Raw genomic sequence first — 72089 nt, 5'->3', positions numbered from 1 at the left:
TCCTTTTATCTGAGTCTCGTTGACCCTGGATAGCTCAAGTCCCCTCTTTTCCAAGAGACTAATTCCTTGATACCGCTCCTCCATGAAATTCTAAAGCATGGTTTATAGCACACAATTGAACATCTCATTAAATATTGTTTTATTTTGTTTTGACAGTGTCCCGTGTATAGGTCTTATTTCTCCATTTAGATTTTAAACTTGCAAGTACTGAGATTCTAAACTTCTCTTGGATCTCCATGGTACCCAGTACCATAATGGTCACACAAATAATGAGTTTTAGAAACACAGGAATTCTCCAGAGCAGGTTTATAGAGAAAAGTTAATTCCTTGCAGGTCAGAAATCTAGTGTATTTAGAGCTCCTTGTTATGCAGATGTTAAAATTATGAAAGGACTTTCTCTGGTGTGTTTGCCCTACTCTGCTCTTTATTCTGTAAACTGGCAACCAAACTCTGCATAATAAAAACAATTGCACATGATAAGCAATAATTAAATATAAGAAATAAAAACAGCATGCGATCCTGCCACCTAGTACAACAACAGGTTTTGCATACACTTCAAGATGGACATTTTTTTCATACAACAGAATAGGAATGAATGAGACATACTTTTTATAATTGGCTTTTTCACTTAATATTTCATGAACATTGAACCATATTAATGGACATATTAAACATCAAACATTTTTAAATAGCTGAATAATATTCTACTTTATGAATGGAACATCATTTGTATTGGACATTTCAATCGATCATTAGTTTCACAAATATTTACCCAACTCCTGCTATATGGCAGGCACGGTTCTAAGTTCCATGGTCTGAACAAAACAAGCTTTCTGCCCACAAGATGCTTGTGTTCTAAATAAAGGCATAAAGAGGAAGTGTTTCCAGTCCATTTTTCTTATGAAGACTGCTTCACCGATTTTCAAATGGAGTGATCTGCTTTCCAGGGCAATCTGTCCTCAGTGAACACGAGGCAGTGTCTGGAGAGATTTTCAGTTGTCAGCTTGCTGGAGGTGGGACGGTGGGTCCCAGAGGAATCCAGTAGATGCCAAGGATGCTGCTGGACATCCTCCAGTACACAGGAGAGCATGCTTCCCCCGAGACAAACTGATTAACTGGTCCAAATGTCAACAGTGCGAAGGCTGAAAAGCGTGGCTCAACTTTGAGATAGTAAATCCCTAGTCGAACAAACACATTTATAATTTAGTCTTACTGTATAGAAGCCTTAATATGTATAGTCACTTTGCTAAGAACTCCGTTTTGATAAGTACCTTTGTCAACCTTTTGATACCCAGAGGCTGCCGATTAGAGACTACTCTTTGGGCTTCCCTGGTGGCTCAGTGGTTGAGAATCTACCCCCAACACAGGGGACATGGATTCAATCCCTGATCCAAGAAGATGAGCCCCCATGCCATAACCACTCAAGTCCTCACGCCCTTGAGTCCATGATCTGCAACAAGAGAAGCCACCCCAATGTGTAGCCCATGCAGCAGTGAAAAACCCAGAACAGCCACAAAATAAATTAATAAAAATACTAAAGAAAAGAAAAAAAGAACCTGCTCTTTAATTGAAAACAAGAATATTAAATGACAGAATTGCAGGCACCGAAGAATAAATGAGGGGAGGTGCGTGGGCAGAGGGACTTGAGAGAACCCAGTCTCTCAGTGCTCACTGGTGAGTTTACTACGTTTGGCAGCCTGGGCTGCGATCCTGACAGAGGGAGGTGGTTTGAGGGTTAAGGTGGGTTAAGTAAAGTTTCATTACAGGAAAAATAACTCAAGTCCTCTTGCTTCCATTGCTATGACTTTTTGAAACTTTCTTTCAGAAAAAGAACAAGTATTGAACTGAAAGGAAAAATCAATGCTTTAAATTCTGTTCCTTTCTCATGAAGAAAAGGAAGTTGTTTCATATATATTTTGAAAACATATTTTGTCCTACCTAGAAAAGAGATGAATAATTTACAGAGGACATGGTGAAAATTACACAGATGGCCATCTAACTGTATCTTGTAAACACAGATTTGGTGCCAGAGTGAATCATTTATTAATATATAGCTTGGTAGACGTATGTACCCAAACTTCACCCTGAAAATTCCTTTTTGGGGAGAGGGGGTTGGGAAAAGGTAGAAAGAAAATATTAACACAATCAAGACAAAATTCTAATACAACCTCTCATATGTACACCTTTGAGGAATTAATAGTTCTTGTATATTTTGCTGTCACAAGTGGTAGTTTCTTAAATTGGCTTTAATAATTTTAAAACACTCTGTAGTACACAATTTAGATGTATGTGAATTGTTAAAAGGTGACTGTTGTAAACATAAGAAGTGATCATCAAAATTTAATAATGGGCTATACTTGGGGATAGGAGGAGTGGCTTTAGTATAATATTTGTGTTAAATAAAACAAATTTACAAATGGTGAACCATCCCATTTAAATGTGGACTTAAATATAGAGGATTCATGAAATTACATATATACAGCCATTTGAATATTCATAGGGTGAAACAGTCAAGTAGCATTCTCTTTTTCCCACTTTCTGCAGTAAAATGTTTATGATGGAGTCGCATGCATATTCAGCATACAACAATAAGGTCTTGTTAATTCTTTATTATTTTTTTTTTTCAAGAAGTATGATTCTTTATCATCATGTTTGCAACAATTTTTTTTTCATTCCAAGAAAAACCAAGAAATATTGCTCATTCACATTTATACTGAATAATACTTACACACCTGAAAACTTCAATGTGTGAAATGGGAATCTCTAATATTCAACTATATTAAATCACTTTTTCTGTTTCATAGAAAAACCAGAATAGAGAGTACATTGTATAACTAATAAGACAGCACACGTCTGGTCTTTGCTGGAGCAGGGGCATGGAGGAGTAAGGGGGCAGCGAGGAGACTGTGGTCTTACATGGTGCGAGCTTCCCAATGTGGCTTTAACCAAGGCAGCAGGTCCAGCTGAGCTTAGAACAGTATTTTTGAAGAGATCAGGCCCTGAGCCTTTGGACTGGACCACTGACTCCAAAACCCTAGACTACCAGAGAACTAACCCTAGGGAGTATCAAATAGTGAGAACTCACACAGAGGAAACCACTTGAACACAAACCCGGCATCACCCAACCACCAATGCACCCTGTGCAGGACGCCTCATCTAAACAGCAAGCAAAGCAAAAACACAAACCCAGTCATCAGCAGACAATCACCACCTCACCCAGCCTGCCCATCAGAGGAAAAACAAACAAAGAAACACTCAGCACAAACCTCACCCTGTAAGAAGCTTACACAAGCCACTGGACCAACCTCAGAGGGCGGAAACCAAAAGGAAGAAAGAATTCAACCTTGAAGCCTGGGAAAAGGAGACCTCAAACACAGTTAGTTAAAAAAAAGAAGAATGGAAAGGTAGAGAAATACTACACAATGAAGGAACAAGCGAGAAACACAGAAGTCCAAATAAATGAAGTGGAAATAGGCAAACTACCTGAAAAAGAATTTAGAATAATGATAGTAAAGATGATCCAAAACCTGGAAAGCAAAATGGAGAAAATTCAAGAATAAATTAACAAAAAACTAGAAGAATTAAAGAACAAGCATGCAAAGACAAACAACACAATTTCTGAAATTAAAAATACTCCAGAAGGAATCAATAGCAGAATATCTGAAGCAGAAGAACAAATCAGTGAGCTAGAAGATAAAATGGTGGAAATACCTTCTGAAGACCAGAATAAAGTAAAAAGAATGAAAAGAACTGAGGATAGTCTCAGAGACCTCTGGGGCAATATCAAAGCACCAACATTCAAATAATAGGGGCCCCAGAAGAAGAAGAGAAAATGAAAGCATATGAGAAAATTTTTGAAGAGATAATAGCTGAAAATTTCCCCAACATAGAAAAGGAAATAGTCAATCAAGTCCAAGGGGCACAAAGAGTCCCATACAGGATAAACCCAGGGAGAAACATGCTAAGACACATACTAATCAAACTAACAAAGGCTAAATACAAAGAAAGAATATTAAAAGCAGCAAGGGAGAAGCAACAAGTAACATACAAGGGAAACTCCATATGCTTAACACCTGATCTTTCAGCAAAAGCTCTGCAGGCCAGAAGGGAATGTCAGGATATATTTAAAGTACTGAAAGGGAAACATCTACAACCAAGATTACTGTACCCAGCAAGGATTTCATTCAAAATTGATGGAGAAATAAAGAGCTTTTCAGACAAGCAAAAGTTAAGAGAATTCAATACTACAAAGCCAGCTTTACAACAAATATTAAATAGACTTATATAGTCAAGAAATACAAGAGAAGAAAAAGATCTACAAAATCAACACCAAACAATTAAGAAAACGGTAATGGGAACATATATATCAATAATTACTTTAAATGTAAATGGATTAAATGCTCCTAGCAAAAGACACAGACTGACTGAATGGATTAAAAAAAATAACACCCATATATATATGCTGTCTACAAGAAACCCACGTTAGACCTCAAGACACATATAAGACTGAAAGTGAGAGGATGGAAAAATATATTCCATACAAATGGGAAGTAAAAGAAAGCTGGAGTAGCAATCCTCATATCAGACAAAATAGACCTTAAAATAAAGAAGATTACAAAAGATAAGGAAGGATACTCCATAATGATCAAGGGATCAATCCAAGAGGAAGACATAACAATTGTAAATATCTACACACCCAACATAGGAGCACCTCAATACATAAGACAAACACTCACAGACATAAAAGGAGAAATTGACAGTAACACAATAATAGTAGGAGACTTTAACACCCCACTCACACCAATGGACAGATCATCAAAACAGAAAATTAATAAGGAAACACAAGTCTTAAATGATACACTAATTGAGATGGATCTCACTGATATCTTCAGGATATTCCATCCAAATGCAGAAGACTACACCTTCTTCTCAAGTGCATATGAAACTTTCCCCAGGAGAGACCACATCTTGGGTCACAAATCAAACCTCAGTAAATTTAAGAAAACTGAAATTGTATCATGCATCTTCTCTGACAACAACACTGTGAGACTACATATCAATTACAATTAAAAAAATCTGTAAGAAACACAAACACATGGAGATTAAATAGCACATTTATAAATAACCAACAGGTTACTGAAGAAATCAAAAGGGAAATCCAAAAATTTCTAGAAACAAATGACAATGAAAACACGACAACTCAAAACCTATGGGATGCAGCAAAAGCAGTCCTAAGAAGGAAGTTTATAGCAATACAATCCTACCTCAAGGAACAAGAAAATCATTGAATAGACAGCCTAACTTTACAACTAAAACAACTGCCAAAAGAAGAACAACAACAAAACCCACACACCCAAAATTAGTAGAAGGAAAGAAATAATAAAGATCCAAGCAGAAATAAATAAAAAAGAAATGAAAGAAACAATAGTAAAGATTAATAAAACTAAAAGCTGGTTCTTTGAGAAAAACAAAATTGACAAACCTTTAGCCAGACTCATCAAGGGAAAAAGACAAGAATCAAATCAACAAAATTAGAAATGAAAAAGGAGAGGTTACAACAGAAAATGCAGAAATACAAAGGATTATAAGAGACTATTATGAACAACTAAATGGCAATAAAATGTATAACCTGGAAGAAATGGACAGATTCTTAGAAAAGTTCAATCTTTCAAAACTGAACCAGGAAGAAATAGAAATTATGAACAACCCAATTACAAGCACTGAAATTGAAGCTGGGATCAAAAAGCTCTCCCCCAAAAAAAGCCCAGGACCAGATGGCTTCACAAGAGAATTCTATCAAACATTTAGAGAAGAGCTAATGCCTCTCCTTCTAAAACTCTTCAAAAAAATTGCAGAGGAAGGAACACTTCCAAACTCATTCTACAAGGCCACCATCACCCTGATACCAAAACCAGATAAAGACAACACAAAAAGAGAAAACTGCAGGCCAATATCACTAATGAACATAGATGCAAAAGTTCTCAACAAAATTTTAGCAAACAAAATTCAGCAACACATCAAAAAGCTTACACACCATGGTCAAGTCAGGTTTATTCCAGGAATGCAAGGATTCTTCAATATACGCAAATCAATCAGTGTGATATACCATATTAACAAAGTGAAAGATAAAAACCATATGATCATCTCAATAGATGCAGAAAAACCCTTTGAGAAAATTCAGCACCCATTTGTGATTAAAACCCTTCCACAAAATGGGCATAGAAGGAACCTATCTCAATGTAGTAAAGGCCATATATGATAAGCCTACAGCAATATTACTATCAGTGGTGAAAAACTGAAAGCATTCCCCTAAGATCAGGAACAAGACAAGGGTGTCCACCTTCACCACTATCATTCAATGCAGTTCTGGGAGTCCTAGCTACAGCAATAAGAGAAGAGAAAGAGATAAAAGGAATCCAGATCAGAAAAGAAGTAAAGCTCTCACTGTTTTCAGATGACATGATACTATACATAGAAAACCCTAAAGATAGTATCAGAAAATTGCTAGAGCTAATCAGTGAATTTAGGAAAGTTGCAGGATAGAAAATCAATACACAGAAATCACTTGCATTTCTATATATTAAGAATGAAAAATCAGAAAGAGAAATTAAGGAATCAACCACATTCACCATTGCAACAAAAAGAATTAAATATCTAGGAATAAACTTACCTAAGGAGACAAAGAAGTGTACACAGAAAATTATAAGACACTGATGAAAGAAATCAAATATGACATAAACATATGGAGAGATATTCCATGTTCCTGGGTAGGAAGAATCAATATTGTGAAAATGACTACACTACCAAATGCAATCTACAGATTCAATGTGATCCCTATCAAATTACCAATGACATTTTTCACAGAACTAGAACAGAAAATTTTGCAATTCATTTGGAAACAAAAGACCCTGAATAGCCAAAGCAGTCTTGAGAAAGAAGATTGGAGCTGGAGGAATCAACCTTCCTGAGTTCAGATTATACTACAAAGCTACAGTCATCAAGACAGTATGGTACTGGCACAAAAACAGAAATATAGACTAAGGGAACAGGATGGAAAGCCCAGAAATAAACCCATGCACCTATGGGTACCTTATTTTTGACAAAGGAGGCAATAATATACAATGGGGCAAAGACAGCCTCTTCAATAAATGGTGCTGGGAAAACCGGACAGCAACATATAAAAGAATGAAATTAGGACACTTCCTAACACCACACACAAAGATAAACTAAAAATTGAATAAAGATCTAAATATAAGACCAGAAACCATAAAACATAGGCAGAAAACTCAATGACATAATCAAAGCAAGATCCTCTATGACCCACCTCCTAGAGTAGTGGAAATAAAAACAAAAGTAAACAATTGGGACCTGATTAAACTTAAAAGTTTTTGCACAACAAAGGAAACTATAAGCAAGGTGAAAAGACAACCCTCGGAATGAGAGAAAATAGTATCAAATGAAACAACTGACAAAGGATTAATTTCCAAAATATATAAGCAGCTCATACAACTCAATACCAGGAAAACAAACAACCCAATCAAAAAGTGGGAAAAAGACCTAAATAGACATTTCTCCAAAGAAGACATACAGATGTCTAACAAACACATAAAAAGATGCTCAATATCACTCATCATTCAGTTCAGTTCAGTTCATTTGCTCAGTCGTGTCTGATTCCTTGCGACCCTATGAATTGCAGCATGCCAGGCCTCCCTGTCCATCAACAACTCCCGGAGTTTACTCAAACTCATGTCCATCGAGTCGGTGATGCCATCCAGCCATCTCATCCTCTGTTGTCCCCTTCTCCTCCTGCCCCCAGGCCCTCCCAGCATCAGGGTCTTTCCCACTGGTTGGATCTCCTTGCACTCATTATTAATGCACTCATTATTAGGGAAATGCAAGTCAAAACCACAATGAAATATCACCTCACACTGGTCAGAATGGCCATCATCAAAAAGTCTACAAACAATAAATGCTGGAGAGGGTGTGGATAAAAGGGAATGCTCTTGCACTGTTGGTGGGAATGTAAATTGATACAGCTACTATGGAAGACGGTATGGAGATTCCTTAAGAAACTAGGAATAAAACCTCCATATGACCCGGCAATCCCACTCCTAGGCATATACCCTGAGGAAACCAGAGTTGAAAAGGACACATGTATCCCACTGTTCATTGCAGCACTATTTACAATAGCTAGAACATGGAAGCAACCTAGATGCCCAACGACAGATGAATGGATAAAGAAACTGTGGTACATATGTGCAATGGAATATTAGTCAGTCATAAAAAGGAATACATTTGAGTCAGTTCTGATGAAGTGGATGAACATAGAACCTATTATACAGAGTTAAGAGAGTGAGAAAGAGAAAGATAAATATCATATTCTAATGCACATATATGTAATCTAGAAAAATGGTTCTGAAGAATTTATTGACAGGGCAGCAATGGAGAAACAGACATAGAGAATAGACTTATGGGCATGGGGAGAGGGGAGGAGAGGGTGAGATGTATGGAAAAAGCAACATGGAAACTTACCCCCCCCCCAAGAAAAAAAACCACACACACTTATCCTCCAAAATATTCTTGAATATTTGAATATGATTTCTTATTTTCTATTTTGGGGTATGATCCTGGCAATTTGTCTATATTCTCTAAGACTCATTTTTTCTCAAATATGCAAGAAAATAGGAAAGATAATACCAATTATGAGGTTTATTGTACGTTTATATAAACTGGAAAAAATAAAATGGCTTAGCATAGTGACTGGTATATTGAGAAGAAGTATAAAGATATTAATGATTCTTTAAGTTATAGGTTATATGAATATAGGTTCATGTGAAGCCACATGAAAAAAGTGAAAGTGTTAGTCACTCAGTTGTGTCCAACTCTTTGCAGTCCCATGAGTTGTAGCCCACCAGGACAGGCTCCTCTGTCCATGAAATTCTCCAGGCAAGAATACTGGAACGGGTTGCCATTTCCTTCTCCAGGGGATCTTCTTGACCTAGGGATAGAACTCAGGTCTCCCGCATTGTAGGCAGATTCATTACCAGCTGAGCCACCAGGGAAGCCCTTTAAGCTACATATGTTAACATTAATAAACCTTGGAAACCTGTGTCGAGTCATAAGAAGGGAAACGGCAGGGAGAAGGTATGGCTGGAGAGGCTGATTTATAGCCTAGGATGGTTTATTCATATGAGTGATGACGTGGGGTAGTAGGACCCATAAGTACTTGTTCTTTATAATTTGTTGCATGTCTTTATTAAAAGTAAAATCGAACATAAAATTGAGCCCGCTCCATAGTTATTGATCATCATCAGAAAACATGGTTCACACTGGCCATTTCTGATGCTTTGGTTTCTACACTGCACAGCACTTATGATGTCATCCATACTGCAGTAAGCAAGGTGTTAGCTCAGTATAGGTACTCCCGTAGAACAGTGGATGAAGCTTGGAATATTCTTTATGTATTGGGTTGGCCAAAAAGTTCATTTGGGTTTACCCATAGCATCTCATGGCAAACTGGGATGAATTTTTTGGCCAACCCAATATTATCCCATGTGTATTTACTTATTTATTTTTATACCCAGCAACATGGTTTTCTTTGTCATGGTGAGATTTTCCTCGCTCACCAATCTCTGTAGCCAGGTGCTTATCTGTTTACCTTTTATAGTTCTTCACCATAGCTCATATCAAACAGGGGAAATACGATGCATTTTTAATATAGCTGGAGAGAATATAGCAATGAGATTTGTTGCCTGTTCACAACAACTGATGGGATGCTTCTGCCATCCCAAGCCTATGTTGTTGTTTAGTCCCTAAGTCATGTTTGACTCTTTTGGGACCCCATGGACTGTAGCTCACCAGGTTCTTCTATCCATGGGATTTCCCAGGTAAGAATACTGGAGTGGGTTGCCATTTCCTTCTCTAGAGGATCTCTAGGGGATATTCTTTACCCAAGTATCAAACCAGCATCTTCTACATCTTCTACACTGGCAAGCAGATTCTTTATTACTGAGTCACCAGGGAAGTCCTCCCAAGTCTATGAGTTACCTTTAATTCAAATATGCTTGGCATCTTTTAATAGACCTTGTTCATAAGTTTCAGAAAGGTCTGTTTTAGGTTTGCCACTGGTTTAAAAAGCAAGATTCATGTATAGTCTAAGTAAAATGCTCAGAATATAAGAAACACTTGACTTTAAATTAGTATATTTAATCTCTGATTTTTCCTACCCAGATCCTCAAATAAATATTTGACTGATTGACAGAGAGTAGGTGTTACCTTCTAATTTGAAAATGAGTTTTAACTTTCACATTGTTGAAAAAAGTATTACCATTCACTCAGTAATTAGACTTAATTGATGTGAGAATTTAAATGCTATCTTGACAGCATATATTTCAAACTGTGTATATTTCACAATTTTAAATGAACTCCTGAGACCACAGCTACAAGATATATTTTATCAGCTTGTGGTATACTTCTGTAGCAAGCAAATTTAAAAGCCCAGTTGCTGATATTCAAAACTAAAATTTGAAACCAAAGGCAAAATACTGTTTTCTATTACGAGTGCTGGACTACACATGATACTTATTTTTTTCATGTCAGGCATTGGCTGTTTGTATTGCTTTATTATCTGTATTCTAACCAGCATCATCATTAAATAGTTAGCAATCAATGCAACACCCAAGGCAGAGGCAGTGAAGGCAGTACTAGGCAAGCGGGCTACATACACCAACAAGCTTCTGCAGACGGAGAGAACAACCAACAGGGCAAGAAAGCAACCCACAGGCTGAGAGGAGCTATCTGCAAAATGATTCACATCCAAGTTATGCAAGGAACTCCAACAACTCAATAGCAAAATTCAAATAATCATCAAAAATGGACAAAGGACTTCTATACACATTCCTTCAAAGAAGAAATACAAATGGCTAATAGGTATAAGACAAGTCACTCAGAATCACTAATCATCAGAGAAATAAAAATCAAGACCACAATTAGATATCACTTCACACCTATTAGAATGTCTGTTTTTAAATCAAAATAGAACAAAACACATGTTGGAGAGGATATGGAGAAACTGGGACTCATATACTTGGTGGGCATGCAAAGTGGTGCAGCTTCTTTGAAAAACAGCACGGAGACGCCTCAAAAAATTAAAGAGAGAATTACCAGATAATTCAGCAATTCTGCTTCTGGCTATATAACCAAAAGAACTGAAATAAGGTTCTATGAGAAATATACACACGCTCCTCTTCATTGAAGCATTATTCACAACAGCCAAGATATAGAAACAACTTAAACGTTCACTGATGATGAATGGATAAAGAAAAGTTGATACACACACACACACACACAGAGTTACATTCCTCAACCTTAGAAAAAGAGGGAAATTTTGCCATATATGACAACATTTATGAGCCCAGAAGACATTATGCAAAGTGAAGTTAGCTGGACACAGGGAAAAATACTGTATGATTCTGCTCATATGAAATCTCAAACATAGTCAACTAGATAGAAATAGAGAGTGAAAAGGTGGTTCCCAGGGCTTAGGGGATGGGGAAAGGAAGGAGTTGCTTTCCGAAGGGCCTCAGACGGCAGCGACACAAGAGTCAGAGACCGGCCGTGCAACACCGTGCCCGCAGCCAACGGCACTGCTCGGCGCACGTAAGGAAGCGTTCAGGTCAAGTGCTCTTACCACAATAAAACATTAAAATGATCCATAAATCCATTTGTTAAAAATCTCTTATGTCAAGCATTCTGTCAGACTCGGTGCATGCATCAAAAATGCCTCACAATGATGTTTTATGAAATAAATTATCATTTCTATTTTAAAACAAGAATGTGAATTCCAAGAAAGAATGACAAATGTTGCTCTGTCTGACTAATACAGTTTTGCCCATCCCACCCCCAGGTCTCATGCCATCTGCCCAAAGATGGAGGTGTTCCTCCCTATGCTGAAATCATTAAAACATCTAGAGGGAGGGATTTTGTAGTAAACACATGCTCAAACTCCGGCCAATTAAATACATTCTTGTGTATTTTTCGGATTGAAACTAGTGAAGAAGACTTCCATTAGATTATAGAACTAAATATAAGTGAACCTCATGTGAACAGCAGTTATAGTTGAATTTCAGACAAAGATAAACTCAATATTTCCTCCTGGTGATGGTAAGGGATGCTGTCCTGCACTGACGTCTATCTGGCCCTGGATGCCAGTAGCACCCACTTTCTTGCAGTTGTGACAACAAAAGTATCTTCAGACATTGTCAAATATCTCCTGGGGGTGGTAATTAAGAAGGACAAATTCACCATTTGCCAATTCTTCAGGCTATGAAAACTAATCTGAATTTGGATTTTGTAAATTACATCCAAAGGAAATCTTGAGATAGGCAAATGTCAGAGCACTGTACTAAGGGTGATGAGTGTATGCAATAAGGAAAACAGAAGATTTTACATCAATGTATGTATAGTTAGTGTTATTCACTCAGCAATGTCTGACTCTTTGTGACTCCATGGACTGTACCCACCAGGCTCCTCTGTCCGTGGAATTTTCCAGGCAAGAATATTGGAGTGGGTAGCTAATTCCATTCTCCAGAGGATCTTTTCAACTCAGGAACTGAATCCTGGTCTCCTGCATTGCAGGCAGATTCTTTACCGTCTGAGCCACCAGGAAGCCCCAGTGTATGGATGGGAGAGGGCAAAAGAGAGACCAGGATACAGTGAGTCTTAAGAGTGATTTTATTTCCAGATTGTTGACCTGTGAAACAGATTCACCCAGGTGTGTATCCAAAATACATATTCTGAGTTCAGCTATGATTGGGAAATGTTTGGTCAAACAAGTAAAGCTGTTTGATTTTTTATTTTTCAGAATAGGGTGTTTAGAGAATTTAGGAAGATAGTGTGATTTAATAATCACAAATTTCTCAAAAACTTTTGACCAAATATTTTAGCAGCTTCAGTTAATGCCTTTCATGACTTAACATTCTACAGAATTCAAAGTGATGAATGCAATGGTCTGCCAATACAGAAGGCAGGCCAGGCAGGGCAGAAGGAACAAGGTGAGGGGTAAAGAGTGGACAGTCCTCTGCACATGAAGATGCAGGGAAAAGCCTGATCACACAGACGCTGAGAGACCCCTTTGTTTACCTGCATTTAGAGAGAATAGGAGAAACATCATGTACCCTCTATAACAGAGATTTTCAACATTTTCCTCCAAAGGCAACCAAAGAGAGTTGATAAAAAGAATAACTTGATCCTGGATGACTTTGGGAAATCTTTCTGCCCCATGGAAAGAAAAGTAGAGCAGGGTCAGACTGTAGGCAAGGTAACCCGCTAGGATCACAGCAGAAGTTGTAAGGGTTTTGAATAATTAGTAGCATTAACAATAGATGAGATAGAGTGATTTGAGAAACACTGATGCAGAATATTGTCCATTGGTAGTCTGCCATTTTTTGTTGCCATTTTTAACCATTTGGAAGGTCATTTTAATTTCAAAGACTATATAGTTTTTTCACAACAGTAAGCCAAATTCTATGGGAAGGTAACAAACAGTGTTCATTCAAAAAACTAAGATCAGGGCATCTGGTCCCATCACTTCATGGCAAATAGATGGGGAAACAATGGAAATTGTGACAGACTTCATTTTCTTGGGCTTCAAAATCACCACAGATGGTGACTGCAGCCATGAAATAAAAAGACGTTCGCTCTGTGGAAGAAAAGTTATGACCAAACTAGACAGCATATTAAAAAGCAGAGACATTACTTTGCTGATAAAGGTTGGTCTAGTCAAGGCTAAGGTTTTTCCAGTAGTCATATAGAGATGTGAGACTTGGACTATAAAGAAAGCTGAGCACCGAAAAATTGATGCTTTTGAACTGTGGTGTTTTAGAAGACCCTTGAGAGTCTCTCTCTGACAGCAAGGAGATCCAACCAGTCCATCCTAAAGGAAATCAGTCCTAACTATTCATTGGAAGGACTGATGCTGAAGCTGAAACTCCAATACTTTGGGCACCTGATGTGAAGAAATGACTCATTGGAAAAGACCCTGATGCTGGGAAAGACTGAAGGCAGGAGGAGATGAGGACAACAGAGGGTGAGATGGTTGGATGGCATCACCATCCAACTCAATTCATGACTCAATGGCCATGAATTTGAGCAAGGTTCAGGAGTTGGTGATAGACAGGGAAGCCTGGCATGCTGCAGTCCATGGGATCACAAACAGTCGGACACAATTGAGCAACTGAACTGAACTGAGCAAACAGGGTGGGTGGCTTAGGCTCTAGGATCATAAGAAATATCTTTAAGAAAAGTTTCTATGATGTCACAGAGTGGAAGCTTTGGGTTCCTTGCATCATGCAGCTAATTCCCATGGATTATCTATTTTATATGGGAATGTATATGCTTTTTACATATGGTTATATATATGCCCCACCCATCAACAGAAAATTGGATTTAAGATCTACTGAGCATGGCCCCTCCCATCAAAACAAGACCCAGATTCCCCCTTAGTCAATCTCTCCCATCAGGAAGCTTCCATAAGCCCCTTATCCTTCTCTATCAGAGGGCAGACTGACTGAAAACCACAATCACAGAAAGTTAACCAAACTGATCACATGGACCACAGCCTTGTCTAACTCAATGAAAGTATGAGCCATGCTGTGTAGGGCCACCCAAGAAGGACGGGTCACGGGGAAGAGGTCTGACAAATGTGGTCCATTAGAGAAGGGAATGGCAAACCACTTCAGTATTCTTGCCCTGAGAACCCCATGAACAGTATGAACAGGCAAAAGATATTACATTGAAAGATGAACTCCCCAGGTCAGTAGGTGCCCAGTATGCTACTGGAGATCAGTGGAGAAATAAATCCAGAAAGAATGAAGAGACAAAGCCAAAGCAAAAACAACACCCAGCTGTGGATGTGACTGGTGATGGAAGTAAAGTCTGATGCTGTAAAGAGCAATATTGCACAGGAACCTGGAACGTTAGGTCCATGAATCAAAGTAAATTGGAAGTGGTAAAACAGGAGATGGCAAGAGTGAACATTAACATTTTAGGAATCAGTGAACTAAAATGGATTGGAATGGGTGTTTAATTCAGATGATCATTACATCTACTACTGTGGGCAAGAATCCCTTAGAAGAAATGGAGTAGCCCTCATAGTCAACAAAAGAATCTGAAATGCAGCACTTGGGTGCAGTCTCAAGAATAACAGAATGATCTCTATTCATTTCCAAGGCAAACCATTCAATATCACAGTAATCCAAGTCTATGTCTCAACCACTAATGCCGAAGAAGCTGAAGTTAAACGGTTCTATGAAGACCTATGAGACCTTCTATAACTAAAACCAAAAAAGATGCCCTTTTCATCATAGGGGACTGGAACGCAAAAGTAGGAATTCAAGACATACCTGGAGTAACAGGCAAGTTTGGCCTTGCAGTATAGAATGAAGCAGGGCAAAGGCTAACAGTTTTGCCAAGACAACACACTGATCATAGCAAATACCCTCTTCCAACAACACAAGAGATGACCCTATGTGTAGACATCACCAGATGGTCAATACCAAAATCAGACTGCATATATCCTTTGGAGCCAAAAATGGAGAATCTTTACATAGTCACCGACTTGATGGATATGGGTTTGGGTGGACTCGGGAGTTGGTGATGGACAGGGAGGCCTAGTGGGCTTCGGTTCATGGGGTCGCAAAGAGTTGGACACGACTGAGCGACTGAACTGAAATGAACTATACAGCCAGCAAAAACAAGACTGGGAGCTGACTGCAGGCTCAGATCATGAAATCCTTATTGCAAAATTCAGACTTAAATTGAAAAAAGTAGGGGAAATCACTAGACCACTGAACTCTGACCTAAATCAAACACCTTAAAATTAAAGAGTAGAAGTGACAAATAGATTCAAGGGATTAGATCTGATAGAGTGCCAGAAGAACTATGCACAGAGGTTCATGATATTGTACAGTAGGCAGCGATCAAGACCATCACCAAGAAAAATAAATGCAAAAAGGCAAAATGGTTTTCTTAGTAGGCCTTATAAATAGCTATGAAAAGAAATGCTAAAGGCAAAGGAGAAAAGGAAAGATATACCCATCTGAATGCAGAGTTCCAAAGAATAGCAAGGAGAGATGAGAAAGGAATGAAGAAAGCCTTCCTCAGTGATCAATGCAAAGAAATAGAGGAAAACAACAGAATGACAAAGACTAGAGATCTCTTCAAGAAAATTAGAGATGCCAGGGGAAGATTTCACGCAGAGATGGGCACAATAAAGGACAGAAATGGTATGGTTCTAACAGAAGAAGATATTAAGAAGAGGTGCCAAGAATACACAGAAGGACGATCCAAAAAAGATCTTAATGACCCAGATAACCATGACGGTGTGATCACTCACCTAGAGCCAGACATCCTAGAATACTAAATCAAGAGGCCCTTAGGAAGCATCACTATGAACAAAGCTAGTGGAGGTGATGGATTCCAGCTGAGCTGCTTCAAATCCTAAAATATGATGCTGTGAAAGTGCTGCAATGAGAATGCCAGCGAACCTGGAAAACCCAGCAGTGGCCACAAGACTGGAAAAGCTCAGCTTTCATTCCAATCCCAAAAAGGCAACGCCAAATAAGTAACATTCAAACTTTCACACAACTGCACTCATCTCACACACCAGCAAAGTGATGCTCAATCCCCAAGCTAGGCTTCAACAGTACGTGAACGGAGAACTTCCAGATGCTCAAGCTGGATTTAGAAAAGGCAGGGGAATCAGAGATCAAATTGTCAACATCCATTGGATATTAGGAAAAGCAAGAGAGTTCCAGAAAAACATCTACTTCTGTTTTATTGACTACGCCAAAGCCTTTGACTGTGTGGACCACAACAAACCTGTGGAAAATTCTTAAAGAGATGGGAATACCAGACCACCTTACCTGAATCCTGAGAAATCTGTATGCAGGTCAGGAAGCAACAGTGAAAAACTGGACATGGAACAACAGACTGGTTCCAAATTGGGGAAGGAGTACGTCAAGGCTGTATATTGTCACCCTGCATATATAAATTCTATACAGACTACATCATGAGAAATGCTGGGCTGAATGAAGCACAAGCTGGAATCAAGGTTGCAGGGAGAAATATTAATAACCTCAGATATGCAGATGACACCATCCTTATGGCAGAAAGTGAAGAAGAACTAAAGAGCCTCTTGATGAAATTGGAAGAGGACAGTGCAAAAGCTGGCTTAAAATTCAACATTTAAGAAATGAAGATCATGGCATTCAGTCCCATTACTTCATGGCAAATAGATTGGGAAACAGTGGAAACAGTGACAGACTTTATTTTCTTGGGCTCTAAAATCACTACAGATGGTGACTGCAGCCATGAAATTAAAAGCAGCTTGCTCTTTGGAAAAAAAGCTATGACCAACCTAGACAGCATATTAAAAACCAGAGACGTTACTTTGTCAACAAAAATCCTTCTAGAAAAGCTATGGTTTTTTCAGTGGTCATGTATGGATGTGAGAGTTGGAGTGTAAAGAAAGCTGAGCGCTGAAACATTGATGCTTTTGAACTGTGGTGATGGAGAAGACTCTTCAGAGTCCCTTGGACTGCAAGGAAATCCAACCAGTCCATCCTAAAGGAGGTCAGTCCTGCGTGTTCATTGGGAGGACTGATGTTGAAGCTGAAACTCCAATACTTTGGCCACCTCATGCCAAGAGGTGACTCATTGGAAAAGACCCTGATGCTGGAAAAGATTGAAGGCGGGAGAAGAAGGGGATGACAGAGGATGAGATGGTTGGATGGCATCACCGACTCAATGGACATGAGTTTGAGTAAACTCTGGGAGTTGGTGATGGACGGGGAGGCCTGGCATGCTGCAATCTGTGGGGTCGCAAAGAGTCTGACAAGACTGAGCAACTGAACTGAACTGAATGTGTGTGTTTCAGTGCTCCCCTCTCAAGCCATCCCACCCTTTGCTTCCGTCACTGTGACTAAAGTCCATTCTCTGTGTCTGCATCTCTTGCTGCCCTGCAAATACGATCGCCAATGCTATCTTTCTCGACTCCATGCATACGTGTTAATACAACCTAGAGGGTCGGGATGGGGAGGGAGGTTTAAGAGGGATGGGACATGTGTATGATTGTGGCTGATCCATATTGATGTATGGCAGAAATCATCACAATATTGTAATTTAATTATCCTCCAATTAAAAATAATAAAACTAGAAAAATAGGTAGCAAAAAAAAAAAAAAACCGAAGAAGTCCTAACAGAAAGTGGAGTCTGGTTGCTCACTTCTCAAAAGCCATTAAAGAGGCAAGGTTGATGGGGGGAAAAAAAGGAAATGTTTCTAGAAGCCAATTCCACTAGCTCCATGATGCAGTCCATTTCATCAATAAGACAGACAGATACTAGTATATCCCACCCTGAGACTCCGATGCGGAGGCTCCGCGTCGTCGCTGAGCGCCATGTGCAGATTTTAGTGCATTTGTAAGCGGACAGCCTCCCGCTCTCTCGCCCCCTCTGAGTATGAGCCGTCAGGGGTGTGACGGGCGCCCCTGGACCCGGACCTTCTGGCTCTTGCCGGGCTTGCTGCCTGCACGCTGACAGATAAGGGTTTGGCTAGGCAGACAGGGCCTGCGCTAGGAACTCACAGGGTCTCCCTCACTCCTGGCAGCATCTGAACCCTCCATGTCATTATGCAAGTTATCATCAGTCAGCAGGAGCTGTTTCGGGGACTCCCAGTCGCAAGGCAAACGTTTGTGCTGTGACTGCCCTCCCAAGCATGCTGGACCCAGGGCCCATCAGACAAGATAACTGCACACACAATCTCTGCCCACTGCTCTGGACCACCCCACAGCTGCGCCAAGGGTGGCGTTGGGCTGGTCACCTGGCAGCCCTGTTGGAGTGCAGAGGAAGACGTGCAGATTAGAGGCTGTTTGTTCAAGACAAAGGGCTTTCTGTGAAAGAACCACAGGGAGGCCAGGGAGCGGGAAGCAAAGCTGAATCTGACAAAACATCTCTTCGTAAAACAGACCAGATGATGTAGACACAGGAGTGTGCAAGACGAGCCTAAAGCAAAATGCAAAGAAAAAAGAAAGAAAGAACAGACAAATAGAAACCATTTGGACCCTCATGGAATGACAGTGAGGCTGACCAGCTGTGTTCAAGGAATAAGAGAAAAGAACATTGACTCTATAAGCAATGAATAAATACTTATTAAGCACATGCCAAGTGCCCAGCCATTTGAAGATGAGAAGCAAGGACTCAACAGTCCAGGGAATTTGCAACCTTCTTAGGCAGATGAGAAATCCATGAGAACAAGGTAGGCATAAACAGTGCTTTCTGCCAAAAGCTGAAATTCACTGCCTGGAACTCACAGGAAGGGTGGGGATCAGATTATCCTAAGTAGGTGACTTTCTGCTAAGCCTCTCTGCAGATGTAGATGGTACAACACGCCTAGTTCACAAGGGAGGGGTCAGAGTGAATCCAAATAAACCAGAATGCTCAAGGATTTAGAGTGTATGCACCAGGAACTTCCAGGAGCTTTTAAAGTTTTCACTGGGCAGAATCAGACAACTGTGGTTGTTAAAATGCAGAGTCCTGAATACCACACTAGAGACACAGATCTGGGACGGGGCTTAGGGAATCTGCATTCTAAGCAAACATTCCAGGTGTTTCTAAGGCAGCTTTCTCAAGCCTTTACGTGAGAAACACTGCTTTAGAGGTGAAAGCGAGCTAGGGGAATTTAGGGTCGCACATTCCGATAGTATTAACCTACACCCATTCTGGGGCCGTCTGTGACCTCCCTGGAATCACAGTTTTTAAAACTTGTGTGTTTATGGGCATTATTTTTTGAGTGAGAAAGGTAACATTTCATCATATTCCTCAAGGGATTTGTCCACAACTTTACCCCTAGAACTAATAATCTTTAAAGATGTTTGTTTGCTGGGGTTTATTTATTTAGAAAATCACTTATTCAATCCCTCCATCCCCAATTTACATCTAGAAATCTCATTCTACTTAACTTCTGTGATTTTGTCAAGTCCTCTCCAAGAGTGAGCACAGCAAATCACTCCAACATCTGAGCTCTCCAAAACTTGGTATTTACCTACACTGTAGGGCTCATCACATTCCATCAGGAGTATTTGTCTAAGCATCTGCTCTGCTTCCCCAGGGGGAATACAAGGCGGCTGACAGCAGGGACCATGTTACTGAATCGCTACAGACACTCTGCATAACCACCACCTAACATGTCAGAAAGAATTCAATCCATAATCTCTAATAGCTGAATGAATGAACATGTGTGCATCCGCTGGATGTCGAGGAAGTGTGAGTACACGTAATGTGCTCCTGTTTCTTCTTCCTACATGGAGCTGTAATTTAAGAACAGTTGATGAAGAGATTTCAGTAACCCAGCTAAGGTCCTGACATTTTTGAATTTTCAACCAGAATCCTGGCACCTCCAGGTCCAAGGAAGTGTGGCCCAGGTTTTCAAGGTGTCAGGTAGAACAGAACCCTTACATTAAATGTGATACGGTTAAATTACAGCTGTGATCAACCTAGAGAGGCGTTTTTCTGCAAAGGCAAACTAATCCCATCTCACGGTGGGAGCAGTTAAGTTTTACTGCTCCCAGCCTCAGCTGCTGTCAGACTGAGACCTCTCTGGTTTAAGAAATGACTCCTCGTTCACACTCCTCACGCCTTCCCCAGTCCCTTAAGCCATGTTCTCTGCCACACATCCTGCTAAGATTTCCCTCAAAACACATTAATTTTCAGCTCTGGAAGAAATTTACTTTCCTTCATACAGAGAGCTGTTTCTGGCCAGAGGCTTTTAGCCGATGAGCAAGAACTCAGAACAACTCTTCATCCTGCCTGTAATCGGGAATTTTCAATCACTCGACCCTGACACCCGAAGACTTCAGTTTAGCGGCAGCAGCAGCTTCAAACCATGTTTGCAGTTAGCAAATAAGAAGGCTGTTTGTGAGGCCGACAAGAACAGACTTGGTTGGCACTGCTTCTGTTGTGTGCCTTAGATTGCATTTACATTGCTGGAAAGGACAAAAAAAAGATGCCACCTTGGAAGTGTTGGGGGCCCCTTGTGAGAAGACAGCTGTTCTTCCTCCTGTTGGGAGGAAAATGGCTGTAATATCTACAGGAAGGCTTTGGTGGTAGATCTGTGGAGGAAGCATTACTCTGGGTGGAAGAAATGGGGCTTCCCAGGTAGTGCTAGTCATAAAGAACCCGCCTGCCAATGCAGGAGACGTAAGAGATGAGGGTTTGATCCCTGGGTCTGGAAAAACCCTGGAGGAGGGCATGGCAATTCACTGTAGTGTTCTTGCGGTGAATTGGACAGAGGAGCCCGGCGGGCTGTGGTCCATAGGGCTGCACAGAGTTAGACAGGCCTGAAGTGAATTAGCAGGCAGAGAAGAAACCTGGGAAAAGCCAGTGGTGGCTGAAAGAGCTGAAGACGGCCTTCAGTCCGGGCAAGACGTGAGTCTTCAACAGGAAGAGCGAACAGCAATACGTTAAATAAAAGCAGGAGTTACTGACTTTTTTGTGTTGGTTTGGGAATTTTTTGGGTAGTTAGCCAAAATGCTTTCAATTGTTAATTTGTCTGGTTTTCATTGGATTTTTCATTTTACTGTTTGTTCTTGTTTCTTTAGCCAACAACTGGCAGGGAGAAACCTCCTCAGGGTTAAGGACCTGGGCATGCCCGTCTATCCCAACTTATTGTTCTTTAATTAATTACTTACTTCATTTAAAAAGCCCACCACATGTTTATTGAGCACCGACTCTGTTGCGGGTCTTCTAGATTCAGAGGACTATAGATAGGGATGAGGTGAGCATGACCTCACCTCCGAAGAGAACACACTGCAATCAGCAAGGGCAGACAAGAAAGATGTAAATTCTCACGTACTTACATGAAGATCAGTCAGGGAGGGTGAAGGTGACTAACCTAGTGAGAGGATTTTAGATGGGTTAGTCAACGAACGTTTCTCTTGGCAAAGCTGAGATCTAATGATAAAAAGGCAGCCATGCAATGGCCTAAGGGATAATATTTAAAATCAGAGAAAATCACAGCAAATTCAAAGTTTATAAGATCGTCATGAGCTTGAAAACTCTAAGAAGAGCAAGGCTCCCAGTATGGTCAGAGCAGAAAGAACTGGAGAGGAAGTAGTCTGGGCAAGGCTAAGTATGAGGAGGGAGCTGGCATTACAGATCATGACGAGGGGCCTAGGGTGTGCGATGCGTGTAATGAGGAACCAAGGGTGGGAAGTCTGCATAATCAAATCCGGACCCTTCCTTGTGTTCAGGGGTAACTTACTTCTGTGCAGTTGGTAAGCCTCTTGCCGCCCCTCTTCGCCTGGAAACACACATACTTATGTGATTGCTACAGTGTGGCTTCTCTGAGAGCCAGGAGACTTCTGCACAAGGTCCGCAAGGTACTGATCATTTACACTGTCATCTCAGGTGACCGGACACCAGAACCTGATCATAGACCTGTGCTACGTTTAAGCCCTTAATCCCTCTTGCCATTCTTTCTTTAAATATTTGCTTTTATATTCTCCATGCTGGACACTGTGCCAGACAGCATGAATCCTGAGATGAATATACCCCCTGCTTTCAATGAGTACACTGTCTAATGAGCAGAAAGAAACACAGAAATAGGCATGTACAGTGGCTGCTCAAGTAGTTATTGGAAGGAAATCAGACTTTCAGCAGACCTGATGATGTTATTTTTCAGGGTCTGTGTCTGAGCTCTGGCCAGCTCACCACGCAAACAGAACCGAGCATTCTACAAGGACACAGCACGAGCCGACCATCTTTGTGCCAGACTTCCACTTCATTAAGAAAACAAAGCTGCATTCAGAAAAAACCCTCAGTTCCTCTTGTTTTTCCACCCCTGGCTGGAAGCAAGTCTCACCGCAGAATTCTTCAAACCTGTGAATCCGCTGGCTACCTTCAGACAGAATGTCTTCGCCAGCCCCTCCCTCTGCTGGCTCTGAGGCGCCAGTGGTCTCCGGGAGCTGCTCGCTCCTTCCCTACCTTCTCATCTGCTCCTGGAGCAACTGCCCCAAGTTCAGTCAGTTCAGTCGCTCAGTCGTGTCCGACTCTTTGCGACCCCATGAACCACAGCACGCCAGGCCTTCCTGTCCATCACAAACTCCCAGAGTTTATTCAAACCCATGCCCATCGAGTTGGTGATGCCATCCAGCCATCTCATCCTCTGTCGTCCCCTTCTCCTCCTGCCCCCAATCCCTCCCAGCATCAGGGTCTTTTCCAATGAGTCAACTCTTCGCATCAGGTGGCCAAAGTATCAGAGCTTCAGCTTCAGCATCAGTCCTTCCAATGAACACCCAGGACTGATCTCCTTTAGGATGGACTGGTTTGATCTCCTTGCAGTCCAAGGGACTCTCAAGAGTCTTCTCTAACACCACAGTGCAAAAGCATCAATGTTTCAGCACTCAGCCTTCTTCACAGTCCAACTCTCACATCCATACATGACCACTGGAAAAACCATAGCCTTGACTAGATGGACCTTTGTTGGCAAAGTAATGGATCTGCTTTTTAATATGCTGTCTAGGTTGGTCATAACTTTCCTTCCAAGGAGTAAGCGTCTTTTAATTTCATGGCTGCAATCACCATCTGCAGTGATTTTGGAGCCCCAAAAAATAAAGTCTGCCACTGTTTCCACTGTTTCCTTATCTATTTCCCATGAAGTGATTGGACCAGATGCCATGATCTTAGTTTTCTGAATGTTGAGCTTTAAACAAACTTTTTCACTCTCCTCTTTCACTTTCATCAAGAGGCTTTTTAGTTCCTCTTCACTTTCTGCCATAAGGGTGGTGTCATCTGCATATCTGAGGTTACTGATATTTCTCCTGGCAATCTTAATTCCAGCTTGTGCATCTTCCAGCCCAGCATTTCTCATGATGTACTATGCATATAAGTTAAATAAGCAGGGTGACAATATGCAGCCTTGATGTACTCCTTTTCCTATTTGGAACCAGTCTGTTGGTCCGTGTCTAGATCTTACTGTTGCTTCCTGACCTGCATATAAGGTTTACAGCTGCCCTAAAGTGCACACTAAATCCTCGGTGAGGGATGGCACACCCAGGCAGGAAACCCACCGCTTCGCGCTTCCATCCCGCGAACTGCCATCACACGGATGGTTGGCGCAGGCGTGTCCCGAGGATGGCCCGTATCGGAACAGCAGAGTCCAGTCCTGGCGGCTGGGTCCGCATGGTGCCGAGACGCTCACATGCACCGGGTATGCGGGCTCCTCCTCCTGCTCTGCTGCTGTTACCTGATGATCCTCTGTGTCTAAAGATGCAAGAAGGGAATTTCAGCCGCTGGGAAACTCTCCTCTCCTGGCCCGGCCCCCATCCCCCGCCGGGCCACAGGCAGCGTGGACAGCAGGCTCTTTCTTTCCTCCTCCTCCTCAAAGAGGAGGCTTCCAGCCCAGGCAGCTCTTTGTCATTACATTGCGATCATTAGTAATAAGAGGTTGGCACTGCAGAGTGCCTTTCTTAACAGTCGGAATCACTTCCCTTTGATAGTAACTCAGTTACTCTCCCAAGTTATTTATTTTTTTATTGAAATAAATATCCAAGTAGTGGGGTGGGTAGTGAGGTGATGGAAGATGCATAAACAGGTTCCTTAAAATTTTGAAATTACATTATTTACAATAAAATCCATTCTTCCTTCTGCATTGCCACTCCAAGCCGATTTTACATTTTAATCAGGTTCTATTAATCTCTTTATGCATCACACGTCAAGAACTGTTAATGTAAAATGTAAGTATGGGAATAAATATCCCTAACCTAGGCCAGTTGCACCTATTTTTCTTACCGCTTCCATGGAAGTGGGGATTATCTTCTTTTTACTTAATAGTCTCAATTTCAGAAATGATCTTTTGTGATAATGCTTTCTCTGGGTTTCCTGTACATCTCAAATGACTCTTTTCACTTATCCTTTTTAGCCTTAGGGGATCCAGAAGAGATTTTATTGGGAACATTTTAACCTTCATTCTGATCTTCACTATTAATGTTTTCCATTGTTTTCTTCAGATTCATAGTCAAAATGACTCTATCCTTCTACCAGTTGACCTTTTTCTATCTTGATCTTCTTAGTTTCTTCATCTATTCAACATTCTTTTCTAGTCAAACTGGACCATATACCTATTCCCAGTATGCTTCTGTCCTCTGGTTTCTGTACAATCATTATCATTTCCCCTCACTAAAATAGTCCCTGTTCCTCCCATATCTAACTTGTGTATTCACAGAATTCACCCTTTGCTTAATTCTGTGTGGATATCCACAATCATGAAAAATATCATCCTTCCATGAACTTCCACATCTCTTTATTTATCATTCTCATATCTTTTACTCATTATAACATTCACTTATATTTTTCATTTGTAAATAACTATATTAGACTAAATGCACCTCAAGGGCAGGAAGATAGTACTGGTCACTGTTGTATTTGAAACACAAGGATGGTCAGTGATACTACTCCAATGCATTGGACTAGCGCATTAGACCTACTCAACTACGTGTCTGCTGAATTTGAGATGGGTGAATGAATGGTTTAATGAAGAAATGTCTCAAAATTAAATATTGCTCAGAAGTGTGTTCGTTGACCAAAAACCAGAATGACCCTGTGGAGAGGGGTAGCTGAGCCTTATCGCCCTCAGCCCTGCGTCTGAAGGCTCGTCATCTCTGTGGACGTGTCACCCCATGCTGGTTTTGGTGAAACTATTCTAGCCCAAGTTGAACATCATAATTAACCCTTTAGCTTCAAGACCAGGCTAGGTCATATTATCAAATATTTATCAGGGCTTCCATTAGGATGAAAAAATAGACAGGTTTTTTTTTTTTTTTTTTTGTATTCTAAGACTATGTTTTTAGAGAAGTTTTAAATTCACAGGACAATGCAGAGATAGGAACAGAGTCTCCAGGTAGTTCTAAATAGCTGAGAACTGCCTATAAAGAAGCATAGAAATACAGAGATCCAAGGACTAGAGACAGAGCTGAAATAAGCAAGTGGAAAGCCGAAAGTGCCCGGAGAAAGGGAAGTGTTTGGTGCGGGCGTGGGGAGTCACCCCGCAGCTGACAGGCAGCAGAGTCTCACCACAGCACCTCAGAGCCCCTCTAGGAAAAGGGCTTTGGTGTCGTCAGGATGAAGGTAGTGTCTTCATCCTGCTTTCATTTCCAGCGCCATTATTTTGTTCCCATTTCTAGAATATGGTTGCTCCTGAAAACGGCTCCAGGCTATTATGGTTGTTGAATGGTTCACTTCCAAATAGATAAACAATCCCCCCATCCATACATGCTTGTATTTCTAGTTAAATAGGTATCTTCTGTGGAAAATTCATCCAAAAGATTATTTGGCTTTTAAGATTTCCAAAATTTTATTTATTGGAAACAAACCCCAAAGCTTCCTAAATTAACATATTCTCCTCATTTTAAAGGGAAGTTCCTAGTATTTGCTCATCAGTCATGAGAGTATTCAAAAGTGAAAGTGTAGATATTTATGTAGAAACTCCAAAACTAATAAAAGGAAGTTAAATTATTTAGTTTATAAAATGAATAAACATTGTCAAGCTGGTCCTAAATCTATCCACAGGAAATAAGATGAGTCTCTGTATTTGTATTTTTAAACCATAAAATGTTACATCCGACATATTTTCTAGTTCTCTCTCCCTGTGCCTAGGACACAGACCACGAGACAGACACGCTGAATTTGCTGCCCCTCTAGTGGCGCTTGCTCACATAAACCTACTTCTGCACACACCACACTCCTGTCCTGTCTACTGTCCACCTTCTCCCAACCAACAGTTCAGCCAACTCGCAATGTTTCAGTACACACGCCAGGAGCAGCCCACAATGCCTGCAGGAATGTTTTAAGGCATATGTGAATCACAGCCCTCAGCTAAGGTTCGAAAGAAAGATTCTAGTGAGAATCATACGTACATCAAGGAGGGAAATAAGGAGAAGCCCTGCAACGGCCAATGTGCAAACACTTCTCTGAGGCAAGCATGACAAAGCGGGGTAAAAGGGACACACAGACGCTAAAAACAACTTCCTCATCTATGTCAGTGCACTTACGAGAAAATGTTTATCTTTCTAAGTTACTAGAGAAGTAAGAATGGAAAGCAAAAGACTTCATTTTCAACTTTTGAATAGGAAACAACAGTGTTTCCCAGCATTGGCTGAACTCTAAGATACAGAACACCCTAACACTTCTTGGCAAAGATTAACTGGGAAATCCTTTTGGGAGAGCCATATTGCAAATGCATCATTTATCTTAAAATATGTCTGCCTATTAAGTCAATAAATATTCTCCCACCAAGGTATACCAAGGAAAGAAATAACGTAAATATATACATATTTTATGTAATTATTAATGACAAATGTGAAAAATCAGAGGATAACATATACTTTGTTGTTGTCTAGTTGCTAAGCTGACTCTGACTGTTTTGCAAGCCCATAGACTGTAAGCTGCCAGGCTCTTCTGTTCGTGGTATTTCCCAGCAAGAACACTGCAGTGAGCTGCCATTTCCTTCTCCAGGGGATCTTTCTGACCCAGGGACGGAAACTGCATCTCCTGCATTGGCAGGCGGATTCTTTACCACTGAGCCACCGGGGATGTTGTTATTTTAAATGGTAGACTATTCATATCATAATATGTTACAGAAATATTAATGGATATTGTCTACCCATTAACATCATATATAATAGAATCTTTAATGACTTAGGGGATGCTTATATATACTCATCAGTTTAATTTAAAAAAATAATATATGATGATCCAAACTTGAAAATTAAAACCATATCTCTGGGTGCAGAGAATTCAATGATATAAACCATGCTGAACAGTTAGAGGTCATATATTTTTTATTATCTTAATTACTCCTTCCCTCAGCCATACATTTAATTATTCAACAAACGTCCACTGCGCTGCGGCTGTGTCCCACCGAGGGCACCAGATGCTGGCTAGCGTCATTAATGGACAAGGAGCTTACACTCTAGACTCTCACAGAACTTAACACTGTGGAGCAATTTCAGCCCATAGTTATTCTCTCAGATGTTCTGCTAAGATTTCCTTGGGGCATGTCCCACCCTGTAGAGAAATTTTGAGAAGTAATATGTATAAGAATTCATGGATATTTTTGTGTCAGTGATTCACCATCACATTCACATCAATTGAAAACATCTGAAAAGGTTTTAAATTTATTTATTCATTCCTTCAGCAAGTTTATAGTGCCTAGTACATATTAGACTCTATTCTGGGTCAGTGAAAGATACACAATCCTATATATTTGGTGTGCCTTGTATTTAGAACAGTAGATTCTGAACACTTGTCCTTATATATTTTATCTGCAAAATGGGAAATGTAAGAACAAATTCCTGTATTTTCAAAGGGCTACATAGATGTTTGATACTTAGTGCTAAAATATTTTTGCTACCATTTGCAATCACTCTCCAAAGCATAAAAGATATTAGATATAAATCTAACAAGCACAGGGTCTGTAAGCTGGAAACTACAAAATGCTAATGAAAGAAATCAATGAAGACCAAAATAGATGGAAACCTTCTGTGTTCACAGAATGGAAGAGGCAACATAGTAAAGATGTCAGCTCTCCACAAACTGATCTACAGCTTTAATGCAATTATGGTCAAAAATCCCAGAAGGATTCCTTGCAGATATATTAATAGATAAATTGATTCTAAAATTTATATAGAAAGGCAAAGGGATTAGAATATCAAGATTAACTTTGTAAAAGAAGAATAAAGTTGGAGGGATCACACCAAGCTATTTTTAAGACTTGCTGTTTAGCTATGCAATCAAGACAATGTGGTGTTTGCAAAAGAACAGATGCATAGATCAATGAAACAGAGGATTCAGGAGTAGCTCCACATAAAGTCTGATTTTGACCCAGGTGCAAAAGTGATTCAACACAGGAAGCGTAGACTCTTTCCACTATCCTAGTAGAGTTTTGGGTAAAATATTTAAATGATATAAAAATAATTCTGACATTTTTAAAGAATCTTTCAGTTGAGAGAAATGTTTTTCTCAATTTTTTTCTTACTTTCTTTTTTTTAATACTTTCTCCTTAATTGTTGTTCTTTTTAAAAACACTAGTTCTACAATTATTGTTACAAGGAGGACACATTTCTAAAATCTAATCAGAAATGCTCACACCCTCTCTTACCCTCATAGTGGTTACAATGTACTTTAACCTGTAACATTCCTCTAATCCTGCACAGGCTGTAATTAGCTAATTGAGAGCATTAAGAACATTTTAAAGTAACTGAAGTTGCAGATAGGCTGCTGTCACTGTACCACATTTTTATATATTTTCGTGGGGAATGATATTAATATAAAAAGAGCCAATTACCCGTAGACAGAGCTAGAGGGGAGTCATGCTGCCTTTCTGATTAGGAATCAGTTTGGAATGACTAGAGCTATAGGTAAAATAGAGCCAAAACATTTCAAAGAGACACAAGAAGCAGACGGGAAAAATATCAAAAGGAGAGATGGGGCCCTTACATTTCCAGGCTGGGCTTCTAAGTGCGCAGGATGGATGGGAAGGCTGTCTGATGCTGAGGATGGCCAGACAAGAGACGGCCCTCATCCTTCTGACTCTTTCCCACCAACCGGACATCACTGCACGTGTGTGCTAAGTCGCTTCAGTCGTGTCTGACTCTGCGACCCTGTGGACCATAGCCCACCAGGCTCCTCTGTCCACGGGATTCTCCAGGCAACAATACTGGAGGGTGTGCCCTCCTCCAGGGCATCTTCCCAATGCAGGGAACGAACCCACGTCGCTTATATCTCCTGCACTGGCAGGCGGGTTCTTCACACTAGCGCCACCTGGGAAGCCCGAACCATACATCACTCACCAATTATACTGTAGCTTCTCTGTTCAAGACAGATTTACAAATTCAGAAATACTGACATCGTTTTTATATACACTTGTCATCCTGAGATTGTTTATATGATTCAGGCAGCTGCTATGGTAATGGCACAATTTCAGGAAATCAAATGCACAAAACCTCAACATCCACAACATAAAAATTTGGTGTGAATACTACAAAAGAAAATTTAACTACAGAGATTTGTCAAAGAAGTGTCTCTAAAAATGTAGCTTGTGATTCCCTGAATTACAATTTCTTACTTTACTTCTCACAAAGTAAGAATCCTGGACCTTGCCTTGGAGCTATGGAAAGAGAATGTAAGAGACTGAGGGGCAGCAATTTAACATTTAATTCCCCAGGACCCCAACAAGGAGCATTACCAATGTAAGGAGCTAAGCTCTAATGGTTTCAAAGGTGTGATTCAGTTTATCAAAGTTTATTATGTTCTCATGTTCATACCTCCACTAGCTTTGTTCATAGTAATGCTTCCTAAGGCCCACTTGACTTCACATTGCAGGATGTCTGGCTCAAGGTGAGTGATCACACAATCATGGTTATCTGGGTCATTAAGATCTTTACTGTATAGTTCTTCTGTGTATTCTTGGCACCTCTTCTTAACATCTTTTGCTTCTGTATTTAGAAAAGGCAGAGGAACCAGAGATCAAATTGCCAACATTCACTGGATCATTGAAAAAGCAAGAGAATTCCAGAAAAACATCAACTTCTGCTTTATTGACTATGCCAAAGCCTTTGACTGTGTGGATCACAACAAACTGTGGAGTATTCTTAAAGAGATGGGAATACCAGACCACCTGACTTGCCTCCTGAGAAATCTGTATGCAGGTCAAGAAGCAATAGTTAGAACTGGACATGGAACAACAGACTGGTTCAAATTGGGAAAGGAGTACATCAAGGCTGCATATCATCACCCTGATTATTTAACTTCTATGTAGAGTATATCATCAGAAATGCCAGGCTGGATGAAGCACAAGCTGGAATCAAGATTGCCAGGAGAAATATCAATAACCTCAGATATGCAGATGACACCACCATTATGGCAGAAAGCAAAGAACTAAAGAGCCTCTCAATGAAAGTGACAGAGGAGAGTAAAAAAGCTGGTTTAAAACTCAACATTCAAAATACTAAGATTATGGAATTCACTCCCATCACTTCATGGCCAATAGATGGGGAAACAATGGAAACTGTGAGAGACTTTATTTTCTTGGTCTCCAAGATCTCTGCAGATGGTGACTGGAGCCATGAAATTAAAAGACGCTTACTCCTTGGAAGAAAAGTTATGACCAACCTAGACAGCATATTAAAAAGCAGAGACATTACTTTGCCAACAAAGGTCCATCTAGTTACAGCCATGGTTTTTCTAGTAGTCATGTATGGATGTGAGAGTTGGACTATAAAGAAAGCTGAGTGCAGAAGATTTGATGCTTTTCAACTGTGGTGTTGGAGAAGACTCTTGAGAGACCCTTTGGCTGCAAGGAGATCCAACCAGTCCATCCTAAAGGAAATCAGTCCTGAACATTCATTGGAAGGACTGATGCTGAAGCTGAAACTCCAATACTTTGGCCACCTGATGTGAAGAGCTGACATTAGAAAAGACCCTGATGCTGGGAAAGATTGAAGCCAGGAGAAGAAAGGGGTGATAGAGGATGAGATGGTTGGATGGCATCACTGACTTGAAGGACATGAGTTTGAGTAAACTCCGGGAGTTGGTGATGGACAGGGAAGCCTGGCGTGCTGCTGTCCATGGGGCCACAAAGAATGGGACACGACTGAGTGACAGGACTGTACAAGTTTAAACATCTCGTCTTCAAACAACCAGCAAATATAAACACAGGCACCTACTATTGTTTGCGGATCTAATAATTATTAGGAGAATATGGAGGACTCATTACCTTCTCTATAATTCATCCTCTAGGTTTCAGATCTCATGCAGTCATGGTGTTAAATATCATTATTAAATAACAACTCAGTATATACATGTACATCAAACTTTTCCCTTTGAACATTAGGCTCCTTCATCCAACTGTCTACTCACATTTCCACCTGTGTACCTAAGAGATATTTAAAATTTCAACAGACCTCAAACTGAATTTATGATTTTCTCCTCCATACCCCTCTCTCTATGGTGTTCCACATCTCATAAACAGTTGACTCTATTCATCCCAGACTTTAGGTCAAAATCTCAGAGTCATTGCTGACTCACGTTTCTCATTCAGCCCATCAGTACACTAAGCACATGGCCTAGGTTCTGGCTGGTGTCCCTGGTTTTATCAGCAACACATCCTTTACTGGAAAGTGTTCCTGGTTTGGGCCCCCAGTCCAACGGCAAGTAGAGTTTGTCGGCCACAGTCTGGCCGCATCTTGCACCTCCATCTCCACTGCTTTGGTTCATGTCGCCGTGGTCTTTCATAGCCCCCCGCTTCCACATCCGCCCTCTATAATCTTCTATAACATGGGCTGCTGCAACAACTGCCACAAACTAGGTGGCTTAAAACAGAGGCAGCATGCTCCCTCACGCTCGCAGAGTCTGTAAGTCCAAATTAAGATGCTGGCAGGGCTGCAGCCCCTCTAAAGCTTCCAGGGAAGAATCCCTCATTGCCGTTTCAGCTTCTAGTGGCTGCCAGCAAGCTCTGGTGCCCCTCGGCCTGCAGATGCATCATTCTAATTCCTGCCTCATTCTTCACATGGTCTTCATCTCTGCATTCAGATTTCCCTCTTCATACAGGGATACCAGTTATATTAGATTAAGGCCTACTTGAATCTCAAATGACCTTATCTTGGTTACATCTGCAAAGACCTTATTTCCAGACACTGGGGATTGGGACTTGAATATATCTTATTGGCTGACACAGTTCAGCACACAGCTGTGACTCATTTAAAATAGGAAAAGAAACACATTACTTTTCTGCCTCAAATCCTACAGTGTCTTTCATCTCCGTAAGAATAAATCTCCAGCTCTGATGTTGACCTACACGATCCGGCCCCTGACCACCTCTTTGATCGCATCCTTCTCATTCTTGGCTCACTTTTTCTACCCCAGCCATACTGACTTCCTTATTCTTCCTCAAGGATGTCAAGAACATGGCCAGTTAGGTCCTCTGATCCTGTTTCTTCTCCTGGATCTCTCTTCTCCCACATGCCTACCAGACCCACAGATCCACTTTGTTGATGAATGTTTTCTTTCCATTTCAGCAAAAACTGAGTTTCCTCATGGCTACATCCCCAGAATATAGAGAGGCCCTAGCAAATGCCATTCATTTAAAAAACAACAAACAAACAAACAACAACAAACTGAAGGGATCAAGAGGAAAAAGAATCCACATTTATTAACCACTTACTGCATTATAGATGATTACATAGTACCTGAGAAAAATGTATTGTCTCATTTAATCCCAAAGCAACATTGAAAGTTGAGTAATATCTCTTTTTATGGAGAGTAAGTTAAGATTCAGAAATTTTATAAAACTTTACAAAGAATACATAGCCCACAAGGGACAGTCCAGTTCTGTCCCAGGTTTAATTGACCCTCCAAAGTTGTTCCAAATATAAAATACTATGTACCAAAGCAGTGGAGCAGGTGACCAGGATTTTGTACAAAAAGTAAGTGGGAGAAATGTCACACAAAGAAATGCAAAACCTAGGTTCTAATCCCATATCTAGTACATGTGAAGGCAATTCTTTTAACTCATTGGCTTCCATTCATTCACATGTCAAATGGATTAAGAATATGTGTGCTTATTTGACACAATTCATTGGGAGGAGTAAGGAGTTCCAAATAGGAAAAGGAGTACGTCAAGGCTGTATATTGTCACCCTGCTTATTTAACTTATATGCAGAGTACATCATGAGAAACGCTGGGCTGGAAGAAGCACAAACTGGAATCAAGACTGCCAGGAGAAATATCAATAACCTCAGATATACAGTAGACACCACCCTTATGGCAGAAAGTGAAGAAGAACTAAAGTCCCTCTTGATGAAAGTGAAAGAGGAGAATGAAAAAGTTTGTTTAAAGCTCAACATTCAGAAAACTAAGATCATGGCATCTGGTCCCATCACTTCATGGCACACAGATGGGGAAACAGTGGAAACAGTGTCAGACTTTATTTTTGGGGGGGCTCCAGAATCACTGCAGATGGTGATTGCAGCCATGAAATTAAGACGCTTACTCCTTGGAAGGAAAGTTATGACCAAACTAAATAGCATATTAAAAAGCAGAGACATCACTTTGCCAACAAAGGTCTGTCTAGCCAAGGCTATGGTTTTTCCAGTGGTCACGTATGGATGTGAGAGTTGGACTGTGAAGAAAGCTGAGCACCAAATAATTGATGCTTTTGAACTGTGGTGTTGGAGAAGATTCTTGAGAGTCCCTTGGACTGCAAGGAGATCCAACCAGTCCATCCTAAAGGAGATCAGTCCTGGGTGTTCATTGGAAGGACTGATGCTGAAGCTGAAACTCCAATACTTTGGCCACCTGATGCGAAGAGTTGACTCACTGGAAAAGACCCTGATGCTGGGAGGGATTGGGGGCAGGAGGAGAAGGGGACGACAGAGGATGAGATGGCTGGATGGCATCACTGACTCGATGGACATGAGTTTGAGTAAACTCTGGGGGTTGGTGATGGACAGGGAGGCCTGGCGTGCTGCGATTCATGGGGTCGCAAAGAGTCGGACGTGACTGAGCAACCGAACTGAACTGAACTGAAGCGCTTCCCAGATGGTAAAGAATCTGCCTGCCAATTCAGGAGACCTAAGAAACATGGATTCAATCCCTGAGTTGGGAAGATCCCCAGGAAGTAGGCATGGCAACCCACTCCAGTATTCTTGCCTGGAGAATTTCGTGGATAGAGGCGCCTGGTAGGCTGTAGTCCATGGGGTCACGAAAGAGTCAGACATTACCAAAGTGACTTAGCATGCATGCAAGCACGCACAGGGAGGAGTAAAAGAGGATGCAGATATTAGAAACAGGATATGTACATAATCTCAAAAAAAACAAATTCTCCCTAAATTATTTAACTACAAACAGAAGGAAAAATTAAACTTTACAATGGAGAAATCTGATGGACACTGTCTTAACACTGACACTATATAAACCAATATTAAAGTAGGGATCAATATTGCCACCAAAACTGGGACACTACCATGGGCATCTGAACATGATGCAGTAAATAAGACAGAGCAAGATGCACAAAAAGAATATAACTTGAATCTGATCATGTAAAAAATCAGAAAAACTCCAAATTTAGGGACATTCTACAGAAAACTAGTTTTATACCTTTCAAAAATGTCTGGGTCAGGGCTTTCCTGGTGACTCTGTGGTCAAGAATTCACTGCCACGGCAGAAGACAGGGGTTCCATCCCTGATCCAGGAAGATCCCATGTGCCCTGGAGCAACGGATCCCATGTGCCACAGCTATTGTGCCTGCGTTCTGGAGCCTGGGAGCCACCGCTACTGAGCCCATGACTGCTGGAGCTCCCGCTCCGCACAGCCCACGCTCCACACCAGAGAAGCCATCGCAAAGAGAAGCCCGCACACCAGTAGGGAGGAGCCCCATCACACTGCAGCCACAGGAAGCCCAGGCGCAGCAATCAAGACACAGAACAGCCAAAGATGAGTGAATAAACAAAAGTTCTCTAAAAATATCCGCATCAGAAACGACAGAGAAAGGCAATGCAGCTGTTCAGTGATAAAGAATTCCAAAAAGAAGAGAAAACTAAATCCAATGCATAATAATAGAGGATGCAACCTGAACCAGCGAGAAAGCAATTTTTAAAAAAATAACATCATTGGAGCAATTTCAAAAAATTAAACAAGCTGTTGATTAAATAATAGCATTGTTCCAATGCTAAATTTTCTAATTTGATCATCATAATGTAGCTATGTAAAAAATCCTTGCCTTTAGGACATGTACTCTATAGAATCTAGGGAAAAGGACACTAGGTTTTGAACTTACCCCAGAAAGAGAGACTGAAAGAGCTGGTGGGCAAAACATAGACAACTGGATGAATGTAGGAGAAAGACAAAGGGAAGTTGCTTATCCTACTCTGGAAATCTGATGTGAGTGTGACATGATTTCAAAATAATGGCCATGTTTTACATACTTAATTTGAACTTGTTTCAATATAAAAACAAAATATTCCCCATTGGCAAACTTCACCAATGTGGTTTGCAGAATTCCAGGAAGAAAGGCAAGACTCTGATAATGTAAATATCCAGGAAGTATCTTCTCCTCACAATACTGATTTTGAAGAGCTTAACCCATTAAGATGCTTGGAAATTCCACAGAGTTCTCAGAATAGACTATTTGAACACTTGTGATTGATACTTAAGCTGAGATTTCTGACACTTTGCCTAATTAAATAAAGATACAGTAATTATTAATGGACTGTTAACTAATCAAGAAGCAAATGAAGACAATTCAGTTAAATAAGGTATCAGTGAAAGGAAACGGTTCCTGGGAAAATACAGTGATAGGAATTAAGCGTCAGAAAGGCAAAACTTAACAAAAGTCACCCAGAACTTGCTGGGGGTGTGGAGATGAGTGTGAAGGTGACCTGTTTGAACGACAGTCTCCTAAGCAGATATGTTATGACTCCGAGGTGTGCTTATTGAGCAATAACAGTTATCTGTCACAGCATGCCGTGATGTAACTAATGCCCTGAGTCTGACTTCATGCTTAACTAATTCCCTACTGGTTTCAGTTTACTTTCTCATGTGTACAAGCTGTGGTTCAGTGTAGCTCAAATCTGCTGGTCCAGTAAGAAGTTATGTTTTTCACGGACAATGAACAGGCCGGAGTTCTAGTCTATGCCTCAGTCTCTATGAGGCAGGTTAGCACAAGTCATTATCCCAGAGACCAAGGATAACCTACAGCAATAACAAATGAGGTTTTTAGACCTGCAAATCTAATGATCAGACTCTGGGCCACAGTATCTTTTTCTTTCTTTTTTTTATTTATTTATTTTTTTTCTTTTTTAATTTTTATTATTATTATTATTTTTTCCCAGTGGGTTTTGTCATACATTGATATGAATCAGCCATGGATTTACATGTATTCCCAATCCCAATCCCCCCTCCCACCTCCCTCTCCACCCGATTCCTCTGGGTCTTCCCAGTGCACCAGGCCCGAGCACTTGTCTCGTGCATCCCACCTGGGCTGGTGATCTGTTTCACCATAGATAGTATACATGCTGTTCTTTTCAAATATCCCACCCTCACATTCTCCCACAAAGTTCAAAAGTCTGTTCTGTGTTTCTGTGTCTCTTTTTCTGTTCTGCATATAGGGTTATCGTTATCACCTTTCTAAATTCCATATACATGTGTCAGTATGCTGTAATGTTCTTTATCTTTCTGGCTTACTTCACTCTGTATAATGGGCTCCAGCTTCATCCATCTCATTAGGACTGGTTCAAATGAATTCTTTTTAATGGCTGAGTAATATTCCATGGTGTATATGTACCACAGCTTCCTTATCCATTCATCTGCTGATGGGCATCTAGGTTGCTTCCATGTCCTGGCTATTATAAACAGTGCTGCGATGAACATTGGGGTGCACGTGTCTCTTTCAGATCTGGTTTCCTCAGTGTGTATGCCCAGAAGTGGGATTGCTGGGTCATATGGCAGTTCTATTTCCAGTTTTTTAAGAAATCTCCACACTGTTTTCCATAGCGGCTGTCAGATTAAAATCCCTCTAGGAAACATTCTTTCTTTTTTTTAAAGGGCAGGATCACCACGAGGACTAATTAGACAGTAAGGCGACCTCCTCCTCTTTGTATCACACAGTGGGAAACTGGGGGAGGGGTGGTATTCTGGTTCTGTTTTCTTGTAACAGCAATCAGTAGTTTCCTTTGGGAAGCTACTCACTGCCCGTCTTTATTTTGTGGCTTAGATGGGGATGATGTAACAGCTGACTTCAAACCCAGCCAGTTCTATTATCTGCTTCTTCTGTGATCAGTTAAATGGGTGCACAGCTACCCCAGTGTGGTCCAGTGAGGGTTTGCTGTCCAACTTTTGCTACAGTCACTGAGCTAAACACATTCTCTCTTCCGGGGGCGACCCAGAGCTCCTGCTGGGTAACCTGCCACAGCTTAAGAGGGGCCTGTTTGAGAATGAATCCTGCAAATTCATGACACTACCATTTAGGCACCTGGATATAGCTATGCCAAGATCTTTCAACTGCATGAGCCAATGAAATCCTTTTGTTGGCTCATGGCTATTCAAATTAGATTTCTCTCATTTTTGACCAAGAAATTCCTCTCTTGTGCATACCTTCAAACTCCAACTCTGAAACCAGGATATGCTTGGAAATAAAGTTACTTTTTGAAAAATCACATTATTACCAGATCCTTCATTTAAAAATTACATTCTAATTACATGCCAGTTAGCAATTGGTGCTTATTAAAATTATACTGGAGTATGAGTTCCCTTGAGATCTTGTAGGACATCATGAGAGAAGAGGAAGAGATGCCTTGTGGCTGTTGTAATGCTGTGTGTTTGCCACGTTCTACTTCCATCTCCTTCTAACAGCACGTTTTTGTCCCCATGTGGCAGGGTGGCAAGTGACCACCCTGGTCTCCTCTCCTTCCTGGGCATGTGAAGACTTCCTACCCGGCCCCTATGCAAGGCAAGGTCATGTGACTATTTCTAGGCAAAAAATATGTGGGCAGAGTGAGATGTCCTGCTTCTCAGGTTGAGGCATTTAAACCCAATGTATACCTTTACATTTTTCCTTTCCCTTTGGGAGTAACCATGGAGACCATCATGCAGACCCACGAGAGAAAGGCATCCTGAATCCTGAGACAAACTGTCTTAGAGTATTGCTCAAACTGTTTTTAGACTGTTCTCATTGTATTAGAATTTCTGCAAAAGTGAAATAAGCTTTCTTACATTAAAAAAAAGAACCCGTGAATTTATCTGTCATCAAGCATAGCTTATCTAGTTTAGTCAAATTATCAGGCACTACATCATAGCGTCCCTTGCAGTTAAGTGAGTGGAATGTGGCAGAAATGATGCATATGGACTTCCAGGGCCTCAAATTTTAAAAGCAGTATGTATGATTTGTCCCTAGTGGCTCAGATGGTTAAGAATCTGCCCGCTATACAGGAGACCAGGGCTTGATCCCTGGGTCGGGACGACCCCTGGAGGAGGAAATGACCCCCCACTCCAGTATTCTTGCCTGGAGAATTCCATGGACAGAGGAGCCTGGCAACCTAGAGTTCATGGGGTTGCAAAGAGCCAGACACGCCTGAGTGACTAACACACACACATGACTCCCACATTGTTTTCTCACTGGTTCAATGGAGTGGATCTGGTAGATGACCCTGAGCCCCTGTAAGATAACATTACTCTAGAGGAAAGGTCATGGGTCTCTGAATGATTTTAAGGAATAGAGATCCTCCCCTCCAACACATCCGAAAAACCTATATTAAACTGAATGCTGAACAATAATTAAACGAATTTGGTGTTATTTGGTTGGCTTGCTAATGCACAATAAGTGATAAAGGCTGGAGATTCTTGAGTGTGAGCATAAAACCAAAGTTTAAAAGGACTTGAAGCTGTGGAAGTTGGGGCTACAGATGAACTTTACAGAGATTAGATTTCTCCTAAAATGAAGTCAGAGCTCAATACCGATGACAATGGTGCCTCCTGGGATCCAAATGAATAAAACCTCAGTGATGTCATGAGGCTTTGCATCAGTGGGCACTGTGAGTACTTAGTTATGGATGACGATCAATGGTCCCATCAAAATAAAAGAAGACTAGTGAATTCCAAGCAAGGATAACACATAGATTTCATCTCCTGGGTGAGCTCAGTTCAGTTCAGTCACTCAGTCATGTCTGACTCTGCAACCCCATGGATGGTAGCACTCCAGAGTTCCCTGTCCATCACCAGCTCCCAAAGCATGCTCAAACTCACGTCTACCAAGTCGGTGATGCCACTGAACCATCTCATCCTCTGTCGTCCCCTTCTCCGCCTGCCTTCAATCTTTCCCAGCATCAGGGTCTATTCCAATGAGTCAGTTCTTCACATCTGGTGGCCAAAGTATTGGAGCTTCAGTTTCAGCATCAGTCCTTCCAATGAATATTCAGGACTGATTTCCTTTAGGATTTACTAGTTTGATCTCCTTGCAGTCCAAGGGACTCTCAAGAGTCTTCTCCAACATCACAGCTCAAAAGCATCAATTTTTCAGAGCTCAGATTTCTTTAAGGCTTATCAAACACATTCATAGACAGACCTTTGTCGGTAAAGTAATGTCTCTGCTTTTTAATATGCTGTCTAGGTTTGTCATAGCTTTCTTTCTGATGAGCAAGTGTCTTTTAATTTCATGGCTGCAGTCACCATTTGCAGTGATTGTGGAGTCCAAGAAAATGAACTGCTGCCACTGTTTCTTTATCTATTTGCCATGAAGTGAGGGACCAGATGCCATGATCTTAGTATTTTGAATGTAGAGCTTTAAGCCAACTTTTTTACTCTCCTCTTTCTCTTTCATCAAAAGGCTCTTTAGTTCTTCTCTACTTTTCTGCCATAATGGTGGTGTCATCTGCATATCTGAGTTTATTGGTATTTCTCCCTGCAATCTTGACTCCAGCTTGTGCTTCATCCAGTCCAGCATTTTGCATGATGTGCTCTGCATAGAAGTTAAATAAACAGGGTGACGATATCCAGCCTTGATGTACTCAAAGTTTCCAATTTGGAACCAGTCCATTGTTCCATGTTCAGTTCTAACTGTTGTTTCTTGACCTGCATACAGATTTCTCAGGAGGCAGGAAAGGTGATCTGGTATTCCCATATCTTGAAGAATTTTCCACAGTTTGTTGTGATCCACACAATCAAAGGATTTAACATAGTCAGTGAAGCAGAAGTAGATATTTTTTCTGGAATTCTCTTGCTTTTTGGATGATCCAACAGATGTTGGCAATTTTATTTCTGGTTCCTCTGCCATTACAAAATCCAGCTTCAACATCTGGAAATTCTCAGTTCATGTACTGTTGAAGTCTAGCTTGGAGAATTTTGAGCATTACTTTGCTAGAGTGTGAGATGAGTGCAACTGTGTGACCATTTGAACATTCCTTGGCATTGCCTTTCTTTGGGATCAGAAAAAAAGCTGACCATTCCCAGTGCTGTGGCCACTGTGAGCTTTCCAAATTCGCTGGCATATTAGTGCAGCACTTTCACAGCATCATCTTTTAGGATTTGAAATAGCTCAGCTGGAATTCTATCACCTCCACTAGCTTTGTTCGTAGTGATGCTTCCTAAGGCCCACTTGACTTCACATTCCAGGATGTCTGGCTCTAGGTGAGTGATCACACACTTGTGATTATCTGGGTCATTAAGATCTTTTCTGTATAGTTCATCAGTATCTTCTTGCCACCTCTTAATATCTTCTGCTTCTATTAGGTCCATACTGTTTCTGCCCTTTATTGTGACCATCTTTGCATGAAATGTTCCCTTGGTATCTCTAATGTTGTTGAAGAGATTTCTAGTCTTTCCCATCCAATTGTTTTCCTCTATTTCTTTGCATTGATCACTTAGGGAGGCTTTCTTATGCCTCCTTGCTAGTCTTTAGGACTCAGATTCAGATGGATATGTCTTTTCTTTTCTCCTTTGCCTTTCCCTTTCTTCTTTTCTCAGGTATTTGTAAGGCCTCCTCAGACAACCATTTTGCCTCATTGCATTTCTTCTTCTGGGGAATGGTTTTGATCACTGCCTCCTGTACAATGTCATGAACCTCTGTCCATAGTTCTTCAGGCACTTGGTCTATCAGATTTAATCCCTTGAATCTATTTGTCACTTCCAGTGTATAATCGAGGGGCTTCCCTAGGAATTCAGCTGGTAAAGAATCCACCTGCCATGCAGGAGACCCAGGTTTGATTTCTATGTTGGGAAGATCTCCTAGAGAAGGGATAGAATACTCACTCCAAAATTCTTCAGATTTCCTGGTGGCTCAGTTGGCAAAGAATCCACCTGCAATGCGGGAGACCTGGGTTTGATCCCCGAGTTGGGAAGATTCCCTGGAGAAGAGAACAGCTACCCACACCAGTATGCTGGCCTAGAGAATTCCATGGACTGTATAGTCCATGGTGTCACATAGAGCAACTTTCACCTTTCAATGTATAATCATAAGAGATTTGATTTAGATCATACCTGAATGGTCTAGTGGCTTTACCTACTTTCTTCAATTTAAGTCTGAATTTGGCAATAAGGAGTTAATTATCTGAGCCACAGTCAGCTCCCGGTCTTGTTTTTGCTCAGTGTATAGAGCTTCTCCAGTTTCGACTGCAAAGAATATAATCAATCTGATTTCAGTATTGATAATCTGGTGATGTCTAAGTGTAGAGTCATCTCTTGTGTTGCTTGAAGAGGGTATTTGCTATGACCAGTGCATTCTCTTGGCAAAACTACGTTAGCCTTCGCCCTGCTTCATTTTGCACTCCAAGGCAAAACTTGCCTGTTACTCCAGGTATGTCTTCACTTCTACTTTTGCATTCCAGTCCCCTATGATGAAAAGGACAACTTTTTTGGTTTTAGTTCTAGTAGGTCTCATAGGTCTTCATCAGTGAGTTCAGTTCAGTCACTCAGTCGTGTCTGACTCTTTGCGACCCCATGAACCACAGCACGCCAGGCCGCCCTGTCCATCACAAACTCCCGGAGTTTACTCAAACTCATGCCCATCTAGTCGGTAATGCCATCCAACCATCTTATCCTCTGTCATCCCCTTCTCCTCCTGCCCCCAATCCCTCCCAGCATCAGGGTCTTTTCCAATGAGTCAACTCTTCGCATCAGGTGGCCAAAGTATTGGAGTTTCAGCTTCAGCATCAGTCCTTCCAATGAACACCCAGGACTGATCTCCTTTAGGATGGACTGGTTGGATCCCCTTGCAGTCCAAGGGACTCTCGAGAGTCTTCTCCAACACCACAGTTCAAAAGCATCAATTTTTCGGTGCTCAGCTTTCCTCACAGTCCAATTCTCACATCCATACATGACCACTGGAAAAACCATAGCCTTAACCAGATGGACTTTTGTTGGCAAAGTAATGCCTCTGCTTTTTAATATGCTGTCTAGGTTGGTCGTAACGTTCCTTCCAAGGAGTAAGTGACTTTTAATTTCATGACTGCAATCACCATCTGCCGTGATTTTGGAGCCCAAAAAAATAAAGTCTGACACTGTTTCCATTGTCTCCCCATCTATTTCCCATGAAGTGATGGGACCAGATGCCATGATCTTAGTTTTCTGAATGTTGAGATTTAAGCCAACTTTTTTACTCTCTTCTTTCACTTTCATCAGGAGGCTTTTTAGTTCCTCTTCACTTTCTGCCATAAGGGTGGTGTCATCTGTATATCTGAGGTTATTGATATTTCTCCCAGCAATCTTGATTCCAGCTTATGCTTCTTCCAGCCCAGCGTTTCTCATGATGTACTCTGCATATAAGTTAAATAAGCAGGGTGACAATATACAGCCTTGATGTACTCCTTTTCCTATTTGGAACCAGTCTGTTGTTCCACGTCCAGTTCTAACTGTTCCTTCCTGACCTGTATACAGCTTTCTCAAGAGGCAGGTCAGGTGGTATGGTATTTCCACCTCTTTCAGAATTTTCCACAGTTTATAGAGGCATCAGCTTCTTTGGCATTAGAGGTTGGGACATAGACTTGGATTACTGTGATATTGAATGGTTTGCCTTGGAAATAAACAGACTTCATTCTGTCATTTTTGAGATTGCACTCATGTACTGCATTTCAGACTCTTTTGTTGACTATGAGGGCTACTCCACTTCTTCCAAGGGATTCTTGCCCACAGTAGTAAATATAATGGTCATCTGAATTAAATATGCCCATTCTGGTCCATTTTAGTTCACCGCTTCCTAAAAAGTCAATGTTCACTCTTGCCATCTCCTGTTTGACCACTTCCAGTTTACCTTGATTCATGGACCTAACATTCCAGGTTCCTATGCAATATTGTTCTTTACAGCATCAGACTTCACGTGCATCACCAGTCACATCCACAACTAGGCATTGTTTTTGCTTTGGCTTTGTCTCTCCATTCTTTCTGGAGTTATTTCTCCATTGATCTCCAATGGCATACTGGGCACCTAATGACCTGGGGAGTTCATCTTTCAGTGTCCTATCTTTTTGCCTTTTCATACTGTTCATGGGGTTCTTAAGGCAAGAATACTGAAGTGGTTTGCCACTCCCTTCTCCAGTGGACCACATTTTGTCAGAACTCTCCATCACGACTCATATGTCTTGGGTGGCCCTACTCGGCATGACTCATAGCTTCACTGAGTCAGACAAGGCTGTGGTCCATGTGATAGGTTTGATTTGTTTTCTGTGATTGTGTGTGTTTTTATTCTGTCTGCCCTCTGATGGAGAAGATAAGGGGCTATCCTGGGTCAGTACTAACTGGTTTATTTGGTTGCCAGGAGCAGCAGTACATTACAAAAAGGTCAATTGCTATTTAGTCACTAAGCCAAGCTGTGTCTGACTCTTTTGTGACCCCTTGGACTGTAGCCTGCCGGGCTCCTCTGTCCATGGGGCTCTCCAGGCAAGAATATTGCAGTGGGTTGCCATGCCCTCCTTCAGGGGATCTTCCCAACCCAGGGATTAAACCCAAGTCTCCCGCATTGCAGGCAGATTCTTTACCAGCTGAGCCACCGAGGAAGCCCAAGAATACTGGAGTGGGTAGCCTATCCCTTCTCCAGGGGAACTTCCCTACCCAGGAATCAAACTGGGGTCTGCTGCATCACAGATTCATTCTTTACTAGCTGAGCTTCCCCAGAAGCCCATTGAGCCTCCAGGAAGATATGAACAGGTCAAAGGCAGTGCTAAATTTCAGTGAGGAAGTGTGAGCTAAACTCTTACCAGTGTCTACCATGGACAATGGAGTAGATGATAGAGACACCGTTGATCCAGAACTGACCTTCCTGTTCTGAAGGGCCCCAGGGCCTTGCAAGCACTTCTGCACTTCAGGCTCCCCAGAGTTCCTATATATCAGAGAAAGGGTTGAAAACATCTTAAAAACTATGCACAAAGGCTTGAATGAGCCCACAGGTTCATTTGAGAGATAAGATATAAACTGGGCCTCAGCTGGAATTGCTCAGACAAAAGCGGTGGTCAAGCCTGCCCCCACAGCGGAGCAAGGCGTGTCTGAGTGCCCGTGGGGACATGTGTGAGAGCACCGACGCTTGGGAGGGCGTCCTCTCTGCCGCACCTCCACACCTTCTGCATCTACACATCTCCATCAATAAACGCAGGAAAGTTGGCTCTCAATGAATATTCCTTGAATAAATGAATGGCCAAATTAAGAATAACAGGATACTCATATGACAATGAGTAGTATAAATTTAAATCTACCTTCACAGATCACATTTGAGAACAATAACAGACAGCGGGTGCACAACTGAAGAAGTGGGTGGGAACCTGTAATGCCTCTTCTGTGACTCCGGGTGAGTGTGACTTGCTCAGGTCAGGAAGGAAGGATCAGGGGCTGCCAGCGAAGTGCCGGGAGCAGCCCGAGAAGCAGAACGCCAGATGTTTCTCCTTGCCCAAGGTGCTGCTGACTGCAGCTGCAGGGCATTTAGCGTGGAAAAAGACTGTTCTCTGAGCTCCTGAACCCCACCTGAGAGGCCTCCCTATTCATTCTTGATCAAAAAAAAATGTAGCTGTAACTCAAGTTTCTGGATCAGATGACGTTTTCTCATCTCTGTCTTCTAAGGGGGCTGAGAAAGCTGTTGCCTCTAACGCTGAAACCCAACAATCAGAAGGGCTTCTGCGTGCTGCTCTCTGATGTGGCAGCAGGAGAGAGTGCCTGTGCGCTCGTTGCTGCTTTGATTACTTACCTGCTTGGCCTGGCTTTGTAACTGCGGTTTATCAGACTTGAGCAGCAGTAATCAACTTGGAAATTCAGATACACAAACCTACTTTTGCTTTACTTTAATACAGAATCTTTAGCATCAAAAGGTAGATATTATAAAAGAAAGAGCATTTGTGGCTACTGCTTGCAAACCCCAGGAAGACCCTGCAGGAGCCACAGGGACCCCACGTGAGTGTAGCTGCTTGGGCGTGAAGAGCGTGACCCAGCTCTACAGCTGCACAGACAGATGTGTCTCTAGGCACGCCAGATGTGATGTTTTTAAGCTGTACGTTTAGAAAATGCAGTCATTCGGTGGCTGATGTTTTCCTTGCCCTCTTTGAAATGAGATGCTAGGCTGTACTTCTAAAGAGAATTCCCAGAGGAAAGATTCAGAACAAATAAACTATTTATTGGGCTGTTTACACAAACCGGAGCCCATCTAAATAAGACATTGGCAGTGACAGTGAAGTCACAAAGGATGATGTTTTCATGAGCAACATTTCCCACACTCTGGGGTCATGGTAGGAGCAGTGAAAGATGTTGGAAATGGACAGCTGTCAACTGTCGAAGGGCATCATCAAGGATGGTCTGATGGCACTTTTTCTGAAAGCATGTTCTCATGTCCACTGTCTCCTTCATAACCTCAGAGCACTGTGGAGATCAGTGGGGCAAATGCTATCCCCAGGAACTAGAAAATAAACTCTAGAAGTGAATTTGACTCAAGGACATATTTTGAGTACCGCAGAGTCTATACTTGAATATATTTATTTTGACTTAATACAGCAGTCTGCTCTCTGCCAAAAGACATCACACAGTATTGTAAGTAAGTGCAAAGTTAACAAGACTCAGTTACACATACCAACAGAACAACGAATGAAAACTCACCGAAACACAACAATCTATTTTCCTTTAGCTTAAGCCTTTTTCACACATTATGTTATTAATTTATAAGCCTCATAGAAGACTTTGAGGAGGACATGGCAATCTACTCCAGTATTCTTGCCTGGAGAATCCCACGGAACAGAGGAGCCTGGTAGGCTAAAGTCCATGGGGTTGCAAATAGTCGGATATGACTAAAGCAACTCAGCATGCACACATGTATAAAAGACTTCAGCTGTTACACTGCAAGGAGCCTTCTCTTTGCAGGGCTGACCCTCCCTGAGTACTGACTGACAAGTCAGCTGTTTCAAGGTAGATTTACTCTAGCAAGTACCAGTTGCACAACAGTATTATTATGGAGAGTGGGAAGCTGTTTAGAGTGGTAGTAGGTGATTTTGTTCCAATCGCAGCCCAAACCAGGTTGACAGTAAATTTAACATAAGAAAAAGAGACTATTCAGCAAAATTGTGATAATGTTTTTTGTTTTGTATATATGCACCTGATACTTAAATACATTATTTTATAAATCATGAGCTTCCCTTGTGGCTCAGCTGGTAAAGAATTATCCTGCAATGCGGTAGATCTGGGTTCCATCCCTGGGTTGGGAAGATCCCCTGGAGAAGGAAAAGTCTACCCACTCCAGCATTCTGGCCTGGAGAATTCCATGAACTGTATAGTCCATGGGGTTGGAAAGAGTTGGACATGACTGAGCGACACTATTTTGTCATCTTGGAAAGGCTTGTAGGTAAATGGTTGCTGACCAAAGTTTGAGTTGAATCCCTTCTTTTGTTTTTTATTCCTTTGAATTATGTAAACGTTATCTTATTTGTGAGGTTAAAAGTATATTTATGCAAATGAAAATCTCGGATGGACGCTAACTATCCAGATTCAGAGACTAGATTTATTTGTTCCATAATGATGAACAAACTGCACTCTGGTTTCTTACTATCGGGATAGGTATTTTACGTATCACCTCAGCTTCTTCAGAGTGGATGACTACTTAGTGATCTAACAGGTTGGATTTCTTGACTTTGAGTTTCAGTCTCTTTTCTGTATAATGAAAAGTATGATGTACCCATTCAGGAACATACCCAGCTGTGTGTTTATTATGAATTGGTTTTCACATAAAATGAGCAAAGCATGTCAGACTTAAGGTATTTTATCAGAACAATATGTGGATACTGCTTCTTGAACAAAGTTCAATTATTTTTACATAATTGAAAAGTAGCAGAAAAGTTACCTAAGTTAATAAGTGTCTTGGGGTTTCTATTTTTTTTTACAATTAAAATTCATAATTATATGCATTGACTAACATAAATATTGCTCTCCAGAAGCATAGTGCATTAATTAACTTTCAGTGGAAACCAGCTTAATTATTCAGTCAATAGAGAAAAAAAGTATTTGTGATCTTCTATAATTATTTTTAAACATATACCTAAATAACTTCCTTTTTGACTAGTGGATATTACATAAACAAACTCCCCCCAATATTGACTGATAGTAACTCTTCTAAGGCAAATTTATTATAGCAACTCAGCTTTTAAAGAGTTGCTGAACAGATTTCTGTGGGTCAATTCTTGAAGTCACTTTATAAAAAAAGATATATAAATGGCCAATAAATAAGTGAAAAATACTCAGTATCAACAGTTATTGAAGAAATGCAAATAAAAACCACAAAGAAATACCTTTACACCCCCCATTAGAAGGGCTAAAATTGATGAGGCTGACAACATCAAGCACTGGTAAGGATATGGAGCAATCAGAACTTTCCCATGTTTTACAATGGGAGTGTAAATTTGTAATGCAAATTTAAAATAATACCATCACTTTGGAAAAAATTCTGGCAGTTTCTTCTAAAACTATATATACACCTATTCAATGGACCAATTCAACTGGGTATTTTCCCAAGAGAAATGAAAATATATGCTCACAAAGAGGTATGTACAGAAAGAAATTGTGGCTTATTTACACAATGAAACACTGTCCATCAATAAAAAGTAATAAACTTCTGATACACTTAATGAATCTTAAAACCTCACCCATGAATCTTAAAACATGCTGAGTGAAAGACACCTTCCACCAAAGGAGTACAAACTATAGGATACAACTCATGTGAAATTCAATTTATACAAAATTATAGAACAGGTAAACCATAGACAGAGGAGCCTGGTGGGTTATAGTCCATGGGGTCACAAAGTCAGACATGACTGAATGCCGCTTCCTGCCCCCGCGCCCCCCTGACGCCACACACACACAGACACAGAACAGCTAAAAATAATCTAAGGTCAGGAAAAACAAAAGGAGCTAGCTCTAGAGGTGGGGTTTTGACAAATGTATACATCGAGTCTTCTCTGATGGCTCGGAAGCAAAGAGACATGGGCAATGCAGGAGATGGAGGAGACAGGCTTGATCCCCGGGTCGGGAAGATCCCCTGGAGGAGAAAACGCAACCTACTCCAGAATTCTCGCCTGAAAGATCCCGTGAACAGAGGAGCCTGGTGGGCTACAGTCCATGAGGTCACAAAAGAGTCAGACATGACTGAGTGACTCAGCACACAGGATACATACATCTGGTACCACAAACCCCTATTAAGGTACACACAGAACGTTACCATCACCCCAGAAATAAATGGATACCATCTCATGGAACTAATGCTCGACAAAATGATGATCTTGAAATAATGCACTAAATAACATTTATTTTGTATGTGTATGTTTGACACTCAGTCATGTCCAACTTCTTGTGACCCTGTGGACTACAGCATGCTAGGTTCCTCTGTCCATGGAATCCTCCAGGGAAGAATACTAGAGTGGGTAGCCATTCCCTTCTCCAGGGGATTTTCCCGACCCAGGGATTGAACCCAGGTCTTCAGCATCAGAGGCAAATTCTTTACCATCTGAGCCACCAGGGAAGCCCTATTTTATATGTAAATAATATCAAATTTTAAAAGTGTATTTATGACATTATGGACAATTTACAGAACAGATTTGAGAAAACACACCTGCACATATAATTCTAAGGTGGGGATGGGTGCTGGGAAGTGTGCCAGATTACCAAAATTTGTTCCTTAATCCAGCATTTATTACGTTTTGAATGTTTTACAAAGGATATTACAGGAATCAATTAATCAGTTAATCCCGGTTAAGTAGCAAAAATGCTAAGAGTGGATTTAATGCTTTTCTGAGCTTGCTTTATTTTCTTGGCCCTGGGAGAATGTTAGCAAACAAATTTTCTTTTATTCCATAATACCATAACCCTTCATAATATATACTTTATTAATGCAAGTATATCTGAAACATAATCTTTTAAACTAAAATCTCTGAAGCCAGTTACTGACTTCAATAACCATATAGTCAAGGGTTTTCCACCAGGACACGTCTCTGGAGTGGTGTGCAAGTATATGGAGCTGTATTTGCTGTCACAATAATTAGCAGGTGACACTGGTGTCTAATATATAGAGCCAGGGATGCTAAGCATCCTACAATCCTCACACTTGTCTTGAATAGCAAAGTACCATTCAACCCAAAATGCCAACACCTTTATATCATCTAACTTATCTCTAAATTTTGTTTTTTTAGCCACAACAAGCCTTGATCTTATATCCCATTTCTTCTCCATTTACATGAATTTCCTAAAATCTCATGACTTAAATTCTCTATATGTTGATGATTCTCAAATTCCATATTTCTAGTCTTGAAATCTTGCTTTAAACCTGACTCTCTGTGCTTCAGCTGCCTGATGGGACATTGCTGCTTGGCTGTCTCAGAAGCATTCCAAACGTAATACATCTAAAACCAATTCCGAAGACTCAGCACGCCTGCAACTCTCAGTGAGTCCACCACCCTAACACTGGTATCTCCATCGGTCAAGCTGTCATCCCAAACATTTACAGTCACTTTGGAATCTTGCCTTTCCCTCATAACCCACAACCAATTAATCAGCAAGTTCTTCTGATGCTTGACCTTTAAAAACATGTCCTGAACCAACCACTTCTCACCTCCACCATTCCTATCCACCAGGCACAAGCCAGCATCGCTACACATTTGGATAACTACTTAGCTGCGTACTCGGTGTCCCTAATTTCTACAACCAGGGTGAGATTTTAAAATAAAATCTGCTCAGATCACTTCCCTGTCCTAAATCTACAGTGACGTTCCATTATCCACAGAGTGAAATCCAACCTTGTCATCGGCCTGCAGGATCCTGGATGAGTGATCTGTGGGTGCCCCTCAGGCTCACCTTCCACGCTTCCCTTCCGTGTTCACTGCCTCCCCTTCCTGCTCCTCCAGGAATCTTCCGAAATCCATTCCTGCTTCACGGTGCAGGGCCTCCAGGTCTGGACTGCTCTTTTTATTCCTGTCTCACCACAGAGGCTTCCATTACCTCCACATTCAACACAGCATCCACACTCCTCCAGCACACACACTCTCCTCCTGCTCACCTTCTGTTACAGCAAGTATCACGCTTTGTCACGGTATTTATTTGTCTTATTTTTCAATGACATGGACCGTTTTTAAAGTCTATATTGAGTTTATTGCACTATTGCTTCTGTTTTTATGTTTTGCTGTCTTGGCCACGAGGAATATGGGATCTTAGTCCCCAACCAGGGACTGAACCTGTACCCCCTGCCCTGGGAGGAGAAGTCTTAACCGCTGGCCCACCAGAGAAGTCCTTACCATATTGTTAGTTTTTATTTTCTTTATTCATTTTTGTTTGAATTTTCTCTCTCCATTAGAATGGACATTTATGAAAGCTGGAAATGAGGAAAAACAAACCAACAACAAAAAAACAAAAACAGTTTTGGTAACTGATAAGTTTTCTGGTGGGGCTTCCCAGGTGGTGATAGTGGTAAAGAATCTGCCCGCCAGTGCAGGAGATGCAAGAGTGCAGATTTGACGCCTGGATCAGGAAGATCCCCTGGAAGAGGGCATGGCAGCCCACTTCAGGATTCTCGCCTGGAGAATCTCAAGGACAGAGGAGCCTGGTGGGCTGTAGTCCACGGGGTCGCAAAGAGTCGGACACGACTGAAGTGACTTAGCTTGCACTCATGCAAGCTTCCTGCCATTTATTATGTCAGTGGGTAAATAAATAAATGTGACTATATCCCCAAATGTGTCATATCAGAGTTCCTCAGGGAGACATAAAATATAGATCCTCAGATCTGAGGGCCAGGATAGTTCACCTCAATATATCTGTTGATCTGATATTTCAGCAAGGTTTGAAACCACTAAAATAGGGTAATGCCCTCCTTGACACTCCCACTGTATTTGTAGTATTCAGATAAGTGACCATACTGATGCCGATGTATCTAAGATGTTTCTGTCTTCCTTACAGCTGTTTGCTACTTCGTTCATTTCAAGATAACCATTGCCTTTACTTCTTGACTACAAGATGCTAGATTATTGTTTCTGCTTTTTAGATTTTGTTAACACACTGCCTTTTGATAAATGACTACTCTCTTCCTATCATAGACAATTCATCTTGTGGATATTCAATTACCCTGGATGCATCTTCCTATCTGATGTGGCTGAACTGAATTCCTCTACCTTCATACATTCATTTCTTGCTCTGAGAAAGGCTCAGTAAGTTGATACTCAAAGAAGAAAAGCAAATATCTTACTCTAACTGAAATCCTCTCTCCCAAGCCCAAAGGGCATTGCTATCTTTCCGGGAACCATAACACAATCTGTGTTAAAGGTGGTTTTCTCAATAAGTTGCACATCTGGCCTATTTTTAAGCCTCTTGGAAAAAATGTAATGGAACAAAGGGGTTTGCTCGGTCCACTCTAGGCCACAGAGCACAAATCTCTGGGGATCCTTTATTAGTGAATGCACCAAATTTTCAAACAGTTAGAGCAGGCTTGTCTGTTTTGAGAAACTCTAAGTTTCCAGTATTTTATAAAAGCTTCAGGCGGTAATGTTTGCTTCATCTGATATATTCTCAATGCAGAGAAAATCGAGAGGGCTGGAGAGACTAGAACAGCACAGCAGTGATGACTGAGAACCCTAACTTGGCTTTTCACTGTTCACAGGACAGATGAAATCATCCTCCTACAATATCATTGTTGATGTGAAGTCTGCCACAACATAACCATCATGAGATCATTACCCCCAGAAAACCTCCAGGTAGGTGTGGTCAGGTTTAGCAAATAAAAAAGCAGGATGTATGCTTACATCTGAATTTCAGCTAAACATCAAATGAATTTTAGTGTAACCACACCCTGTGAAATATTTGGAACATCAGTTCGGTTCAGTTCAGTTGCTCAGTCGTGTTGGACTCTGGGACCCCACGGACTGCAGCACACCAGGCTTCCCTGTCCTTCACTATCTCACGGAGTTTGCTCAAACTCATGTCCATCGAGTCGGTGATGCCATCCAACCATCTCATCCTCTGTCATCCCCTTCTCCTCCTGCCATCAATCTTTCCCAACATCAGGGTCTTTTCAAATGAGTCAGTTCTTCGCATCAGGTGGCCAAAGTATTGAAGCTTCAGCTTCAGCATCAGTCCTTTGAATGAATATTCAGGACTGATTTCCTTTAGGATGGACTGGTTGGGTCTCCTTGCAGTCCATGGTACTCTCAAGAGTCTTCTCCATACCACAGTTCAAAAGCATCAATTCTTCAGCTCTCAGTTTTCTTTATAGTCCAACTCTCACATCCATGCATGACCACTGTAAAAACCATAGCTTTGACTAGATGGACCTTTGTTAGCAAAATAAAGTCTCTGCTTTTTAATAGGCTGTCTAGGTTGGTCATAGCTTTTCTTCCAAGGAGTAAGTGTCTTTTAATTTCATGGCTGCAGTGACCATCTCAGTGATTTTGGAGCCCAAGAAAATAAAGTCTCTCATTGTTTCCATTGTTTCCCATCTATTTGCCGTGAAGCGATGGGACCGGATGCCAGGAACTTCGCTTTGTCAGTGTTTCGTTTTAACTAGTTTTTTCACCCTATTCTTTCACTTCCATCAAGAAGCTCTTCAGTTTCTCCTCACTTTCTACCATAAGGGTGGTCTCATCTGCATATCTGAGGTTATCAATATTTATCAATATTTCTCCCTGCAATCCTGATTCCAGCTTGTGCTTCATCCAGGCCAGCATTTCTCATGGTGTACTCTGCGTATAAGTTAAATAAGCAGGCTGACAATATACAGCCTTGACGTACTCCTTTCCCAATATGGAACCAGTCTGTTGCTTCTTGACCTGCATACAGATTTCTCAGGAGGCAGGTAAGGTGGTCTGGTACTTCCATCTCTTTAAGAATTTTGCAGTCTGTTGAGATCCACAGAGTCAAAGGCTTTGGTGTAGTCAATAAAGCAAAAGTAGATGTTTTTCTAGAACTCTCTTGCTTTTTCTATGATCCAACAGATGTTGGCAATTTGATCTGTGGTTCCTCTCTTTTTCTAAATGCAGCTTGAACATCTGGAAGTTCTTGGATCACAAACTGTTGAAGCCTGGCTTAGAGAATTTTGAGCATTACTGTGCTAGCATGTGAGCATTCTTTGGCATTGCCTTTCTTTGGGATTGGAATGAAAACTGACCTTTTCCAGTCCTGTGGTCACTGCTGAGTTTTCCAAATTTGCTGGCATATTGAGTGCAGCACTTTCACAGCATCATCTTTTAGGGTTTGAAATAATTCAGCTGGAATTCCATCACCACCACTAGCTTTGTTCGTAGTGATGCTTCCTAAGGCCCACTTGACTTCACACTTCAAGATGTCTGGCTCTAGGTGAGTGATCACAACATCGTGGTTACCTGAGTTATTAATAACTTTTTTGTATAATTCTTCTGTGTATTCTTGCCACCTCTTCTTGATATTGTCTGCTTCTATTAGGTCCATACCATTTCTGCCCTTTATTGTGCCCGTCTTAGCATGAAACATTCCCTTGGTATCTCTAATACTGTTGAATAGAACTCTAGTCTTTCCCATTCTATTGTTTTCCTGATTCTTTGCATTGCTCATTTAAGAAGGCTTTCTCATCTCTCCTTGCTATTCTCTAGAGCTCTGCATTCAGATGGGAATACCTTTCCTTTCCTCCTTTGCCTTTCGCCTCTCTTCTCTTCACAGCTGTTTGTGAGGCCTCCTCAGACAGCCATTTTGCCTTTTTGCATTTCTTTTTCTTGGGGATGGTTTTGATCCCCACCTCCTGTACAATGTCACGAACCTCCGTCCAGTATTGTAGGAGCCTGTTTTAAGTTCCCAAATTGACCTCAGTAAAATACAGTCAGGGTTAGGGCTATGAGGAAGCAAGCAAGAGACCTATGACTCAAAATTTAAGATGACGCTCACTCCCAGAGCCACTCACTTACAGGGTCCCCATTTGCACAGCTCTGTGAGTAAGTTCTTCCTTAAATTCAGCATCCTAGTCAGCCTTGCGTCAATCTAGCAGGTCTGGACGGAGGTTTCTAATCCGTTTTCCATTGTCTGCTTCACACTCAAAGACTGAGGTGAAGCAGAGTGAAGAGTTACCTTACTGCAGTTCTTATTGGAAACCTTTTAATTGAATTCTACTGTCTACACATGGCTGCACATCACTCCACTCCTCATTATTATAAGAATGAGAAGGGGGGGGGGTGCAGATTTAATTTTCCGAGAACACTCTCTTGGAGAACCCTTTATGTACTGCACATTCACCTCAGAACGGAGAGAAGATAGCAACAAATAAATCACAGATCTCGCCGCTCTTGTAGCTTACATTCTAATGAAGAAGATAAGTGAACATTTAAAGTGACATTTAAAAGGCTGATATGGTATAGAGTGATGGACTTGGCAGTTGGGATGGGAGCTGGTATTTGCCTGTGTCATAAAAATCTCAAAAAAGAGGGGCTGAGGCCCTCAAATAGAAGGAGGAGTAAAGGCAGTGAGAAGCAGGAGGACTCAGTGATTTTAAGAAAGAACGTTTCCAGGTAGCAAGTCAGCAGGGGGCAGGGCAGGCAATGACATTAGACAGAGGGACCTAAGAAAGCAATCATTCATACATTTTTCAGTTTTACTCAAAATGAAAAGTGTAGGCATTACAGAGTGAGTAAGGGGAAAGGTGAGTCAAAGAACAAGAGAGAAAGAAAGAATGCCATGACTTACTTCCCTCCCACTACAAACTCCGCGCCAACGCTGCCCCATGTCATCTTTAAGGTGGGGTCTGAAGCCGTTAGGTAAGTCACCTCCAAGAGAAATGTCTTCACCGTAAGAGCTTCAAGTCTAGCTTATCCTATCTAACTTCAGGACTCAGTTTCCCATGACCATGCAGCATTCATTGACAAGAACCCCCCAAATCCCACAAAAGCACAAACAAAAGGCCCAAACTGAGACGCCACACAAAGAAGAGAAAAGACATGTTCCTAAGTGCACATGGTCCTCCCTTATTCCACTGCAGACTGTCATCTGTGACGGCTTTTGCAGACATCAGTTTGAGTTTTAGGAGAGAAGAAATAAGATGGTAAGTACTAGAGGAAGAGAGGAGTTAGGGTTAAGTCATACGGTGACTCACGATCCCAGGCTGGATAATTTATGATTTCTTTCCCAGACAGATGCTGCACAAGAGGCTTGGGAAAGACATTGTCTTTATCATGATCTGTTTGTTGTCTGAGACTCAACTTGCAACGTGGAGGTCTGTGTCTTCCCCTTATGCCAACAACTTTCAGACACCAGCATGGTGTCCAAGAATTCAACTCAATTGTGACACCGTCTACCCTGAGATAGCATCTGATTGTACAGGTTAAAGGTTCATTCCGACAGGATTGCAGCCTCCCTTGCTCACACTCCAGAGGCCAGTGGCAAACCCAGATCGCTACCTGTGCTTCTGATCAATCAGCTACAAACTAGACATTCTCTAACTCAGGATGCCAGCCACAAGTCCAGGTTGTTACCTAAAATTCTGACCAACTAGCTATAAAGCAGATGACCCCCAAGACCATGCCTCAGGTTCTATTAATCTGTTAAAATGACTCAGAGAACTCAAACAAATGTTTTAAAAGAATATAATTCAGAAACAACCAGAAGGAGAGATATACAGAGTTTTAGGAGCCCTACATCAGAAATGGACTGAAGAGCAAATACATATCTCATATCATACATCACAACACACACAATCACATCCAATTCTACATTATCTGACTCAATAGCAGAGACATTACTTTCTCAACAAAGGTCCATCTAGTCAAGGCTATGGTTTTTCCGGTGGTCATGTATGGATGTGAGAGTTGGACTGTGAAGAAAGCTGAGCCCTGACAAATTGATGCTTTTGAACTGTAGTGTTGGAGAAGACTCTTGAGAGTCCCTTGGACTGCAAGGAGATCCAACCAATCCATCCTAAAGGAAATCAGTCCTGAATATTCACTGGAAGGACTGATGCTGAAGCTGAAACTCCAATACTTTGGCCACCTGATGCGAAGAGCTGACTCATTTGAAAAGACCCTGATGCTGGGAAAGATTGAAGGTGGGAAGAGAAGGGGATGACACAGGATGAGACGGTTGGATGGCATCACCGACTCCATGGACATGAGTTTAAGTAAGCTCCAGGAGTTGGTGATGGACAGGGAGGCCTGGCGTCCTGCAGTCCATGGGGTCACAAAGAGTTGGACATGACTGAGCGACTGAACTGAACTGAACTGAACTGAACTGAAAGCATTACAGGCACACATTGAAAAGGTGCATTTTCACAGGAAAATTATTATAGGGAAATAAAGAAAACGAACAAAGAAAAATGACAGGGAAAAAAATCTGAACTCCTAAGGAGAGATCTGAGAGATAATAGCGGAGAGACAAGAAACGGAAATTAAGAACTTTGGCCAGTTATGAATAAAAATGTAACTCTTTGAAAAGATAACTCTAGCGATTGTCAGTCTAGCAATCTGCATGGAACCAGTGAGTAACACGTGAAATTGAGCACATTAGCATGAGAATAAGAGCAGCTTATAGGTGAATACATACTTACGTACACAGTACGAGAAGTAACAGTGGTATTTGGGGAAAATGAGAAAAATAATGACGTGGAGGGATATCAGAGTGTGAAAGATTCTGTGTGCGACACAGGTTTGAAAGTGAAAGTCTTACTCGCTCAGTTTGTCCAACTCTTTGCGACCTCATCAACTGCAGCCTGCCAGGATTCCCTGCCCATGGATTCTCCAGGTGGGAGTACTGAAGTAGCTTGCCATTCCCTTCTCCAGGGGATCTTCCTGAACCAGAGATTGAACCCAAGACTCCTGCCAATGACAACTTGATTTCAGACTTCTGTCCTCCAGGACGATGAGAAAAAAGACGTTATGTTGTCTTAAGCCACCCAGTTTGTGGTATTTATTATGGCATCCACAGGAAGCTAATATCACATGCTCTGTTAACTTTTTCTGATTATCAAGACAAGCTGAAGAATTTTCATATTTATTTGATAGTAATGTATTAAGAAGGAAGAAGGCCTGATGATCTTGGTACATCTGTGAAAACAAAAGCAAGCTCTCTTGAAGGCTCAGGGGGAGTTTGGTGAAGATAATCAGTTTCTACCAGCTCCTGTTGCTGTCTGTTCTGGTCACCAAGTCTTCTTCTGAGGTTAAACACACCAAAATGAGAAAAACCACATAACTATGGAATAAACACCAATCTGGAGGAAAACAACATGTGAGCTAGTCAGGCTCCATTTTGGCAGAAGGACTGAAATGAGTTTGGTGAGAATTTACTCCATAGGCCAATGATGCAATAGCAGTGGAGTTGCAATTAAAGTAGAATGTTGGGAAAGAAATTTTGCTTGGCCTGTCTGCACAAGAGGTTCCCGAGAACCTTCCACAGCTCATCTAAGTCAGAAGAGGTAAACATGTGTTTTACCATCACAGTGACGTTCCTGCTTTGCCTGGGGATCGCACAGGGCAGACAGGGTTCCCTCTCAGGCAGCCAGTGCGGATGAGCTGGGACAACTGGATATTTTACAAGAATACTGCTTACACTGCTCTCTCTGGCCTTGATGCAACCAAGAATTTGAGCCCATCTAAAGGGTTAAGGAAATGGAATAAAGTAAAAAACAGGAAAAGACTGCATACTAGGCATTATTTTCACTGACGTTAATTCTAGTGATATATATATATACACACACACACATATAATTTGAGGGCCTGGGCTATTAAACATCAAGTAGGAGGTGCTGTTATTAATAAAGTGCTTTGTAAATATTTTAAAGTATTCTAAGGAGATTTTGATGGTTCCCCCAATATCAATTTTATATATTTGGGGCCCACACATTAACTTTTTAAGCACTGAATAACATCCTATTTTAAGATTTTTATGAGATTTTTATTTTCTTTGCACCAGAATAACCATTTTGCTTGATGATGTTTAGAAGTTACAGAATCCTGAAGCCACTGTGAGAATGTCATGTCAATATCAATGTCAGATGGATGGAACTAGAAACTTAAAACTAGTTAGAAAATAACTTTGATTCTTTTGTGAGCTGTAAGTGCTCAAGAGATCAAAGAAATTCAAAATTAAAAAATACTGGTTATAACTAAGCTAAAATACAAAATGCATCATCCTTCAAGTCTCTGGTCAAACATCACATCACTTTCATTTCCTTATGCATGTGAAGAACCCAGAATGTAACCTCCTGCTAGAAAACGAGACAGAATACAGAAAAGGATTGTCTAAGGACACTGGAGAAAGCACAGGATCTGATCATGCGGAAGCACGATTCATGAGACAGGAGACAAAGGACGCAAGCTCTGTGACTGTCCCGGCTTCCCAGCTGGAGGAGAGCTTCTGACCCGAACCATGGAGTGGAGGAAAACCAAACATAAATTGGCAAGAAATCTATTTTAAATGTGAACACACCAATGGGATATAAGCAAAAGGATAAAAACAAGTTATGACATGTATATACTAATCTAAAGGAAAGAAATGGACAGGAATAGGCATATTTAATTCAGAGGACCATTATATTTACTACTGTGGAAAAGAATTCCTTAGAAGAATTGAAGTAGCCCTCATAGTCAAAAAAAAAAAAAAAAGAGTCCAAAATGCAGTACTTGGGTGCAATCTCAAAAATGACAGAATGATCTCTGTTCATTTCCAATGCAAACCATTCAATATCACAGTAATCCAAGTCTATGCCCCAACCAGTAATGCCAAAGAAGCTGAAGTTGAACAGTTTTATGAAGAGCTATAAGACCTAGAACTAACACCAAAAAGAGATGTCATTTTCATCATAGGGGACTGGAATGCAAAAGCAGAAGTCAAGAGAAACCTGGAGTAACAGGCAAGGCTGGCCCTGAAGTACGGAATGAAGCAGGGCAAAGGCTAACAGAGTTTTGCCAAGAGACAGGGCTGATCACAGCAAACACCCTCTTCCAACAACACAAGAGACCCTACACATGGACATCACCAGATGGTCAATATCAAAATCAGATTGATTATATTCTTTGTAGCCAAAGATGGATAAGCTCTATACAGCCAGCAAAAACAAGACCAGGAGCTGACTGTCTCAGATCATGAACTCCTTATCACAAAATTCAGACTTAAAATGAAGAAAGTAGGGAAAACCACTACAGTATTCAGGTATGACCTAAATCAAATTCCTTATGATTATACAGTGGAAGTGAGAAATAGATTCAAGAGATTAGATCTGATAGACAAAGTGCCTGAAGAACTATGGACAGAGGTTTGTAACATTATACAGGAGGCAGTGATCAAAACCATTCCCAAGAAAAAGAAATGCAAAAAGGCAAAATGGTTGCCTGAGGAGGCCTTCTCTTCTTTTCTCAGGTCTTAGCTGAGAAAAGAAGAGAAGCAAAAGGCAAAGGAGAAAAGGAATGCAGAATTCCAAAGAATAGCAAGGAGAGATAAGCCTTCCTAAATGATCAATGCAAAGAAATAGAGGAAAACAATACAATGGGAAAAACTAGAGATCTCTTCAAGAATATTAGAGATAACAAGGAAACATTTTATGCAAAGATAGGCACAATAAAGGACAGAAGCAGTGTGGACCTAACAGAAGCAGAAGATATTAAGAAGAGGTGGCAAAAATACACAGAAGAACTACATAGAAAAGATCTTAATGACCTGGATAACAACAATGGTATGATCACTCACCTAGAGCCAGACATCCTTAAGTATGAAGTCAAGTGGGCCTTAGGAAGCATCACTACTAACGAAGCCAGTGGAGGTGATGGAATTCCAGCTGAGCTATTTCAAGTCCTAAAAGATGATGCTGTTAAAGTGCTGCACTTAATATGCCAGCAGATTTGGAAAACTCAGCAGTGGCCACAGCAGTGGAAAAGGTCAGTTTTCATTCCAATCCCAAAGAAGGGCAATGCCCAAGAATGTTCAAACGACTGCACAAGCGCACTCATTTCACATACTACCAAAGCAATGCTCAAAATTCTCCTGGCTAGTCTTCAACAGTACATGAACTGAGAACTTTTAGATATACAAGCTAGATTTTAAAAAGGCAGTGGAACCAGAAATTGAATTGTGAACATCCACTGGATCATAGGAAAAGCTAGAGAATTTCAGAAAAATATCTACTTCAGCTTTATTGACTATGCTAAAGCCTTTGAATGTAGACCACACGAACTGTGGAAAATTCTTAAAGAGATGGGAATACCAGACCACCTCACCTGCCTCCTGAGAAAACTGTATTTTGGTAAAGAAGTAACAGAACTAGACTTGGAACAACATGGAACCATGAACAATATTGTTCAAAATTTGGAAAAGAGTACTTCAAGGCTGTATATTGTCACCCTGCTTATTTAACTTACATAGAGTACATCATGTGAAATGCTGGGCTGGATGAATCACAAGTGGGGATCAAGACTGCCAGGAGAAATATCAATAACCTCAGATATGCAGATGGAACCACCCTTATGGCAGAAAACGAAGAGGAACTAAAGGACGAAGGTGGAAGAGAAGAGTGAAAAAGCTGGCTTAAAATTCAACATTCAAAAAATGAAGATCATGGCATCTGGTGCCGTCACTTCATGGAAAATAGATGAGGAAACAATGAAAACAGTGACAGACTTTATTTTCTTGGTCTCCAAAATCACTTGGATGGTGACTGCAACCATGAAATTAAAACACACTTGCTCCTTGGAAGAAAAGCTATGACAAACCTAGACAGCATGTTAAGACACAGAGGCATTACTTTGCTGACAAAGGTCCATATAGTCAAAGCTATGGTTTTCCAGTGGTCATGTATGGATGTGAGAGCAGGACAATAAAAAAGGCTGAGCACCAAAGAACTGATGCTTTTAACTGTGGTGCTGGAGAAGGCTCTTGAGAGTTCCTTGCATAGCAAGGAGATCAAACTAGGCAATCCTGAAGGAAATCAACCCTAAATATTCATTGGAACGACTGATGCTGAAGCTCCAATACTTTGGCCATCTGATGCAAAGAGCCGACACATTGGAAAGGAGTCCTGATGCTGGGAAAGACTGAATGCGGGAGGAGAAGGGGACGGCAGAGGATGAGATGGTTGGATGGCATCACCGACTCAATGGACGTGGGTTTGAGCAAGCTCCGGGAGATGATGAACAGGGAAGTCTGGCATAGTGCAGTCCATGGGGTCACAAAGAATTGGACATGACTGAGCAATTAAACAACAATAAAAGGAAAGAAATAGCTATACCAACATCAAAGTAGATCTCTGACAAAGGAATCTTACCAGAGGTTAAAAATTAGCATGCCATAGTGATAGAAGACTTCCTATGTGTCATGGTAATCACTTTCTATATCTTACATCTCAGTCTTCACAGACAGCATACTGGAGAAATATTTATCTTAATTTCCATTTTACAGGTAAGAATAATAAAGCTCTAGCTGGTTAAGCAAAGTGACCAAAGGGATTGAGCATAGAGACAAACCGAAACCCAAATCTGTTTCTGTTACCTGGTCTACTGCTGTAGACACCAAATTGCTTTTCTTTGCATCTACTCTGGCTTTCTTCCAGTGCTTTCTTTACCAGGTAGCTAGAAAAATCTTTCAGAATGCAAGAGATCTATTTTCCTTCCCCATTTAGACGCCTTCCAGGCTTTCTCATGCTCCCGTGATCTCTCCTCTGACCTCTCACCCCAAGCTCATCTTAGTCCCCTCTTCCTTCACACCCTAACACTGGTCACACAGCCTTCACTCAGGCTCTCAGAGGAAGCTACTCTTCGTGGCATTCACATCTTTGCACATGCTGTCCCCTCTGTCTGGAATGTTCTTCCATCTCCTCCACATATGTGAGCATGCTGCCTGTCTCCTTAACTCCTCTCAATGCTTCAGGTCGCAGCAAAAATGCCATTCGTCCTACAGTCTTTCTGGTGCCCCGGTATAGATGAGGGAGCCCAAATTATATTCTCAGGACAAACTGCATTTTTTTTGTTATAATTATGTATGTATATATGTGTGCATTTGATTATTTGATTAATGTCTTTCTCCTCCCAACCAGACTGTCATTTCATGGGGAGAGAGATTATTGATAGGTTGCTATTTTATTTCCAACACCTAGGATAGTATCATGCATTAATATTTGCTAAATAAATAAATAAAAGACAATGGAGAGAGAAGGATCAGAAAGGAAGGGTAACATGAAACATTTGAAATGATGGACCATCAAAACTCAAGTAAATATTTAAAAACTAATTCAATTAGAGGCTCATCATTTGATTTATATGAATACTTTTATTTTTTACTAACAGCAACTCTAGGATACTTTAAATATACTCTGATTTACATAGATCTCTTGAGATACCAATCTGACATATACAATGATTTCAAGTATGTGTTTAAGGTCACCAAAATATAGCAATTATTTCAGTTTTGAATCTTAGCATTCTGAAAGCAGCAAAATCTTACCAACTAGTTCTTTTTATTTAAAGACTGTCTGGTTTGGGGATTGAAAAATGCAGTGGTAAGATAAGACTTTTTAAATGATTTATTTTATTTAATTTTGATGTGCCTTTGCTTTTCTAAGCCCTGCAGTTTCAGGATGTGACTGTTAGAGGATATTTTCAGCTCTCTGCACTCTGAACTAGCTTTGCTTATTTTGATCTGTCAAGGTGATTTTTACATAATGTTATCACTGGCATCAATGCAAGCAATAGTGGGGAACTGTGAATGGTAGATATTCCTCATTGCCTGCATTCAGGCATCTATTATCCAAAGAGTTTGATAGGGAAGCTTCTATTAGCATGTCTTCCACCCAAGGTAAACTGAAATACACAAATATACTAAGTTCAACATAATAGCTCTGAGGAAGCTCTGAGGATACATCTAAGTGAAACAAACAGTATTTTGGTGTTATTGCTGCCATTTAGCTGCTAAGGCATGTCTGACTCTCTGCGACCCCATGAACTGTAGCCCGTCAGGCTCCTGTGTCCTTCACCATCTCCCAGAGCTTGCTCAAACTCATGTCCATCTCGTCGGTGATGCCATCCAGCCATCTCATCCTCTGTCGCACCCTTCTCCTCCTGCCCTCAGTCTTTCCCAGCATCAGCGAAAGGGAATGAGTCAGCTGTTCACATCAGGTGGCCAAACAGGATGAAAACTGCAAATAACTTCAGCTCAGTTGTTGACTTGCCTGATTTTTCTCACAAAAATGGCTGTTCTAAAAAAAAAAAAAAAAAAGGCTGTTCAAAGGCTCAAAAGGGCAGGAACTGTGTAGGGAAGATGGGGCTTTACAGGGGACTGAACAACCTGGAGAAGTTATTCTGTATTCCTTCCTTTGGTAAACACTCCATCCTTTATTTCATGTGGATCCAAACTGCTGCAGGTATTTGGACCAATACCCCCTTATAAGGGTAGACATATCATCCAGACAAAGCCATGATACATCTGGGTATTTCTGGAAAGGGATGGAGAGTCGGTGGCAGAACTGAAAAGAAACTGACTGTGTGATTCCATTTCTAAGGCTCCCTGATTTTGCTTATTCTTCTCTCTCATAAGGCCTCGCTTTTCAGCACTTCCATTTTGTGAGCTATTTAATAACTTTCCAATAAATGCCTTTATGTTGTTCCTTTTGTAGAAAGATAAGGTTAAATTAATCAGCGGGATTCTGTGACTTATAAAAAGACGGGGACTGAAACCAGGCAGATCTGTATCAAATCTGATTTTGTACCTAGTTACATATACAAATGTAGGTTGTATGATTACAAATACATACACATAATATATAAAGACACAAATATATAACATATATACCTCTTTAGCATTCAATTCCCCTAATTTTTTCCTACGAACTGTGATTTGCTTTTTAAAAAATTTTCCATCTATATTCCATATCCAGATGTGATATTTTGTAAGTCTGCCAAGGTCCTCTGTTCATGGAATTCTCCAGGCAAGAATACTGCAGGGGGTGGCTATTGCCTTCTCCAGGGGACCTTCCTGACCTAGGGATCAAACCTGGTCTCCTGCACTGCAGGCAGATTCTTCACCTTCTGAACAATTAAATTAGCCCTAAATATATAATCATAATTATATATGTATAATATTCATAAAGACATATATATAACATATACACATCTTCAGCATTCATTTCCCCTAAACTTTTCCTACCAATTGTGCTTTGGATTTTTTAAAAACTTTCCATCTATATTCCATATCCAGATATGACATTTTGTAAGTATTCAGCACATCCACGACTCTAGGTTTACATACAGATAAGTGTAAACTAGCTTAATCTTACATCCCACTCATCTATCCCAACCTTAGGCGCAGTGATTAGTATAGGAATGTACATAAGGACTGATTTGGACTAAAATAAGAGAAAGAATGCCAAGCAATATTTGAGGACTACTAGAAGATTCTTCTTCCCTGGACTATATAGCTTAAGAATATGAGGTTTGAAATTGCTGCACTATTTGGTATCAAAAGGAAAATGTCTGGAATTGTGGGTTTCTATCAAATTAAGTTAGAAAGTAAAGTTTCCACCATGGAGCAAAGACAGGGAGAAACTGGGCTGTGAACATCTTTTGACTGTCTCAGACACTAATACGAATCCAATGCTGATCTGAAATTTTCATTTAAATGAAACTATGGATCCCTTTTACTAAACGCAGTGTAGGTTAAGTTTATCTAAATTATACCAAGTCCTAAACCTGCCAGTGCAGGAAATATAAGAAACACGGGTTCAGTCCCTGGGTCACGAAGGTGCCCTGGAGGAGGGCACGGCACCCCACTCCAGTGCTCTCGCTTGGAGAATCCCACGGACAGAGGAGCCTGGTGTGCTGTGATCCACCGGGCCGCACAGACTCGGACACGACTGAAGAGACTTGGCCGCAGGCTGTGGTGATTCAGTCGCTGCGCCCAACTTCTGCGATCCGTGGACTGCAGCCCACCAGGCTCCTCCGTCCATGGGATTCCCAGGCAAGAATACTGGAGTGGGCTGCCATTTCCTTCTCCAGGGGATCTTTCTGACCCACGGACTGAACCTGCGTCTCCTGCATTGGCAGGCAAATTCTTTACTGACTGAGCCAATAGCAACATAGGTACAGTCATCTCAGCTGGCTGGCTCTTAAGACCAAGTCTTATGAATGGGACTCACTCGCATGGGTCATGTTCATCCTTGAAACAATTGATTGTGAACAGGATAATAGAGTCATGTAAGAATATGGTATCTTCCATAGAGACCATGTGATTAGGGCCTGAAGGGCAGTTATCAGAAGGATGGGCTAGGAATTAACTTCATAAACATTGACTGTTATCTTGGAGAACCACTAGATTAGGGCCTCACCTAGGACACTTCAATAAAAGATGACTGAATTATGTCATTGTACATTTCCTCATGGCTTCATTCAACTTCTCTAAAACTTAACGGCTGCCATGCAATTATAAATTTTATAGTATCGCTGCAAACACAACCAAGTTTATGCTCCAGATATAGCTATTTTTGTGACTGATTAGCCTCATCTCCCAATGTGTAAAACAGGAGTTTTACATGGACCTCATGGTGATTTGTTTTTCATTATTGTTTAAGACAATATTTGAGATCAGATATTGCAAGTATATGCTATGCCATATAGCATGAATTCAGTAATAATTAGCTTCTGTCTTTCTCATTCTATTATTTTATCTAATTATTCCATGACATAGACATATGTCATATGGAATAGCTAGAGTAAAAATTTTCTATAAATGTGCATTTAGTTGAATAATGAAAATTTTATCCTATCAGCAATGTTTTTGGGTTCCCTCATTAGACCCATAGAGAGAAGGGGATGATTCATCTTTATATTTTGTTTTTGTTCAGTCATGTCCAACTCTGTGCGACTCCATGGACTGAAGCATGCCAGGCCTCCCTGTCCCTCACCATCTCCTGGAGTTTGCCCAAGTTCATGTTCATTGCATCCATGAAGCCATCCAACCATCTCATCCTTTGCTGCCCTCTTCTCCTGCCCTCAGTCTTTCCCAGCATCAGTGTCTTTTTCCAATGAATCAGTTCTTTTCATCAGATGACCAAAATTCTGAAGTTTCAGCTTCACCATCAGTCTTTCCAGATTGACTGGTTTGATCTCCTTGCTCTGCGGTTACTTTCAGGAGTCTTCTCCAGCATAGCAGTTCAAAGGCATCAATTCTCTGGTGTCCTACCTTCTTAATGGTCCAGCTCTCACAACTGTATGTGACCACTGGGAAAGCCACAGCCTTGACTGTACAGACCTTTGTCAGCAGAGTAATGCCTCTGCTTTTCAACATACTATCTAGGCTTGTCATCACTTTCCTGAGAAGCAATCATCTGATTTCATGACTGCAGTCACCATCCACAGTGATTTTGGAGCCCAAGAAGAAGAAATATGTCATTACTTCCACCTTTTTCCCCTCTATTTTTTTTTATGCAGTAATGGGGCTAGATGCCGTGATCTTAGTTTTTTTAATATTTAGTCCTAGCTGACTCTTTCACTCTCCTCCTTCACCCTCATCAAGAGGTTCTTTGGTTCCTCTTCACTTTCTGCCATTAGAGTGGTGTCATCCACATATCTGAGGTTGTTGATGTTTCTCCCACCTATCTTAATTCCAGCTTATAAATCATCCAGCCTGGCATTTCTCATGATGTGTTCAGCATGTAGATTAAACAAACAGGGTGACAGGAGACAGCCTTGCCTTACTCCTTTCTCAATCTTGAACCAATCAGCTATTCCATACAGGATTCTAACTGTTGCTTCTTAACCCACATACAAGTTTCTCAGGACACAGGTAAGATGGTCTGGTAGTCTCATCTCTCTAAGAGCTTTCCCTAGTTTGTCATGGTCCACACAGTCAAAGGCTTTAGCGTAGTCAATGAAACGGAGGTAGGTTTTTTTCCTCTGAAATTCCTTGCTTTCTCTATAATCCAGTGAATGTTGGCAATTTGATCTCTGGTTCCTCTTCCTTTTCTAAACCCAGGTTGGACATTTGGAAGTTCTCAGTTCACATAATGCTGAAGCCTGGCATGCAAGATTTTAAGCATGACCATATGAGCGTGGGAGACGAGTGCAACTGTCCGACGGTCAGCACATTTTTTAGTACTACCCTTCTTGGGAATCGGGATGAGGACTGACTTTTTCCAGTGTTGGGGCCACTGTTGTGTCTTCCAGATTTGCTGACATAATGAATGCAAAACCTTGATGGCATCATCCTTTAGGGATCTGAACTGTTCTTCTGGAATTTTATTGCATCCATAGCTTTATTAACAGCAGTGCTTAAGGCCCACTTGAATGCACTCCAGACTGTCTGGCTCTGGGTGATTAACCTCACCATTGTAGTAATCCAGTTCATGAAGATCTTTTTTATACAGTTCTTCCGTGTATCCTTTCCATCTCTTCTTGATCTCTTCAGCATCTACTAGGTCTTTACCATTTTTATCCATTATTGTGCCCATCTTTGGGCAGAATGCGCCCTTGATGTTTCTAATTTTCCTGATAAGATCTCTAGTCTTTCCCCTTTTGTTGTTTCCATCTATTATTATGCACTGTTCATTGAAGAAGGCCTTCTTATCTCTCCTAGCTATTCTTTGGAACTCTGCATTCAACCGGTGTTTATTCTTACCATCTCCTGGTTGCCCACGTTCAATTCTCTTTGATTCATGGACCTAACACTCCAGGTTCCTATATAATACTGTTCTCTACAGCACTGATTTTACTTTCATCACCAGACACATCCGCAACTGAGCGTCATGTCCGCTTTGGCCCAGCTGTTTCATTCATTCTGGGGCTATTGGTAATTCTCCTCCACTCTTCCCCAGCAGCATATTGGACCCCTTCAGAGCTGGAGGACTCATCTTTTGGTGTCATTTATCTCTTTGGCCTTTTGTACAGTTCATGAGGTTCTCCAGGCAAGTATACTGGGGTGGATTGCCATTCCCTCCTCCAGTGGATCATGTTTTGTCAGAACTCTCTGCTAGAAGCCATCCACTGTGGTTGGCCCTGCATGGCACGGCTCATAGCTTCACTGAGTTATGCAAGCCTCTTTGCCACAACAAGGCAGTGATCCATGAAGGGGCATCTTTATGTTACTGATGCATAAAATAGTGCCATATTATATATGTCTATTGTAAAACATCTACTTTATTCAGTATGCTAAAGCCTTTGACTGGGTTGATCACAAAAAACTGTGGAAAATTCTTAAAGAGATGGGACTACCAGACCACCTTACCTGCCTCCTGAGAAGCCTGTATGCAGGATAAGAAGCAACAATGAGAACCAGACATGGAACAATGGACTGGTTCAAAATCGGGAAAGGAGTATGTCAACGCTGTACATTGTTACCCTGCTTATTTAACTTATATGCAGAATACATCATGTGAAATGCCAGGCTGGATGACTCACAAGCTGGAATCAATATTGCTGAGAGAAATATCAACAATCTCAGATATGCAGATGCTACCACTTCAATGACAGAAAGCTGGCTTAAAATTCAACATTCAAAAAACTAAGATCCTGGCATCCAGTCCTATCACTTCATGATAAATACATGGCGGGGGGGGGGAGTGGAAACAGTGACAGATATTATTTTCTTGGGCCCCAAAACCACTGTGACTGTGGCCATAAAATTAAAAGATGCTTGCTCCTTGAAAGAAAAGCTATGACAAACCTAGACAGAGTATTAAAAAGAAGAGACATGACTTTGTTGACAAAGATCCATATAGTCAAAGCTATCATTTTTCCTGTAGTCATGTATTGATGTGAGAGCTGGACAATAAAAGACTGAGCACCAAAGAATTGATGCTTTTGAACCGTAGTGTTGGAGAAGACTCTTGAGAGTCCCTTGGTCATCAATGAGATCACACCAGTCAATCCAAAAGGGAATGAGTCCTGAATATTCACTGGAAGGACTGATGCTAAAGTTGAAGCTCCAATACTCTGGCCCCCTGATGTGAAGAGCTGACTCATTGGAAAGGACCCTGATGCTGGGAAAGACTGAGGGCAGGAGGAGAGGGGGTGACAGAAGATGAGATGGTTGGGTGGCATCACCGACTCCATGGACAAGAGCTGGAACAAACTCTGGGAGACAGTGAAGGACAGAGAAGCCTGGTGTGCTTCAGTCCATGGTGTGATAAAGAGTCGGACACAACTTAACAACTGAAAAACATTGGATCACAAAATGGATAGAGTGATCAATGGTTATATAGGTCAGAGCTCATACCTTTGAATGCTTATCTATGCCAGGAACTGAGCTAGATTTTTTTAAATATATTATTTTATTTCATCTTAACATGTCTAAAAATTCACTTCATAGAGGAGGAAAATCCAAAATCAAGGACCCACCAGTGAATGGTAAATCCAGGTTTCATCCTCACCACATCCTTCCTACTGGACCCAAAGCCCAGGCTTTGCCATAACAATTGACTTAAAAACTTCTCAAAGGTGATGATCAAATTTTAACCTCTCTATGTCTTCACCTACACCTTCTAGCCATACTAAGCACACAAAATTAATTTATTCACTTATTTATTGGCTCAACTTGCATTGATGTGTGTACAAATGGAAGAAAGCATGAGTTGACTGTGATTTAGTTAGGCTTGACCTAAACCAGTGGAAGAAAACCTTTGACTTCAGCCTTAGAAGTACTAATTTTTAAATAAACAAGCTATAAAAATAACTTAGTGTGCTGCTATTATTCAACTGAAAGCCTAAGGGAAAAAATGACTAATATTTCTCACTATGTTGATACATTCATGCACGGGTTTATACCTAAATCCACTCTATTTTCTTCTAAATAATAAATGGCCAGTGACTTTTAAAGGCACCAATATGTCAGTATAATTATCTAAAATCTAACAAAAATGTGTATTCCTTTCTAGACTAGAAGGGCATATTTTAAATGCAAATGAAATATTTTTAGAACCTGTACATCATCTTAGCCTTTGAAAAAGTTCCCATATTTCTTATTCTTCACTGTCGAAAATCCTCAGTTCCTCTTTCCTTGTCACCATTGTGGGATAAAAGAATTCTGGCTGTGAACTGGTCTTTCTTAAAGAATCCATTAAAGTTTAAGCTTGTGCATTGCATCAAGCAAGTAACACGTTCATTTCCCCAGAGCGGATCACAACTCTTTTGTGTCACTTAATACAAGGGGAAAAAAGAATAAAAGAAGGGAGGAAACAAAGTGGTGTTTGCAGTGAGAACCTGCACATAAAGGGTTTGGCCGTTAGATTTCACAGCCGTGCGCAGGTAAAGATAATAGGTATGCATTAATTTCACTAATTGAAAAACAGTGCTTCAAAATTCCAAGAAATAATCCATAGTAAACAAAAACACAAAAATCAGAGAGAAAGATTCATGACCTTTTCTATGAATACATCAGCTATTTTTTGGAAATAAATTTTGGGGTTATCCTGGGACCAAGATACACATTCTGTGCTATCTTTCAATCACTTTCTGACATGTGTTTGTTTTGGGAGGAAAAACAAAAAACCCTTAGATTTCTTGATGAAAATATCCCAGAGGTTTGCTTTGGGAACATCTGTAAAGTGATTCCTGATTTGAATAATACATTCAAAGCACTCCATACCCAGTAGAACGGTTAGTACCTCTGATGAGGGAGGGCTAGTTGGCTGTCCAGAATGACGAATTCAGCCTTCCAAACTCAGATACACGCTCTTGTCATTGTTCTGGAGCTGATCTGACTTGTGGATACCAAACCACACTGATAAAGCTCAAAGAGACAGAGTGACAACTACTGAGTTCCAATGAGAATAAAACCATCAGGTAAACAGGATGCTAGCTTGACTGCACATTCTCTCCCTGCAGGCAAGCTCCGACAAAAGCAAAATGATCAGAGGGCTATTTGGTTTTGTAGCATCAGAATAAGCGCAGGTAATAATGCCTGTTTGCATGTTTAATGACTCACTGAATCTGATGACCCACACACCTCTGCCACAGAGACGGAGCTTCTCTTAGAAGGACCCTTCGATCCCCGCCGCCCCCCGGGATGGACATCTGATGTTTTATTCTGTGAATGTCTTTCTTTGGTTGATCTTATGTCCATTAATTTTCATTGATCCCTTCTTC

This window comes from Dama dama, chromosome 23, assembly GCF_033118175.1.
Source record: "Dama dama isolate Ldn47 chromosome 23, ASM3311817v1, whole genome shotgun sequence".
In the NCBI taxonomy this organism is placed as follows: Eukaryota; Metazoa; Chordata; class Mammalia; order Artiodactyla; family Cervidae; genus Dama; species Dama dama.
Note: the sequence above shows the minus strand (reverse complement) of the source record.